Raw genomic sequence first — 60948 nt, forward strand, 5'->3', positions numbered from 1 at the left:
TGAGGCCAAGTTAGCAAAGTCCCTCACAACCGTTTCAAACATTTAACCCAATTGAAGTCAGTTTAAGGGTTTATTGTTTGTTTTTCTCAGAGGAACGATGAATTTAAGTTGATTGTCTGATACAATTGTAAAAAGACAAAAGGTTCATGTTGTGCGTCTCGAGTGCTCTCCAACTCTGGGTCAGATGTGTGTGTAAATCATAGCAGCCTCTTAGGTGTAAAGACTTTGTTGATCAATAGAAACAAGAGGGGGAAATCAACACTGCTTGTTTAAAGGGTGCAACCTGACCAATACCAAGCCCCAGGGCTTCAACAAGGAGCACTTGGTATTCAAACAGAGAGGGAGAGAAATGGATTTATAGCCAAGGGCTTCAGAAATGTGTATCTGGGGGGGGGGGGGGGGGTTGTCCAAGCTTAAGTACGGCCACTGGGGGAATCCCTGTTTAGTGCTATTGTTTAATCTATCAGAAGCTGATTAGAAGCAAGTCAAGTTGATTCACATACACAGAGTGAGTGGAAATGGGATCGGGAAGTTTCAATTTCTGCCACTGGTTCTTACCTTTTTCCCAATGAGCTTCTTCCTCAGGAACTCTCGGGCCTCGAACATGTAGGGGATGTCGTAGAGCGGACGGAAACGCTTGTCTTTGTCCTTGTTCTTCTCCTGAAGAGATATGAAGGCAGACCGGAGGAGAGGGGTCAGAGGGAGGAAGTAGGGAGGGAGAAAACACAAAAAGGAAGAGAAGGACCATTCACATTGCACTTTCAAAGCGGCGTGACATAAACACGGATCACAGACACACACACACACACTTGAAGATGTTCATTTCCTCTTTTCCCTCCACATCAGTCCTGTGACAAGCATGATACGCACTCTGAACTCACTGAAAGATGTGAAAGTCTACATCAGCAGTCGCAAACACCTTCCTCAAACACCAATCCTGACATGCTGCACCCCCCAAATAACAAATCAAAGTACACAGTTACCAAGGACACAGATGCAAACAGTCAAGGCAAATACACTTTGTGTTAAACTGATGTACAAACGGCGAGCTGACACTATGTGCACACACAGATCTATGCCACACGTACACTCACAGCTGCACACAACAACGTCCCTCAATAGGCTCACCCACTCTGACAGGAGCAGGCCACAAATAGATCGCATTTGCATTTTCAAAAGGAGGCTGAGGTTTTGTGTTTTTACCCGCTGTGTGTGGGTGTGTGGGGTATAGAGACACCCCCCCACAGGTGCAGTTTTTGTGGGGGTGGGATGATAAAAAACATAATATGACAAATATGAGGGAAGAAGGCGAGAAAACACCCCCCCCCTATGCCCCGAGAGTAGGGGGCAGTGGGTGGAGCAAAAAAAAGCACATTTGGGGGCAGAAGGTAACCAGCACCGCAGCCAGCAGCCAGCCGGGCGCCGCCAACTCAGCAGCGCCAGCACCCGCCCCGTCCGGGGTAAAAGGGGTAAAAGCGGGCGTGGGATGGGGGGGGGGGGGGGGGAATGCAATTGAAATGAAAGTTCGTGGGTGTCGTGTTCTGGTATCCCCACGCAAGATGGTCGCTGCCATGGATGATAGGGGAAGGGAATGAGAGAGGTTTCTCACGATCTTCAGTTCAGGGAGTTCACCCAGTAACGGCCTTGGCCAAGGCAACTCTCTGGAGCTGAAGCAGATAAGATTGGGATTGTTTGGTCTGCCAGCAGCTACATCCAATTTGCACCTGCTATTCCACCACTTTCCTCCATTTTTCAATCGATCCAATTTCGTCGGCCGCTTTTAGGGGCTTTTAGCAGCTCACACCGTTTCCTTAATTTTCCGATAAACCAGAACCACCAAAAACAACAAACATAATCAATCCTGTAATCATAGTTAGGGTAGATGTCATCCACGCCCACGGACGGAAGCTGAACGGCACATCATCGTGCAACTCGTCAGCTGTCGCGGCGGGGCGGGCAGGGCGGCAGGGCCCGGCTCCAACCCCAAAAACAGAGCGACGGGAGAAGACCACGTCGACCAGTGATCAGATGATCATGATCAGTTTTCATGTCCATGGTTTTTAGAGAGAGATGGCGAATGACAATGGGAACATAAACGACAGGCGCCAACGGAAGGAATAGCGCTATGAATGACAATACCAGTACGCGCGCCACCCCGGCGCCTCCCACACTCGTCTTTGAATGCCATCATTATCCGTCACAGAAGGAACACTCTTCCAAATCTACACGCAGGTTTGGATTAATTCCTCATTTCCTCTTCCCTTATAGTTTTCATTCATTTTGAATGCCTCTCCAGTGGTTGGGAGCCGCCAGGTGTTGCACACAGCTGGGCCGATGGAACACATGGGGAGCGAAGGGTTGCGAGCATGTGTTTGTGTGTTCGAGCATGTGTGCTTCTGCATCCATTAAGGTCTTCCGGAGACTTCTTGGGAGGACCAACTCCACTGGTGAAATGGAAAAAAATCGGCGGCGCGTTTCAGTGACACGACTTCCGACCTGACTGCACAGTATGTATTGTACTGGCCCTGGTAAAAGAGCTCTGGAAACAAGCCAGTTCCTTTTAACCTTGGCAGAACTGTAATAAGTTAATAACCTTTGAGTTTAGTAGCTTTCCATCCTTCTTTTCTTACTCCCTCACTCGCACCCTTCTCCTCCTTCACTCGCGGAGTCAGCAGTACGGCATGGAACCTCAGCGGTGAGTTAATCTCACACATGGCCAGTGGAAATCCCCACGAGCGATCAGCCAAGAGCCGACGTCCTCCATTTTGTGTCAGGCGGGGCTTATTGTCGGGGTCTTTCATCCCTACCGGGTCAGTTGCAGTGGGAAGATGAGGCCCCTGAGGAGCACCGCCAGCCGGGAATCCTGCATTTTGTGCCTGAGCTGCGGACTTAGTCGGCCACTGCTGGGGATGAGGAGAACTTTTACCAAGATGGCATTGCTGGAGGGAAATCCTTCTTTTGGACCATATTTCTGTAATGTCACACATGAAGACAATTCCCAGACACCGAATACTGGCGTTTGCATTCTGCAGGGCCATTACACACAGCCTTTTCACGGGAGGCCATTAGCATTCCAAAAGACACGGGTCAAAACACACGGGTAACTTCAACAAGGAAACGCAAAGAATGAACCCAAGGGGAGCGGGAACAAGGAAAAAATAGTGGAAAATCATTTTCAACTAACAAGCCTTTTCACGGTAGAAATGGAGCCGTGGTACTTAGGGCAACGGGTGTAAATGTCAGCGCGCTATGCCAATTAGACATGAGTGCCGAAGCAGACGAGGAAGAAAAAAGGTACTTCTCTGTCTTTCAGGAGGTCTATGAGGAATAGAGAGAGGCGGAGTCAAAGACCACAAGGTGAAAGAGTCAGAAACAACAAAGTGAGAGGAAGTGTCACAACTTAAAACACAGGCAGCCACAGGAACCAATGAGGACAATTGATTGTGCCCAATATTTCACAAAAGGACCCGGTCCGCTTTGCGCTCAAGCTACAAAAAGGAGTCCACATTGGTTGCAGTTCCATTCAAAATGGCTGTTGAGCATTCCCTGTAATTCAGGCTGTTGAAAATAGATGTGCCCCCAATTACAGGAAGCGTACACAAGGCTGTTCCACTTTGATGAGCAATGTGAAAAACACAGACAAGGCTAATTATTTGACGAAGGAGCCGATGTCAACTTCAGCCTCCAGACCAAGACAAAGTGACATTTGCATCATTAAATTACTCAGACAAGACACACTGTGTGCACCGTCTTCCTTACACTGTTATTACGCAGTTGCAGGAAGGTTACAGAAGAAGAAGAAGAAAAAAACCGAGAGAGTCACCGCTATGTCTCAGCTGTGACCCAGTGACAACAGTTTGCTCTCGCTATCCTCAGGGAGAGTTCTGTTCTATTTGGGGTAAATTCCCTTCGTTCCAAATTACCAGCTAAAGCTCAGGAATCATCTTTGACTCTTGCAGAGGCAGGACGCTCGCTGGACGGTACAGTGTCGCAGGGCTGCAGGGGCCGGGCTGCAAATGTGTGGAAGCTACTGCTGCAAGCTTCTGAAACTTCACGGGTGAAATCATGACTCAGGAGCACGTCAGGCTTTCTGAGTCATGTTGGGGAGGTGGGGGGGGGGTGTACAGTATCGGGTCTTACTTTCTAATTTAACTGATTGAAAACTCATTCAACTGATTGAGAAGAGTGTGTACGTGTGTAAACCACATTTGGAGAGAAATACACTGCTGAGTGCGCATGTCCCAGACAAAGTGGACATTATGTTTTGATTATTTGATTAGGCAGTGCAGCCGGAGCCTTAAACAGTCAACATTTACTACTGTGAGCCTCACAACATTACTCAATTGTGCATGCATACACATTAAGCGGCTGCAGAGGGATGATACGCTGCTACCAGACTGGTGCAGCTAAATTTACTGAGACAGCTGTGACAGGTTGCAGCCCCTGTTCAGATTGTACAGTCATAAATAATGATGTCATACACACACACACACAAAAAAAACCAAAAAAAACAGCGAGCATAATGGGGTGCAATGGGGCAAAATAATATTCACCCAGTAGTGAGGAGGGATACTGGCTACTGATCCACCCACCCCAGCCAACATTCACAAATTAGTCACTAAGTGGGCAAGCCTGCTCCCTCATCATCATCATCATCATCCCGAACTTGAGGTCAAAGCATGCAATGCCAGGCTATGGGCATGCCGAGAACACACACACACACACACACACACATGGCGAGACATGAGATTTGGAGGATGGGGTGAGAAAGGAGACACACACAAAAAGAGTCGGGAGCAGATGAGTCCGTTTGTTTAATTACTGGCTACCACAAAACTGCACCCCTTTAAATGTACAAATCCTGAATGATAATAAACAAATAGTATTAAACTTCAAGAACTATTTTTCCACAGTGACATTTTCATAATAAAAGTGGGTTATGAGGTTCTGAAAAGCCACTGGAAGTCACAAATATTATTTTACTGTATTACGATAGTTGTTATTTTTTTGGTTTGGAATGGTGTCAGTTTTTTTATGCGACAACATTTTGGATGATTTCTTTATTTGTTTTCGAGTGTCATGTATTCCACTACAGTTGATAATTACCTAACAAGCTGTCACAGCATTACAAGTCACACATTTTTTATTTCTTCTTTTATGTCTTCCACAGTTGTTTGACCTTGATGTCTCTACTGCAATTGCAGCTGAGACATATATTGAATGTCACAAAAGTAATAAAAACAGAGAAGACAAAAAAAAAAAAAAAAAACGAACAGCAGCAGCGCGCAAACAATGTGGTGTAACCTGACCTCTCCTGATGCACTTCACTGCATGAAGATGAATTAAATTATCAATACGTATGCCAGAGCGATTTACAGAAATGCCAATAAGAGTACCGTGTTCCGGTATAAAAATAAACCTTATAATGGTAAAGTAAAAATAAGAAGGTGAGGGAAGAAAAGAGAGGGGGGAAACAAGGCAAAGAGAAAGACGAGTGGTTTATGGGAGGCAGACAGAAAAGAGAAAGACGTTTTACGAGACCAAATCATCTACAAAGTCCACACACACACACACACTTATATAAAGGACAGAGGGAGTTGACCTCCCCTCCCTGCCCATGGGTCCATCAGCACTGTCCTTAACCCTACTTAAACCCACATACGACACAGATGCAGACGACAAGAAGAGGCACGCAAACACTCGAGACATCGTCATAGTACACACAAACACGTTGATTGTGAGTGGGAGTGACAGTGAGTCACTGAGTAGCAGAAACATCTCTACAAACTCCTGTTTACGCTGGGCTTGTCCTGCTGCACGGGAAAAAGACAAATAAACCGAGGAAGAGAGCAAAAAAAAATAACAATTTGGGGAGAAGAGGGTGGGAGGAGGAGCGAGAAGAAAAAGCTGACTCCAACTCCTGAGCTCAAAATAACTCACATCTGAAGATGTGCCACAGCAGTAGTAACGCTGGGGAGGAGTGCAGCCAAATGAGAGCGAAAAGGGAGGGCGAGAAAATGAGGAAATTTGAGTCCTATGTTTTGCTGCAGCCAGACGCCATTGGTCGACCAATCTGTCAGTCTGAGCACAATTAGTATCGTCACGAGAGGGGAGGGGGGCGTGAGGGGACTAACAGGAACCAGAGGGGATGGCAGGAGCGGTCACAGTTCATCAGTCCGCTGCGACGTCGCATCTGGCCTCGGTTCCCCTTGAACAGGATATACACACACACACACACACACACGCACACGCACACACACACACGGCCGTGCTTGCAGAATGCACGGGCAGAGTGCACAAATGCATCCAGACAGACAGAAAATCCCCACAGACCTCCAGAGAATGAAACACACAAACACTATCGTCACAATACCACATTTCTGAGTTTGTTTTTCTCTGGAGATGTCCTGGGTTCATAGATACATGGTGCAGCGCAAACAACAGGAGTGGCTGTCATCCATGTTTGTGCACACGCTGACACCAATTTCCAAGATGTTTCCTGACATAGGCTAATGTAGCTGAACCGAGCATGTCACCGTGCGTTTGCATGCGTCGCGTGGAAGCGGCGCCGCAAACTGTGACGACGTCTTTGTGTCGGTCTGCCGCATCGTAAGCGAGACGCAAGCTCACTCGTAACGGAGTCAGCCGGCAGGGCGGGTCGAGCTCCAGGCGGAGAGATACCTGCTGTGACCTCTGAGGTAGGAATGCTGCTCACAATCTGTCGCGAGACTCCGCCGCTGCATGTAGGCGCCGCACATGAGCACCAAGACGATTTTCTTTTTAGCGCATGATGGATAAGAAAGAAATAAAAAGCTACCAGCAGCTGTTAGTCACGGCTGGCAAGTGTTTCTCTTGTACAAATACGTTGGCAGGGAACACCACTTAGGGCCGGGCAGCACTTAGAACACAACATTTTTACAAACAAATACCTCAATGTCGACATTGCAGGTTGAGCATTGGTGACTTAAAGTATTTAAACAATGAGATTCTCTTTAAAAACAGTTAAAGCGACAGTAATGAAAGGAAAATATAACAGGTCCCAAAGTACAACAATGACATTCATTAAAATAATGTCAACTACTATTTCTGCATCTGTAAAGGAGTGTAGAAAGGGCATTAATTAAAATACCCCCGGTCAGCTAAAGTAATAGTTGTTAAATTTCCTAATTTAGTGGTCAGACAAAAGCCCGGCTGGCAAATGAGACTGGACATTACATTCTCAATTCCATGGATGATTAGGACTGTAATGGCTGAGGAACGTCCACTGTAATGGGGCACAGTCCCATTCGGTGTGCCAGTTGTTTTGTTATATTTACTTTGTCACAAAATGCTAGTATTTTAACTGTTATAGTAAGAATGACGGTCAATCAGCCATAACAAGATTATTCAATATTATTTCTGGTTGTCATGCTGTACCAAAGACATACCAAACTAGAACGGGCACTCGGTAGAGCGCATACCTTCGCATATCACAAGATTGGGCATTGGATTATGAACATGTTGGCATTAGTTGTATGCCAATTGGATATAAATTGACTGTGCTATGGTAAAAAGAAGATGTTGACCTTTTCATGACCTTGACCTTGACCTTTGACCCGATCGATCCCAAAATCTAATCAAATGGTCCCCGGATAATAACCAATCATCCCACCAAATTTCATGCGATTCGGTTTAATATTTTTTTACTTATGCGAATAACACGCATACAAATAAATAAATAAATAAATACACGGCGATCAAAACATTACCTTCCGCATTTTCAATGCGAAGGTAACAATGGCCCCCGAAACTGAAGTCTGTGTGCGGTTACAGCCGCGTGATGAACATACTCGGTTGTCTTTATTCCACCTCGGTGTCCAAGGGCACATCGTAGCCTCACTAAATCTCGGCATCGCTGCCATAGCGACAACACTCAAGCTGAGCCAACAGCATTACAGACAGACAGGCAGCTCTTTAGCACACAGACAGAAATAACTAGCGAACAAACAGCAGGAGCACGAACAACCACGAGACAAACTGAATAACGCAGCAACAGTTATTTTGTAAGACTACCCTCCTAAAAAATAAAAGACTGTCCTTCCAGCGGTCACACAAAAATGTCCATTTGAACACAATCTTCCTAATTCAAGATAGTAAAGTGCATAACTGTTACTGGGTTCGTAATTGCGTGTTTTTTGTATCCAAGCTACCATACATACATGACGTCCTACGAGCCAAGTGAGCTGGTGCCCAGAAAGACAGATTTTGATACATTTCCAGGGGTATTTACATGAAAAGTCCCAATAGCAGACACACAGGAGCAATTAAATATGCATGAAGTGCAAGAAACAGCAACACAACAATGTGCCAATATAACACCAATGGAAAACACACAAACATTCACATCTGGGCTCCCTTTGACATACGACAGTGTAATGAAGCACAGAACACAAACTGTTGAAGCATCTGGTGCCGGCAGAGACAGAGCAACACACAGACGGGCACTGAAAGACAGGAAGGAGATGGGGAAAAGAAAGAGGAGCGGGACAAAGAGACGAGCGAACGTTAACCAGGAAAAGAGAGGAGGAAAGGAAGCAGCAGGAGGAGGAAAGTCGACCGGGAGTTGTAATGTGGGAGAAAGAAAGAATACTAGAAGTCCATGTCAGAGAAGAAAAGAGGGGCAGACGTACAAAATGGGGAGAAGTGTTTTTCCCACAAGCATGTTACAACCACAGAGTCCACAGAGTACACACACACACACACACACAGCGGAGGAGAACAGAGGGAGAGATACAGAGAAGTCTCTTAATGATGCAGGGCACTAACGACACCAGGGAAGCGAGGGATACGAGGATGGAGGGAGAGAATAAAACTAGACAACAGTAAAGTGGGAAACCTATAAAATGAAGAAAAGAAAACATGAGCGGAGAGGAGTCAGTAAAACTAAAACAATCAAAACAACAAAAAATCAAGAGCCGTTGCAGAAATTACACCATCCGACTTTTACAAGCGTCCCCTAGACCGAAGCCCGACACCCTGCCGTCTCCTACCTCATAGAACAGGGGGATGAGAGACTCATAAACGGATATCACAGGAAACAGTCAGTGTGTTTACATGATGGTATCATTCGAATCTTGCTTTAGTCGGACTATGCTATCTTTTGGGGGATCTGCTATTATCCCAATATACATGGCAGTGAGTAATTCGAATCATTGGCCGAAAGCATGTCCTATCCGATACGATAGGCGGCGCTGTTTTCATTACAACTCGTGGTGATACAGCCATTTCCGCTTGACCTCTTCACCACTACCAACAACAACCAACAACAACAACATCAACATTTCGAGAAAGAACCATGAACTTTAGTATGTTCAACTCCTTCAATACATTAAGCATAAATTCTGTCTGCTCTTCAGTCCAGAAATGTGTGGTGGCTCTTGTGTTCTCCATAGCGTTGTTTGTTTGTTTTCTGCCGGCCAGGCTCCCGGCAGTGACAACTTATCGTCTCTTTCGACTTCCGGGTCACGACATGGGAGGGAGGGGGGAAGAGGGCGGCGGGATCTCAAGCATGCGCAAAGACGCAAAGTCCAGTTCCTAATCCAATTCACCGTTACATGCCGCGATAGTCGAATTATCAACCGGATTGGATCGAGTTATCCAGGGGTGTTAATCGGATCGTAGTCGGACCGCACATCGTCGAACAAAGGTGTTTACATGAAACGGATAATTCGATTTCAGTCCGACTAAGCCAGTTATTCGAATGCATGGAAACACGGTCACTGTGTTGACTTGAGGAATGGTTGTCCAACAGCCTCAGACGTGTTAAACAAAGAGAAAACGGTCTTTTCGTTGGAATGGCGAAACTCTTTGACAAAAAGGAGGAACACTTCTGTTGTGACACTAAAACTTTTTAATTAACGGGGGCTTGACATTTACTGACATGTTTTTATCCTTATAACATTTTAGAGGACTCAGACATCAAGGGTAATTGCGAAAAATAACTAGACTGGCCCTTTTTCATGAATAAATACATGTTTGGAAGCAATGAAAGTTTTAATTATATACCGGTGAAAGAGGTTTGGGTTCAAACACTAAATGCCTTGATAATCACAGCTGGGAGGATAAACCATACTTTGAGCACAGCAGATTTCTGTGCCTAGGTGTCACTGCATACAAAAACACTGTATTTTAAAGACTGCCTGTGTGGATAAATATCCGTCTCTATAGTTGCGACTAGGTATGTGGGTGTAAGCATGTATCTGCATGTGTTTATGTTTTCAATGTATGTCTTGACGAGATTCTGAGAAAATGGGGGGAGGAGTGTTGAGGAGAGAGGGGAAAGGAAAATAAAAGAAAGGGAGAAAACAAAAATCGATCTGCCGTACTCTCTGCAGTGCTGCAACCACTGGGTGCAAGCGTCTCGCGTGTTTGCATGTGCCCCAACTGCGGGGGCGCCACCAAGTGGTCAAAAGTATTCCCACGATCATTTACAGAGAGAGACTAACGTTGAAGAGAAGTGCAGAGAGATGGTCCGATGTTCAGGAATGTGTGGAAGGGAGACGTCGACAGCTCGTGTTTGACATCAAGTGAAAATAAAGCGACTGTCAAAACATCCGAGGCAGCAGTGACACGACCCGTCGACGGAGAGCTTTTCATTAATTGGCTGACCACGCAAGGCCACAAGCTCTCCGACATGAGATCACATCCAGTCACAAGTAGCCGCTCACGAAAGAGAAGAGCAGTAGAACTGACATTCCCATTTAAATCAGTATTTGCTGTTGATGTCGCAAAGAAAGTACAAACAGACTCAAGACTCTCATGTCGGCTCGACGTAGAAACACACGTAACATGCATCATTCTCTAGTGTGTGTGTGTGTGTGTGTGGTCCTGCCGTGGTTGTCACTTTTACACGGACAATGGCTGCGTCTCAATTCAGCGACCAATTCGGCTCAGTGACTTCCTCCGCTGCCGGCCGAGTGGCGGAGCAACAATATGTTGTCTCAATAAAAACTGACGACGACAGTGAACTTCTTTTCCATGTCTATGGTACACACACACACACACACACACACACACACCAACAGCAGACAGACACAGAAACACAGGTTTAGTTGTACCTCTCCCTCAATTCTCGGGGGGCGAATGCTGGACAGGTGGATGGTCTTGAGTTCTCCAGAGTTGAGCTTCACCATCATGGCATCAGCGTTCATCACCTGCATCACCTAGAGGGCCAGAAGAAGAGAGGAATTGAGTCAAATACATACAGAAAGACAAACATTTCTGGGTGAACAAAGCGCCAAGAGGAAGACAGAGAAATTCAATGAGAAATGTATCTCAGGGTACAAAAATAAAAAAATATGTAAATCCCTCAACGAAATAACTAAAGAAAATCACACCCCTGCAGGATGGAGGAGAGTGTTGCACCAAAAAGACCAGCGTTGCATTTCGGTGAGTGACTGAGCAGATGGACTGAAAGAAAGATGGGAAGTGAAGGAGCAGGTAAAGGATGAATGGAGGGGAAGAGATCTATTAAAAGGCCGAAGGAGAGTGACAGTGCAGATCGTGAACTGTCACGAGTCGAAGTCACCGAGAGCCAGGTAAGAAAGAGTGATCCTTGAGTGACCGAGTAAAGTAAGCGAGCAGGCCGGCGCGGTTTGGAGGACACGGCGAGGACGTATTGCTATCTGGGGGATTGGCACTGGGGGGAGGAGAGGCAAGGAAGGAGGGCGACAGAGTGCAAGAGAAACAGCTTAAAAACACAAACATCCTGTTAAAGATGGACTGCTGGAGCATTACGCAGCCCTCTGCCCAACAAATGGCTGGCAGCACTTTATTATGGAGACCTTTACAAGTGTAGCTAAAGACAGACTAATTTATGTTTGGCATTTAGATGTTTCTCTCTCTACCAAAAGGTAGCAACCTCAAGTTATGGATATGGCTCCGAAGAATATGTGCTGATATTCAAAGCTAGACCTGCAAAATTAAAGTTCACCAGAGTATGGAGAGGAAAATGAAGAAAGAATCCCCGCCGATTATTTGTAACTCAACCCAATCTTCTGTATGCGTGTGCCAGTCTGTGTGTCGCAGACAGATTGGGGTTACAATGTGACAGATGGAGGAGGCATCCACACCCAAGGCCTTTAAGTAGGCCGCTTGCAAGAGACGGAGAAATCAATCGCCCTACACATGTTGCCACCCACACGTGCATTAAATGGCCTCATCATCACTCAAACCGTGGTTCACGTGTAGGCTGTGCTCGCGCTCAGTCCCCAAAGAGGTGAATGCAGGTGAACCGTGTTGTTGTAAGCACAATTTGGACTGTGTGGGTGTTTGTGTGGCGGAACAACAAAATAACCAGAAATACTCTCAAGCTCTTGAGATGAAGTCAAATCTTTTAGAAAGTGTGTACTATACGCACAGGCACGGATCCAGGTGTATTTGGCTGTTTGGGAGATTCATTATTGCATGAAAACAAATCAGACCGCCATTGCATTCGCCACCAGAGAAAATAAATTAGACCAGCCCACGTGCTAAATAGGCTGCCCACAACAGCAGCCAAAATACATCATATACTAATCACGGAGCTGAGTGGGAGCGATACAGAGACATAGGGAGCAGGAGGGAGAGCGACGGAGAGGTGCACCGAGGAAGTGTGAGGGGGGGGAGCATGCATGCTCGCTGCCGACGCACATTCACACTGTAACAAGGTCATTTCGTGGCCTGCCCATGTAAATAAAGTGCAGGAGAGAGACTGTGGCAGGAGAAAATGGCTCAGCATTTACTGGCTAATCATCAGCCGGAGGAGGCGAGACGCGAGAGGCGAAGGAGGACAGATCAACACACCGAGATAGAGGAGCCGAAAGATGGAGCGCGCCAGAGAGACGGAGTGTAATCTCTCAGCAAATATCACAAGAACAGAGGCGCGGGGTGGGGGAGGGTGGGGGGGAGAATATATAGAAAATAGAGCGAAAAGTCTTTGCAAAGTAGCTGCCATGAGGGTCGAGTGAGCAGGCAGAGAAGACAAATAGGCGGGCAGCATGACTCACTGGTCTGATGGGATACACAGAGGTGGGGATCTACTGCCACCTTCTGCCCGTGGCTGGCATGACATCTGCAGTGGCCAAGATCAGTCACGGCAGAAGAGAGGATCTTGGCTACTGTCGGGACGTGTTGGTTGTCAGTCGAATTCATTAAAGTGGTTTTAACCACAGGGGCCAGCGAGGGCTCAGCCGGGACGTCCTCATTACTCGCGTCAGATCATCTCCCTCAAAAGCAACACCTTTGTGCCTTCACTGTTGCTGCCAGTGGAGATGATTTGTCACCCAAATTAACATGGTTTCAAATTAACTCGTGGTGTTGGTGATGCTATTATTATTAACACCTTGAGCCGGCATGCAGCCCCAGGGTGCTGCTGAAAAGAAGGTGGCTGTTGCGTATGTAATACTTTGTTAGGACATTATCCGGGGACAGGTACCAGTAGTCTGAAGAGACTGGGGCTCGACCAATGTACCCTTTCTTCATCATCTTCCCCAAATGTGACGGTTTCATTTCTCAAAGAAGCCGTCTGACCTTGTAACTATTCTGTCCGACTCATCTTAAGTGGGGCATACGGTTAAGCCGAGAGGCTCTCGTGCCATCCATCCGTTTCTCTTTTAACCATCGTTGAAGTGTACTATTCTTTCTTTCCAACTAGAGTCTGTATTTATATTGTATTATATTAGTGTAATAACATTTTCGCCCAAACAAAGCCTCAAAGACGTTTCATTCGATTATTATGTTTAATCCAATTATCTGGCTGAGTAAGTTAGAGTGTATTCTGTTGTTCAAGTGGCAACAGGATCCAATTATCATGGTGTCAGAAAGTCATTTGAGCTTGAAAGGAAATCTGGATTCAGGTTAGGATGACTTGGAAACGTGACTTGTTGTACACTTGCATTCGTACAAGTACACAAATGCATATTATACCGTGTAAAGCATCTGGCGGGGACATATTTTACATCCGTTACACAAAAGGAATATACTGCCAAATACATCATTCAAACATCCAAAATACACAGTGGTTTGTCATTTCACCTACCGTATTCTTATGGACATGGCCCTACTAAACCAACAGTGGCAGTCTTCCTGACAAGCTAGCGGTGAGACGCTCGTAAAGGGGTTCACACCACGTCACCTTTTATCCATCACGTCTCAGGTCGACGGTTACCCAGGGGAGAGGAGGCGAGGGGAAAGAATACGAGGGGAGAGGAAGCCTATTGGGCTATGGCCTACATCTACTTCTCTGGTCCCAGTAGAGGTGGGAGGAGAGAGAGGCGAGACAGTCAAAAAGGAAGATTCGTCAGCAGGATTGACTTGTGGGGATTGGACCTGTTCACCTTCTCCACTCTATCCATCACTCAGATAATAAGAAGTGAAAAGTAGAGTGCATGATGATGGGATTGATGGAGAGATGAGCCCCTGGGAGAGGAGCATTGCAGTATTAGGTGCCGACAAATGTCACAGGGACAAGCATGAGGAGGGGGGGGGGCCTGAGAAACCTTAAACCTTAGCCTGTCCAATATGTACTCATCTTTGAAACTGCTCGAAACTGTTGCAGGGTCAGCAGCACACCGGTCTCCATCTGCCACTTCTAACGAAAGGTTTTTGGAGTCACATGGTCCTACTACAACTTTAAGCCATCTAAGATTATGTACGTGTTAAAATTGTTCTAGATTAATGCCATAAACTCCATAAAGTGATAATCTGGAGACGTCCCTGCTAGTAAAACATATTTGATAGGGTATATTTATATGCGAGTGATGCATGGTGCAGGAATGGCTGACACTTTTTATTCACAAAAACAAATGAGAATGGGGGTGGGAGGGGGAGGGCAGTAAATGACTGTGCAAAGATGCCAGAGAGAAGACGCCGATAGTCCCGGGGATTTTGATGATTCACTTTCACTTCTCATGTCTTTTCATCTTTCTTGCCTTAAGTCTTTCTATAAAGAAATCACACTTTCAATTTCTTCTTCGATCTTGTACAGACCTTTATTTCTTCCTCTTTCAAACACGTGCTGGACCTCCCCCCCAAATACCCCCCTCACTTTGCTTCGCTCGCCCCCCTCCCGCTCACATCCAAATCTTTTATTGAGGGGGTTCAGAAAGATCTGAGAGCAGCTCGCCCCGATAGTATGAATGGTTCATCCTTTCTCTAGCCTCTTCCTTCTGACTCAGGAAAAAATATATACTGTACATTTACACATGGTTTTATGGCTTGTGCAGTTTATCAAATTCATTCTGTAAGCAGATTTCAAAAGCAATATCTTTTATCTAACCCTCAGGCTAGCCATGAATTTCTCAGGGTCTTTAAAGTTCAGGGTCTGGAGGGAGCAAACACATACAAAACCCAAACTTTGGGAGGTATTTAAAAATAATAATAATTTGCATTCCTTGAGAAACATATATCAAATGAAGGGAAGGGTGGGGTGCATGGCATCATCAAAATGCACACAGAGTGGGAGCAGATCTAAAGCTGATGTTTTAGCAGTGTTGCGTTACTACATTAAAGATACAACTTGGACTCTAATTTCAGCTCGCAGGTAAACTGCATTACCAAAAGTATCAAAGAGTCCATCTCACATGATTTTAATTAATGTATGATGAAAACTAGGAGAGAGTGCACTCATGTGTACTTGATAGTAAAAACTCTTCTTTTCTCATGAGGCCAGGCCAATAACCTAAACCAATATCTCTTGTTCTTGGCTTTTAGGGATCATTCGGTGCCTCTGCTCCAGCATACGCCAGCGATTTGGCCCTAATTTGACTGGGGAGTGCTTAAATGTAGCCGTTAAGCATTCCTCCTCGCACCTTAAGTGAAGATTTTTTTTGTTTTTGTTATTTGTATTCAGTGGGGTGGTGCAAATGGGACAATAAGAGGTAGCAGAGGTATATCATTTGTTAGAAGCATCAAAGTGGCTTCTGCTGCAGTGCCGGGAGAAAACTGGAAATGCCGCAGTAGACTTTAAGTGGTGGGAGCAAGGGAACAAGAGGCCTCCTCCTGGCTTTGAAGCCAAGTCCTATTCATGCTGGATAATGTCTGCATGTCATGCTGAAAGTGTTGTACCTGCTGCTTTTTCCCTGTGGTGGACTTGTGAGCACTTTCAATGGAAAAGCAAGATGATCCAAATTGAAAATCGTTATGTTAAGGGCCGAAGAGAACGTGCCAATTAGAGACACGCACCTTCGCCCATGAGACGGATTACAAAAGCCACTTCTGGACCTCACCTTGGCTACAAATTGTCTGTCCTTCAGGTCCAGGTTGGCGGTGGGTGCTACGTAGTCCTTCCAGATGCGAACCTTGCGCTCTTTGGCAGATCTGGCCAAGAAGAAATCATCAGTGTTAGTCTTCACCATCAGCCAGGAACAGAGGATATAAAAGGCTTCATCAAGTGAATAACAATTATCCATTTGGATGGGAAAAGCTACAAACGCTCATTATAGTGGAAAGATTCCAAGATAATAAGTCCATAGCAATTGCTGCGATGGATTGGAGGGAACGAATATCATTGCAGCAGAAATAGAGCGCTTGTTCATCTCAAGTAGCGCTGGAATACATTTGCATAACATTACGTTTCCACAAAAATTGTATTACCTCAAGAATCTGCATGTACATGTATTTTGTCGTTTCATCCAATCAGTGATTTCCACAACTAATTATATCGTCCATTTCCCCTCTTCTCTCTGTCAGCTGAATGTAATAACAATTACTTGAATTGTCAGCCATGCTACATGATGTGTTTATTAGGAACCAACAAGACTATTTAATAAATTCCCTAACTATTCTTGTGAAGCGTTTAGTATCTTCCAGATCCATCTACCTATAAGCCCTATTACACAAAGACAAACACAGAAAATCCCATCCGACAACAGTTTAGCTATCCACGTGTCTCGTAGCTGCGTACCGTTCACCAGCTCGGAGTTTCTCGGCTCCCTGGGTGTAGACAGCCATGGACCAGTCCACACAGCGGGCAAAGCCTTCCTTCAGTAGGAGTTCTGTTATGTTACCGTTCTAAGACAACGAGAAACGGGGACAGTCAAAAGAACACTCAACGATACATTAATGGCACTTCCGCCAGCGGGACACTCCCGTGTCTCACCGGGTGAAGGATGGAGCCCAGTATGATCTGGTTGGGGCAGCTCTCCAGGATGATCTGAACGTCTCTTTGCAGAAGACGGGATTCGGTGAAGAATTTGGCCTCTGCTGCGAATGCCTCTGTTGACTCTGTACCATCCGCTTCTCGCTTGAACGTGGGACACTGGAGAGAAGGAAAAGGCACATCAACGCAATAATAATCAGATCCCAAACAATGGGAAATGTGTTCAGATGGGTCCAATGCGATTTGATCACATCACCAATGTGTGTACTGAAACTCCCAGCAGTCAGCCAGTGCCTCAAGGAGATGCTTTTATTTTCGAGAACACATTCTTTTGATAAAATCTGTTATCTACTTTTAACCGATGTCACCTTGCTGCATATGCTATCTGTGTTGTCCTTTGAGCGTGGCAAAGCACCCGAAAGATAAACACGACGGGAGCAACGAGCAGACAAGCTTTTGAACAACGAGACAAAGAACACCTTGATGTTGGTATAATGTGTCTTCTTGTCTGGTCAATACGCAACTGTGAGGTGCGCGAATGGACAGAGCGGCCAGCTGCTGATCACTCAACAGCCCGACGTGCACGAATACACCTGGACTATATAGGGATGCACCGATCTGATCGGCGCCGATCCATATCGGCCAATATTCCCATTATCGGTTTTGATCGGCGCTCTCAAAACGGCTTATCAAACTTGGCCGATCAGATGACGTAACATCTGCGAGAACTATCAGAGACGTTTCAATCGCCGCGCATCGCAACGGAGACGATGCGCCCGGCGAGGGCCGCAGAGTGAAAGGTCCACCAGGGGATCCTCACCACCGAGCGGCGTCCCCGTCCCCAGAGTTGAATCACTGGGTCGACTCAGCCGACTCTCACATGTCTGCCCCTATAGACTGATGCTCACGGTAAACACATTCGATCAGGAGCGCGCGAGGGTTTTGATAACGATAGCGGAAGGATTTATGTGACAACATCCGGTTTTGCAAAGTTAGCGGAAAGAACCACGTGAAACAACATCCGTTTATCAAAATAAGATGTCGACAAATCATACACGAACATATAAAAGTAAACAATGAACTGATTTTGTATCTTTAGAGATCGTTTCTGAGATTTAGCTTAAATTATGCTAACATTAAAACATTTTTACTGTACCAAGGAAGAGTTTATAAAAATAAGTCAGACTTTTGTATGTTAAAAAAAGTCCTGTATATAGATCTCCCCAAGAGTTCCAGGAAATGAATAATGCAGATGTGTTCCATACATATCTGAAATCCCCTAGAATAGCAATCAAACAATTTTTATGTATCAATTTGGAAATTCTTCAAAGTAAAAGTCCTAAAAGTTTAAAGAAATCTGTAATTTCTTTAATGTTTGAGGTGCTTTATATATGTATTTTCTCATATTCCTAGGCAATAATGCTACACAATAAATAGAATGCTTCAATCAACACCGTGATCGGTATTATCGGATCGGCAGATACTGATTTCAGTGATCGGCACCCAAAAACCTGATCGGTGCATCTCTAATTGTCAATTTATTAGCCTATCTATTTTAGCAAAATGATTTCCTCAAGCATTGCTTCCATAATTTATGGGGGGGAAAAAAAAATACATAGATGTCTGCTAATTACGGTGAAACGGCAATACAGACCGTGCGCGCACAGCGCGCCAAAAAAATTGTTTGGGAGCACCGAAGACCCATTTTGACCCAGGAAAAACCCTGGTAGGTAGTCAACATCAGCTCCACAGTTACATTCCACCACATCTGTAAGGGCAGCAAGGCGGCTACCTTGACTCCAGAAAGCATCACAGTGACCAGGTAGTAGTCGGGGAGCAGCAAGGCACGAACAACACTGCCGTCTCGAACATGCTCGATGATGGCTGGAGGGAGGAAGAAGAGCAGCTTGTTAATCCGTTTGCCACATTCAGGGTCAATAGGAACTAAAAGAAATATTTGCAGTGAATTTTTTTGTCAGAAGCCAAATAAGAACAATCGTTTAAGAAAAAAAAGAAGTTCCTTTCAGCCTTACTTTTATTCATCTATGAAATACTACCAAAAGAAGAGCAACGGCTGAATTTTCGTCTTTATATTTCCTCCTGAAAAAGGGAGGCATCAAGGATAAAACTTAATTTATGATTTCCTGTGAGCTGCCCGGAGGCTAGTCGGGACAGATAAATTAAAAAAACAGGAAGAAAAGAAAAATATTCCTTAATCCTGTGGAGACTGTCAAAAGATGTATTCTCTTTTTCAACAATACCCTACTCATTGAAATCAAAACTATAATACCTGTGATCTGCCAAGAAATAACCACTGGCTTTTACTGAGCAGTGGAATTGAGATGTCTCGCCGAGGGATCGCTCTCTGGTACTAGGGGAGAACGTTGGGGCCTCCTTGTCACGCTTAAAGTGATACTACATCCAAAAGCTTCAAGAAACACTCACTGCTGTCGGTTTAGAGCGGTGGCTGGGGAAAGCGTTGCAGCTTCCCACCTCACAGCATGAGCAGGCTGTGGTCAGCTTGAATGAAAGCGTTAAGTATTTTCAAAACTATTGTCCAAAAATTGCTCATACACTTCCTTAATTTTGCTATTATCTTCAATACTCGATGGGCAGTGGAAAAGTGTTTGTGAGAACATTCTCTGGGTGTTTTTATACTTGTCCCTACTAAAATCCTTTTAAACTGCAAACTCCAGGTGACCACAGCCATTGCTCTCTGGGAAGATCTGGAAGATTTACATATTTCTAGTTGTATTTACAGCCACCTTTCAAGCCTACATGGAGTGAATCTTTGCTCCTGGTAGATAAATGTTTGGAGTATCACTTTAAAAGATTTTACTATGCTAAGTGCAAAGCTTCAATTTATTTGGAAAGCTGTTGAGGCATTACATTGTTTTTCTCCCCTCCAAAATCATATCACTCAACTGTTGCTCCTGACCTCTAAAGTACTTTAATAAATTGGGCAAAAGGCGAGTAGAAGTCCTTTCACACATAAATGGTATTTTAGTGAAGGGTTCACTCGGTCCCTATCCATCTTCTTTCTGTGTGTAACTTGTGTGCCTGTATTAGTGTGTCCGCCAAAGCAGATGAGACAGAAAGTGGTATTCCGTTTTTCAACCACAGCGTCTCGACACACATTTAAAGCGCTTCGGCTGAATGGTTGCTTCCAATTTAAAAACAACTCTGACCGCCTCTCATGAATAGTAAGAACAAGAAATGAGAGCTTTCCCCTGTTCATTCCCCATTCAATTAAAGTGTCGTGAAATGAGCTGAGCCCCTGTTAACGGCAGCCACCTGGAAATGGATTGAGTGGTACATTACACCTCCGGAAGGGTCGGAGATGAGAGGCTGGAGGAATGAGCCGGTGACGGGTGGGAAAGCATGTTCCATTAAATGCCCTGTAGCCAATATTAAGAACTAATTTCTTCAATCAAGCCAACCCCCCAAATGGTTGATTTCTGCCTACAAATGTGGCCATCATGGGGAAAGAGAGGCTTATGCAATATTGTTTGTTTATGTCAAGTGTCTTTGTCTCCTAAGCCAAGCTTTATCTTTGCGAGTGTGGATGTTTGTACGCTGAGCCCATTACCGTTGATAGGTTTCTGATGCAAGGAGTCGATGTAGTTGCGGGGATTCTCTATGGTGTACTTGAGGTCGCGGATGGTGTGTGTACCGCCACCCTCACTCCACATGCCCTTCTTGGAAGCTTTAGACTGGTCCTCCAGGTCACAGAGTCTGGCCTGGTCTGGACTGCACACACAAACACACACACAAAAAGAAAAGTTTAAGACACAATCAAAGGAACTTCTGAGAAACACATCACACTCTGGACAGCTGTTAAAGTGATAAAACAGTATGTTTGTTTTGCAGTTTTTTAACCGAGTAAATCTCCTTTCGAAGAACTTGCACCCCGCCAGTGAGAAAGGCTGAACACCTTAACGTGAACAGTTCAGTTCATCTGACTTTTAAGAGACTGGCACTTCTAATAAACAACCCCAGTGCGTAAAGTAAGAAACCGAGATGAATTCTCCACAGCACTTTTATTAAATTAACGTCAATGAATTAGTTATATCGCATGAAACTGGCACGGCTGATGAAATGTTCTCAGATGGCTTCTTGAAAAAGATGATAGAGAACACACTACACCTCTTGTGATTACAAGAACTACACGGAGAACAACTTGTGAAGGTATGAATGAAAAGGTCTTTGAACCTCTATCACGTTGGATTCATGACAGTTCATGAAGACAGCCACAACTTTTAACTGGAGTCGTTTAATGCAACAGCACATTGGTCGTTAACCCTGACATGTACAAGTTCACATTAAAAGTATAGGACGGCATGTGTACGGGTCTGGTGAGGCACCAGCTTTGTGGAATTAAGTGCTGTATAAAGTGCCGTTCCTGACAAACTGCACTGCTGTTTTAGTGTCAACCAGCTGATGACCAGAAGATAACTGCTTAAAAAAATGTATCAATGCATTTTGTAAAGAGACAATAACAGTGTTTGACGGCTCCTTCAAAAACAACCACGCAGCTGGCTACAAACGCCACAATTAATTCCATGCTGGCTCTACAAATTGTGCAGCCTAATGCTTTTTTAGGGCCATTGTACAACTTTAATTATATTCATTACTTCAAATGGCCAACAGGCTTTTGTTTCGAATCAAAGGCTGCCTGATTGATATGGGAGGAGCAATGGTGACTAGAGCTACAGCGCAGACTGAACTTTTCACATCTTGCTGCCTAAAGACAATGTTTGCGTTGAAGCAACAACACCACACACATAATTCAATGACATTATTTTTATTTTGTATAGCCCAAAATCATAAATGTGCCTCAGTGGGCTTTACAATCTGTAGAGCACACATGCAGCCTGTTCTCTAGCTGTGTGTTAAGTCCCCCTTTCGCCTCTACACTGATTAAGCCATCGACTTCAAATGTAATCAAAACGTTTTTTTGCTTTCTGAACAACAATAGTGAAACTTTCTTTGAGAAGTCCGTTGTGTTTAAGCTACTTAGAATTTAAGCAACTAAACAGAAACAGAGAGCAAAAACAGAAAAACAACAACACTGAAATCAAGGAAAGCAGACATTGTTAAGCCGTAGAAATGAATGGAAAGCAAAAAACAAGAAGAGATTGGTTACGATATTGAAATAACTTCATGTGTGGAGGAAGATGATTGTGGACTTATCCACATCTCCAAATAGACCGATTTATTTTAAGTCAGCAACTCCTTCCATCCAACACATTGCTTGAAATCAAAACGTATATTGATGGATAAAAAAGTGCAATACTGAGCTACACTACTGGAGGAACTACAGCCAGGAATGAGAAAAAAAATGTCAATTCCCTTATATTTGAAGACACTGTAGGCTATATCTTTCATCGCCATGGTTGCCTTGTGCAACCAAAAACACTGTAGATAGAAATTGTTGACCTTTCACAAGCGGTTGTACAGCTCCCTGTTGTCTTACAGCTTGGAGAGGGTGTGGGATGTCTCGTTCCCTTGTGTACTTGACTGGAGGAGGTTCCAGTCCTCATGAGCAGCGAGGCCAAAATGAGCGCAGCTCATTCCCCTCAGACGTTTATACTCGACAACAAGCACTCCTATTGGGGCTCCAGTGAAAAAGGAGCAATGGAGGATTATAAAACAAAGTTGATCTCCATGTTTATGTGGCGGCCTTCTGCACTGTTGGTTGGGCGTTATATAAATCAATCAGTGTAAGTGTATTGCCAAGGATTCTGAACAATTGTCCGGCTATAGCCACCTCAGTGAATGGATCAAGCATTTTTAAAGTTGCCAAGGATATTTTAACAGTAATAAAGGCAACCATTATAGGACAGCTATGTACTTAAAAAGGTCAGAGATATAACTTTGGAGGGCAAAAAGCCCCTGAGTGTAAGTAATAAATAAAAAGGAAACCATGTTTAAATGTATAGAAACTTGATTGAGTACAAAGAAAGTTCTGCTGGAGAAATCTAATGTGGTTCTTCTTAACATCCACAATCCAAAAAGATAATCAACAGCTCAACAACCTTGTTGACGGCTCTGTGACGACCTGGAGGACAACCACAAGTTCTATCGAGTTTCACTAAACCAAAGCCTTTCTGGGACGACGTAACTGCGTTTCCATTTAATTTGTTACAAATTAATTAAGTACCACTGTGTGTGTGTGTGTGTGTGTGTGTGCGTGTGCCTGTGTGCCTGTGTGTGCCACTGAGCGCTAACGCCCGCCCGTAAATCTGAAGGGCTGACTGTTTTCCGATGCCAAAGTCAGCTTCTGAACACGTTTATCTGTAGTGTCCGTCATCGTTATCATCGCCCCCATAATTATGATCTCATCCGACCCCGTGTGATCAACGTAGCCAGTCACAGCGGGTAATGATATTGGAGGCTTGCGCACTGAGGGGAACAACTAAGGCCTTAAGTCCTCACTGAGGAATGGGCCTCCCCTTTAGCCAAATGCACTCTTGCTCTCTTGCACTTAAAGCATCATATACATTAGCGCTTGTTCTGGGCCATTGCACAGAATGCTTTAAATGGGTCATTAGTGGCGGAATATTCACATCATCTCTGTTCATGGTGGAAGATACAAGTGTAGCAGCACGAGTCAAATTGCTTGTAATGTGTGTAATGTGCAAATACTGCCACTGGGAGGGATACACAGTACTTTGTATTATAGTGCTGGGTGTGCAAGTTCATCTCGGGGATTACCGTGTACGGGCAATGTGGCAGAAAAGCGTTTCAGAGGGACGTCCCTGTAGCAGCAGGGCAATACTGCCACCATCTGGGAGGCCATGGCTCCATCTCAATTCTCTGCAGTGTACTAGTTGGGGACTTGTGTATAACTCCCCACAGATTTACCAGTGTTGTTTTGCTAAACGAAGTCCTCATGTGCCAAACATAATTACTTATTGTTCTGCGTACTAAAACCAGCTTTGAGGTCATTACAGTTTGAGGGAAATGTATGGTCTCAGTCTGATGGTATCCTATAGCTCAGCCGCCAGGCCAACATGATCAGCAAATATTATAATAATATAAGACATGCCGCAGAACCCAAAAAGCAATAATTAGATAACCCCCAAAAAAACTATGAGATATGGTTAAAAGATCACAATAAACTGAATCTTTGAGTCATCTTACCAAACAGCAGGGGGACAGACAGAATGCAAACATAAAAACTTGTTTTGGTACAAGTACCCGTTTCAAAACAGTATTCAGCACTTGGACTAACAAATGTACCATTCGGCCCCATATACACCATTCATGTTATCAAATAAAAACCAACAAACAAACAAATAGGTAGCTACAGGTGGAAATCTTACTTGTTCCCCCTGATTCCTTCTCTGCGGACTGTGGCCAGGCCCTCATTCACCAAAGAGTCAGCAATATTCTCGCCTGTAGTGTCTAAAATGAGAGGACATCGCTTAGTGTGTTTTAGGACCGGTATGAACAAAATTACACAGCATTTAGTTCAGGTCGGGAATTTTGTCAGGACAAGAGGAAATCATGAGAGTTGACATTTAGGATAAGACGGACATTATTTATACAAATTCACTATTTACAGGTATCGTACATGCAGCTGATAAGCCAGCAGCAGGTACAACTTCCTTTAAAAACACTCTGCATGACTGTACCACCATCAAACTATTTGAAAATCAGGGTATTTAACAAATAACTTGTTTTAGACAAAATATATGAACATGTCAATAGCTAAATGTTATACGCGAATGTTAATCAGCAGAAGTCCACTCACCTCGCCCCAGGTAGACTATGCCGTACTCCCTGCCCAAAGCGGTCTTGATTTCCACAGTGAAGCACACTTCTTTGCCGATTAGCTTCTTCCGCAGGTACTCTCTGGCTTGAAAGGCCCACGGCTGCAATACAGACAGGAATAATGATTTACTCTAGTTCCGGCCGATCAAACCAAAAGTGTATTACCAACTGCTAAACAAAGTGTATTTTCAGTGATGAACCAGTCAAGACTTAATGCTGCAGTGTCATTATCCTTCATTTTAAATAAAATGGGTATTGTACTATTTTTTGGGTTACAGTAAGTATATGTCTTCCTACGGTGAAAGACAAAAAAAGCCTTTTTGTCATATAGTGAGTGCTGGCTTTGCCAAACACACAGATACATATAAACAAACAAACACAATGGAATACAGCTGCTCACCTCATCAGGGGTGTCCTTGGTGTCGGGCTGGCCCTGGGCGGCTCGACGGGCCATGGCTCCTGCTCGGATATTACTGAGATTGATCTGACGCTCCGGGGGTGGGCCACCTCGAGGCTGGCCCCGAACAATGATGGCGCAGCCTGACAAGACCTGGAGAGACAACAATAAAGACTGTGAACTGGAAAAGAACAAACCAACACAAAAGATATATATATAAATTCGTCAAATACAGATACCATCTTAAAACTTTCTTCTTGGTTCTCAAACTACATTCATCACAACTAAAGACGGCAATTCACAAATACCAGACCACAACACGTGTGTGAAAACAGGAAATTAGTGCTAACTTTTTAATTTCTATTTCCTCTTAGAAAATACATAAACTGTATCACTTGTATTTGAATTGCAGCAAGTGTGCACCTAATAAGCCCTATGGGAGGGACATGAAGGATTCATTTGAAAACAGTGCAACATAAACAATAGATAGACAAATAAAGAAACCATCAATTATGTGAATTAGATCCGGGTTCAAGTGTTAAGTATCTTGAAAATCATAGTAGCTTTAAATTTGTAAACTCTTAGAAAAAACATCTTAGAGGAGCCTGAATGTCCCGCTGGACGTTGCCGTGGAGACACATGGTCATTCAAATGCAAGGTGAGATCACGGCATCTGATAACGTAGCTAAATACCCACAACAACAAAAAAAGATAGCCCACTCTTGGGTTTGACAACCATGGCATTTACTCAAATCTGAGCAAACACCTTTTATCTGCAGACTCTCCAGTGTGTCTGTGGGGAGGATCACTGGTGGCTGTTGATCTAAGATGTAGGTTAGATAAAGTCTTTCATCAAACCACCACCATTCCCCACTATATATATATCTCACTCCCGCCAAGTAATAGGCCAGCAGAAGAGTTGTAATTGTTATACACTGACTAGCATGGGGGGGGGGGGGGATGAAAAACCTCTGACCCCCACACTTCTTCTGTTTACAAAAAGGACAAGTTCCACTTGGAAAGCACTACAAAGCTATGCTCAAGTCCTTGATCAACTTTCTCAAGGCACAGTGTTGACTGCATTAGATAAGGGTCATTAATGTAGGTCATAAAATAATCCTGAACTATGCAGAATAAAGCAAAAACAGACCTGGCAAAAGTAAAAAGTTCATTTTAAATTAATTTCTAACTATATAAATCCAACCACTCAGACTCTGGTACACCAACACATGGTTCCTTTGGTAATAAGCCACATGAGTGTAACCGACTCACACTCGTCCTCCTCGTGGGAGTGTTTACCCGTTCACAGTAGTTGCCACAGTGATAAATAATCAGCCCTTCTTCCAAAGTCTGGAGACCAGTGTAATAATAAACGTGCTCGCTGTGATAAAGCAGCATGCGTGACATGCAACTTCTACGACCAATACCAACATCTAAATCGACAGACTGGAGCAAAGAGATAAAGTTATGCTTCATGGTGGCTGACAGAAGGCTGTGGGTCTACTTGCACCGACCTTAGGCAAAACCCCAAAAAACTAAAAGGCATTCATTTACAAAATATGTTAACCTTGAAGATAAAGTTATCTTGTTGTTTGAATATAGTGCCTAGCCCAAAACAACAACGTTGAAGTAACACCGGCCGAATAGAGATCGTACACAACCGAGATGAATGGGAGATTACAGGAGGCAAGAAAGTTGTAGCTACGTGTCAGTTCCCAGTGTTTGTTTTTTTAAACCAGCACACCGGGGGGAAACTGCTCCGTCTGTGGCTCGCAACACAGCAACCAGCGTGTGAAACAAAGGTCCGAACATTATTAACTTGTCATTACGTAAATCACTGAAAGGTGACTAAATATAAAGTATTTTATAAGGACAATAACTAAACGATATATTTTTTTAAGCAGAGTTTTTGGGGGGGGCTGACAACGCTCCTCTGCTAGCTCAGTACTAATTTACAAATGGCCGATAAGATGAATTAATTCAACAGCGGCGAAGACTGACGGACTTTGTTCATAAAGCCACACTGTGCTGGACAGTAAAGCCTCAAAGCTAACGGGTAGCCAGCCAATAGCTGGGAAACTGAACATATGTTAACGTCACATTTAAGTTTCTGAACAACAGATTTTCAGCCAGCTTGGGTACTAGTTGCGTTAAATGAGACTTCAATCCACTTTTGACAGCGTTATGCGTGTCGATAAACTTAAACAAGCCCCACTGCCAAGTAGTTCAACGTAACTGTGGCTAACTAGCTATATAGCAAACATGCGCTAACGTCAATTGGCTTCAGTTTATTAGCAAGCTAGCAAAACCAGCTAACGTTAGCAGCTAGGCGAGCCGGGCGCTCGTGACAGCTGATGGTGACGCGTTGACAACGCTGGTATTTCACAGACAGTTGCATTTATGGCGGAACATAAGTTAAATGTAAGTTGTAGGACAACGGGCTGTAAGCGAAACGTTCGCCTTTATGAGCCCCTCGGCTAACCTCACGAGCTCACGTAGACTCATATGACCACCAGTCTTACCATCTTCACAATTCCTCTTTGCAGAGACGCAGCCGGAGAAGGCGCTGCCTGAGCGGGTGCCGAAACAGATGACATGTCCACCGGTTTAGATATATAACGCCGTTAAGGGGGTGACCAGGTTGGGGAGCCGGGACTCTGAAGTGAGTGACTCTTCTACTGAAAGCCAAGAGAAAAAAGGCTGAACAACGATCACACTTTACACCGGAAACACACTTTGCCATGCATACACACACGTCAAAATATTTCCGGGTCTGGGGAGCAGAATGAATGGGAGCGAATGGAGGCACAAGTCGACCGCACAGGCCGGCTGAACAAAAGTCTTCCGGGGCAAGAGGTTCGACACGTCAGCATAGCGTTAACCCGTTTGGTGCTGCCTTCGCGGTGTGTCGGAAATTGTAGTGTTCACGATCGGAACAACAACATGACAAACGAAGTAAAGTTAGTGCTACAGCCTAAATATTATAGCCCTAAACAGTCATTATAGTTTTGAGAGTACAGCAGATAACAATAAGTGTGTACTATGCATGACATTTTATTGTTTTGTATATATTCAAACTAGATATGGCACTGACTAATTTCCCCTCTTTGTTAATTGTTTTTGGTTTAGTTGATTTTTATTTTCTTATAAATAGATTCACCCCCAAACTCCTGCATGGTCCGTGGCTTGTCTTCTCTTCATTCTGGCCCCACCCGCTTTGTTCCACAAGATTTAAAAACTGAAATGGCATAAACCCCAAAATGTATTAATATAATAGTGTGTGATTCTTCTTCATGTCATTTCTAACTAAATGTAACAGGATGTCACACACATAAACACCAAAAAACACTAAACACACACACATAAACTGATATGCATGAGGTATACAGGCCAAATATAATGTTACATATATTTAAATCAAATTAACATTGTGAACCCTTCTCCCATCACACATTTGGACTTTCACAGCAGGAAAAGCACAGGTACAATTTATAACGATAACAGTCGTGTGCATGGCTCTGATGTTGTTCATGTGCTGTCATTATTCTGGTTTACATGGGACACATAGAATGGAGCCATTGTTTACAATGATGTCAATTTAAACTATAGCTTAATATGAAACCAGAATACATATGATTATGGCAAATAATAAGTAACAGAGAGTGTCAGCATCAATATTGTGGTGGTTTCATCATCCTGGGGAAATCTTGCAATATAATAATATGTGTGTATATATATATATATATATATATATGTCTCTTTTGTATTGTTTTGTTTTGCTGAGGCTCAGTTATACGTGGCAACTCCTATTTGATTATGAATAACTGAGAGTGGGAAGTAGAGCAAAGTACTCATGGGACCTATTCTAAATATTTACAGGCTAAATACCTTGAGATGCTTTTATCATGTTTTTAATGCTCTGACATCAATTCCCAAAAGGAGTAACTTGTGAGAACTGTGTGTGACAGAGAGAAACAGGCACACCAAATGCTTCTTAGTAGATTTCAACAATCTTGAGGTCCAACATATCTCCCATCGGTGTTTAGATGTGTTCAGAATTGTAAAGTGTGAAGGCCACATATGCTTCACCTCAAGTTTCATATCCTCTATATTTATTTTTGTAATAAAGTACATATCTAGCCCCCTTACTTCCCCACCCCATTATCTCTCCCCATGCATACTGCAAATTATATAGTGATTTATATGTACATTTACAATGTGTTGTAAACAGTGTATAAATGTGGCAAAATGGCCTTATGAGTAGCATCATGTCAACCCTGGCAGAGTTGACTTGAAGTTGTAAGGTGGACATTTTGTTATAACATTTGTGGTTATGCGTCTGGATGTTTAGTCCAGTCAGTCAGTAACATTAACTTGTAAACAATTAAACATTTTCCACAATATTGTGATATTTTCATTACCTGTATTTACCATATTATTAATCTATAGCCAGAACAAATTATGTTGTATTTCTATACATGTAAAACACTAGTTATTTAAATTTGTGTTATAGCTGTATACTTACTAATTTCAGAAGCTGGCTTTGTGGGGAAAAAAGAAAAAAAGGTGATTCACATGAAAAGTGATTAAAAATGAAGAATGGAACAACACAATTGTTTCACTTTGTATGATTTAAAACATATCCTCATTGGAAGTGAATGGGCATGTGGTTATAATTACTACAAGATAAATGTATAAGTTGATATAATAATAATGCAAAATCAACACGAACATTACATCAAAATGCACAACACATCAATGAACATCATAATGTAAGCCCCATAACTTTCGGTACATGGGATTCAAATGGCCGTTCAGATAAATATGTATATTTGCAACTAAAGTGTGTGTGTGTGTGTGTGCGTGCGTGTGTGCGTGTGTGTGTGGGGGGGGGGGGGGGGGAGGGGGCTGTGTGTGTTGTTTTCCAATGGCATGTTTTTCAAAAAACGGTTAAAGAGGAAACTGTTGCAGCGTATAGAGAAGTTTATTCAAATATCATACGGATTGTGTAAGGTGTAAAACAAATCTATATTTACCAACATCTCGGAAAACATGCATATCGCTGTCTATTTGGCATTTAATTTAGTCTTTAGTTTGTTATCATATTTCTGCGTAACCGAGTGAACGACAAATACAACGTTGAAAGAAATTACTCTAATTGTCAGTAAAAAACAAGAAAAGACAAAAGAAGATCTTATAGGCTACTGTGTGGATCAGAATCAAGAGCGATGATCTCCGCCGTGTCCGTACTATTTCACCAGTTATAGTTAGGCCTATGATGAATTACAAGATGCTAACACTGTTACAATAAAAGCTTAAAATAAATGATTGTTCAAGACGACGGTGGAAGATTTGGTAATGTGGAATATATAAAGCATCATTGTGAACACAGGTTGCATACAATGTAACTAACACGTAATGTATCCCATTTTTAGCTTTTAAATATTTGTAAATTAAACAAGTTGAACTTTTCTACTAAAAACCTTATGGTCACATCATTCTGATTATTTAGAAAAAAAGCATTACGCACTCAGTTATTTTTTGATCGCATATTTAGATAGACGATTTTTGTGTTGAATCCTATTGCTGAAAAACGGCACGTTTGGCCACGCGGACATGAAACTGGAGGTGGGGCTAAATTATTAATAATGAAGGAATAAAACACGCGTCTGCGTTCATAGGATGAAACATAACATTCACCAAAGTAAAAATATGAAAAAACTGGACACTACATATATGTCATAACCGGGTGAAGACAACTGCTAGACAAGCGAACAGGGAGACAGCACCGTTGTGCACACGGCACCTTAGTGCGCTTTGGAGAGGCTCTGGTAACCTTTTTACGCGGACGAATAAACCACATTTATTAACGCTTCAGGGCAATGCAAAGCACCAATTTAGATATTTTATGCACCAGACAATCATCTGGGATGTGTTGGTAAATTGTATACTTACTTTGTGGCATGATTCAGACACGTAACATCCCGTTCCTTCCTTTGGCGAGCCCAGATTAGAATTTACGCACCGCGATTATGTGGCACTGTTTTAACAACACAACATAAGTACTTTAATCAACCTCGTTTGGCACACACTGTAGGTGCAATAAAGTACTATCAATCAATGACCACATCAACTCCCCAGTAATAAATCAAATGGCTTGCCTTATTTGTCCTTTGTCTCGGTTGGCAAGGAGATGATGGTGTCCAAAAAAAAGGGCTGTCCTCTATCTAACCTGGCTGATTGTGCTGAGTATGATTGTCCTCTAACTCATGGTTAATGTATAATTTGGGCCATATGGCATTTTAAAATCTGAGCCTTTATTTCGGTGGCACTTCGATCCGTGTGGACCCAACTAATGATATTCAATTAGTCATTAAACAGGCCAAAAGACGAGCCTTGTGTGGGTTTTTACATAGGCTAATATTTGCTCGTCAAATATTTCCCTTTGAAACGTTTACAACGCATTTTTATCTGCTGGCTGCCCAAGGAACATCTGTGAGGGTTATTTTAGCCTCCCTCTTCTGGATAAACGAGGTCCCCCAATTGGCCCTTTCCTTGCGCCCATATGAGTATATTTGTTTACGTTTTTAAAGAAAATGTAATAAAGAGAGAGTGGGTGATGGATTTATGATTTATCAAAAGCACTTTGCCATATGGTAGTCGTCATTGGGGCAGATTTCCAAATGTTTGTTTTATGAAAAAAGACCAGAGATCTTTTTTTAATTTAGGCCACTTAACCTGCGGGAAAGGATGCTCATGTCACATGACTGGGATGGGAAACAGGTCAGTGTTGATCATTAAGCTTCTTCGAAAGATGGAATTTGTGCATTAATTTGTGCAGGACGACACAGCCCGAAGCAGAAGCTTTAAAGACTAAATTGTGTTGCAGTGAATACATAATTGTTTGATCGAGACTGCAGATACTGCGCAGAAGAAAAGCAGCCACAACTCCCTCGAATACGCTCTTGCCACGTTGACTTCAAAGTGAACATACATAGACATTTTTTTTATTTTTTAAACCCCACAAAACACGAGGATCCAAAAGTGGCAATATTTGTTCATTGCATCAAAGAATTAAAGCCAATAAATAAACTCTTTTCAAACTGCATTGTTATGGTAGAACATAATTTAAATAATATGGTACCAAAACAAAACATTTGGGTTCATATATTATTTGACTAAGTGTATCCAACACAGCTAGTTTTTTATTTACCTCTGTTACTAAATAATTGATGGGCATCATCCTATAAGGAGAGTGTATAACTGTGAGCATAATCTCGAGCTTTTGTGAAAATACAAGTGGAATAAAAAACAGAATGTTGTTATCATACTTAAAAACCTATACCTAAAGCCCATTGTAACTCCATAATGCCCACTTTCAGGCAATATTGACATTTCAGGTAACCGGCTCCACGTCATGTTCAGGTCAGCAGGCCTATAAATGTCTGCTGAAGAGCGTCATGCCCTCATTGTCATTCAGCAGAGAGACGAGGAGTTACCTGGAATATTTTATGTGTGGTGTTTTTATTTCTGGGAACATTACGCATTCAGTTATTTTTCTGACCAGTTTCATCATTCAGGCCGGGAGCACGCGGAGATGATCGGAACACACGAGCTGCCACATGAAGGTTCATTTTTACAATTTTAATATGTTCTAAAAATAATAGGCTTGAATTATATTCTAAGACATCTAAACACCTGTTAAGAATTTGTGCAACTATAGTAAATGTGATTTCAGAGAGCTATTCTTTTTTCAATAAACAATTTTAACCACGTGCATGCTATATTCTGAAGGCAGAGTTAAACAAGTACAGGCTGTGTTACACTAAGGTGGAGGAAGTGTCAACCAGCTCGGAGGGATGTTTCTCAACGGCAGACCTCTCCCAGAATCCAAGAGGAGGAAGATTATTGAACTGGCCACGGAGGGAGTCCGGCCGAACCAGATCTCCAGGATACTTCGAGTACGCACAACCACAACGTTGCACACATTCCCACATTTAGTGGATCAGATCTTGTCGGGGAAATCAAGTTGTTGAAAGCGTCCTGTTGCGTTAATAGTGCACGCACAGGCCAGGGGCATAAACATACATCAATTATATATATTTATTTATTTATATGTTCAGAATGGAAGAACGTTGAGCCCTTTGCGTATTCCAGGTGTCCAGCGGGTGCGTCAGTAAGATTCTGAGTCGCTACCGCCGCACTGGACTCCTGCAGCCCAAAACCATTGGAGGCAGCCGGCCTCGGCTTCTCACCTCCGGCGTCATCTCCACAATCATCCAGTGCAAAAGAGAAGATCCAACCATTTTCGCTTGGGAGATTCGAAAACGGCTCGCAGCGGCACGGATATTCAACTCCTCCAAGGTCCCCAGCGTGAGTAAACTTGACGTTCACGTTTGTTTTCACGAATAAATGATCCACCACATGACATCGTGCCTCTTTGTACACTGTGTTCTGCAAGGTGTCGTCCATAAATCGGATTCTCAGAAAGCTTCACTTGGACCACGGGCCGATGTGCATGGAGATCAAGGCGCACAGCAGGACTAAGCAGGGTAAGTCACCTGAAAGTGGACCAAATATAAATAGTGATATTAATAATCATATGAGCATCAAAGTCCCTTGTATTCAAGGGTAAAATGCATTTTTTTTCCTAAAAAAAAAGAACCCAATCTGATTGAAATTTCTATTAATTTGAAAAAATTAATCTTCCCAAAAATGCTGTTCATCAACATGTGGGTGACTTATAGCATCATTGCATCCATGATTTCTATATGTTTGTATCCTGCAGATTTAGATGCTCTGATCCAAGAAGAGGTGAAAGGGGGAAAGATGTCTGAGATGGTATGCAGTGATGACCGGCAGCTTAAAGGCGTCCAGCACCGAAACCGCACCACCTTCACCCAGGAGCAGAGCTCAGCCCTCGAGCAAGGTGACTTCACATCTGTCAAAGGTCCTCGCACGTCTCAAGCAACGTCCCACTCGGAAGCTCAGTTACAAACATGTGTCTGTCTCCTGGATCAGAGTTCTCCCACAGCCACTATGCAGATTTGTACACCAGAGAAAAATTGGCAGCCGAGATCAAACTTCCTGAGGACACCATCAAGGTAGAGTCGTCGTATTGAAGCATCGTTGTGTCGATACGGAATCAACAATCTCTTATGTTCGGGTCTCTCATCAGGTCTGGTTTTCAAACAGACGGGCTAAATTGAGGAGGGAAGCCAAACACAGGAGTGGCTCTCAGAGTAAGTGTGTGTGTGTTTGTGTGTGCTTTTTCTGAACTCTTTGAAGTTTGGGAACATAATCGGCATCTTTTATTCCTTCAATGTGTCCTACAGGTATGAGCACTTCTGCAAATGTGTCATCCATCTCAGTCCAATCCTCGTTCCTCCATCAGCCTCATGACGTGATGTTCCAGACCGTAACAGACAAGACTCCACTTGATCACCACAGAGATAGATTCCCTTTCCCTTTGCTTCACCATCACACAGACACAAGGACATCCCTCCCTGAGACAATAAGAACGGGGTGCCCAGTGACTCAGTGCTGGGACCAACAGGGCCTTTCTTTTAGGTGGGGCCCGCTTCAAACCGACGAGAGGTTTGTATTCGGGCCGCAGCCCTGGGATGTGAATCCTCATCGCTACCTGGACTGAATGTGTGGCCAATTTGATGACATTTAACAGCACCTCTGTACAATTTGAGTGCAGTTCAATTTCAGGACTGGAGGGAGACACTCTCGCCAGTAGGGGGCGACAGAGGACTGGAGTTAGAAGCTTGGCCCTCATACTCTTTTTTTAATCTTTTTTTTTTCAAATGCACTGCAGATTCACTCATTGCCTTTACTTCAATGAATAAAAAATATTACATAATAGTCAATATATTAAGTGTTATATTAAATTATTCTAAATTCATTGGTTACGTCCAGACAATCTGGATGTCTCGTTTTGTCTTCTAAAAAGACAAAGTTAAGAGGCAGAATAAAGCTGGATAGAAAAGAGGGTTATGCCTCTTTTAGAAGTGATGATTGAATTTATTTATGTGAGTTTCCAGAAAATAAGGAAGGCTATAATAAGGAGTGATTAAGACAATGAACACAGGTTCTGCTTAAAATGGTCAATGTATTGCTAATTTGTTGCTGTAATAGAGTATATACAAATATAATTTAGATTAGGATATTTGAGCATAACTTTAACCCTACAGCATTGCGACATACATCATAACTCCATGGATCATTTAAGGTTAGCACGGGATTATGTGGATGTTATTGTTTTTTAGATAGTCTTGGACTGTTTTGGTCCAGGAGGAGGTAGAGGCTCTCATCCAAGGTTTCCTTCCAGGGAAGGCCAGCGGGAAAATCTATAAAAGTAAAGCTTCAAAAAGTCTAAACATGACCTGATATCTGCTCTGCTCGGTATCGGCTTTTACGACTGCAACAGGGCAGAGGCATTGAGTTCCTTTATATCCCTTTACTGCAGCAAAGAGACGGTAAGACTCTGAGTTCTTCTGCAATTGGTCACCCGGGGAAAGGTTGAGATCAGAAGGCAAAGTGCTTGGTCAGCAGCACGGTGGGGGGTCCACTGTACTGACCTGTTCAGTGTGCGTTGGTATTGTGATTTACCCTGCAAATGTTAATCATCCACAAATAGATTGAAATAGTTCATTTATTGAAATAAGAACACATTTTTCTATTTCAAACCCTCTTACGCTGAGGCCAGTTGTTAGTGTTGCTGATGGTGGTCACGGGGCTCGCCAACAGCTTTCAGGTATACTTGTACTTCTTGTATTTCTACTCCACAACCGTACAGAGGCAAATATAGCATTTTAAATTTGTTTTCCTTCACTATTACTTTATGGGACAGCAAAAGTTAAAATAGTTGCTTTAAATTGAAAATATGTAGAATTTCATATACAAAAAAATCATGCGTTCGGTTTATATTAAATATCTTGTGACCCCTGCGAACCACTGGCCTCAACTAAAAAAGTAACGCGTATCGACCAGCTCCAACATTGGATCACTGCTAAAGCAATAACTCATATTCCCAAAATGAGGCACATTTTAACTGCAGAGGAGCACTTTTACTTTTAATACTTTAGTGCAATTGCTTTTGATAGTTCTGTTTTTTAGTTTCTTTAATTTACGTCATTCATCAGAGTTTCTGTTGGAGTTTAAACCTCAATATAATATCTTGACACAAAAAATAATCTTACATTTGGAGCATTAACTATATCTAATCTCACATTGAGCAACTCAAAATTTCCGAGCGGCTGAAAAGCTTATCCCAAAGTTCATTTGTATCTCGCTGAAGTAGGGGGTGTCCACATGCGTAATCTAAATGTTCCTTCAGACGTGTAGTCGTTTATCTCTTTCGATGGCTGTATTGATGAGCCGTGCTGCTTTAAGCCACTTTAGAATATTTATCATGCGCTACAATTTGCTGCTCTGAGCAATGGAGAGAGTAAACTGCCAAAACAGTAAATGTGTGCCTCTGACATATTCCTCTAAACATATTACAAGTGGGAGGAAGCCGAGAAAGAGGCAGGGAGGAGAAAAGGAAAGGGCACAGAATGAATCGAAATGTAATGTCGAGTTGTTTATTAATTCAAATAGTAATAATACAAATGCTAGAAAATTCAGAAAAGGTTCATAGATATAAAACAACTCACTAACACAAAATAGCAGCTGTTATATATAAAGTTTACAGTATACAAATATATAAACATAATGATCATGAAGTAAAAATACTTAAGTATATCATTTACAAAAATTACAAAGTGTAATTTACAGAATGCACTGGGCTATTTACATTAAAAAGGTAAATTAAATAACAGTTACAACCACTGACAATCAAGATACAATATAATTAAGATCCGCCACATTGACCAAGAATATATATATATTTGGTTTCACTTCTCTTAGTCTGTTGCCTTTAATGAAACAGTCTTCGTTTACATTGGTGCATGATAGGCTTTACCTTTGGTTTCATCATGTGCAAGAGGATTAAGGCCAGAGTTATCATTTAATTGGATACAGTTATGGTCTATGAAACCAACCGACAGCAAAGGACGCAAAGCAAAGACTGATGGGAAAGCGCCTGCTATTATTATTTGTTCCTTTATTGCTATGAAACGTTTTCCATGTGATATACAGAACAGTCATCTTAGAGCTGACACGAGTATACATTGTTGTTTTGGTAGGAGCCACACAAACATGAGTAAAGTACACAGCTTTTAATACTAAATGAGTCAGAAATGGAGATTGACGGAAAGATTTAAAAGAAAATCACATTATTTTTTAGTCTCACTCACTAAATATCACACATGTGGTCATGTATTCCTCTACTATCACCTGTGTTGATTCACTTAATCGGCTTTAATTTGACGATGCTAGTTGTAAGAAGCGCCTCTTTGCGTTTTTTGTTTTATTTCGTTAATAAAACTTGCATTTCAATTCATTTTTTACATCTAATGCCAATATTTGCCGGTATTTATTTGTGCTTTTAACATCAAAGTACAACATTATTAGATAATCATTGCACATTTTCCCATAATGTTTTGTGTTTGTGGGCAGAACAGTACACATTTAGCCAACAAGCACTAATGAATTTAATGGTTAATCAAAGCATGTAATGTCATGTGTGTGTGGCTGTTACTCGTGAGTCAACCATGCACCCCAGTAAGTTTGGGGGTCATAATTACTCTCAGAACAAAGCAACTAAAATCTCAATATCACAGCAACATCTGGATTCCTTTTAAAAGATGACTTCTGCTTTAAAAAAATATATAAATATCCCTAAATACTACTTACAACCTACCAGTCTCTTTAAATATCAAACATAAATCAAAAAGGCAAGAAGAAGCCAATCTGACATTACTCAGTGAACCAAATATATTCCAGATCTATAAGACCTATAATATCTTACAGCACAGCAGAAACAATAAATCTGCGGCTATGCACAACAACAAAAGAAAAGTATAAAATATCCTACTGACCACACACAGCCCTCCAGGGGCCAAAGTTCCCTCCAAACTGGAGACCAAATGGCCTTGTTATAGTTGGCACGGCTCTTTGCTCTCTCGTGTAACAAATATTAGCATAAGATTTTGGAGCAGTTTGCTCAGTCCTTCATAGACCCTCTCACAGGGAATCTAACAGGGGTGGGGGGGGGGGTAAGGTAGTCCAGTTACAGCTCACAATTAGTTCACCCTAACCCGAGGCTGCTGCAGGACACTTTTCAAGCAGCAAGAGTGTTTTTCCCCCCGAAGCCAAACTTTGCTGGACTTCTTTGGGACTTTTAACTCATGCTTAAATCTTTCTCCCTTTTTTGGTACTACCGTAGTTCTTTGTCGGATCATTTCCGAAACCGGGTAATATTTGTAAAGTATGCTAAAAATGTATATGACCAGATTAGTATATTTTTTGACATTAAAGACGACAACAGTTACCCACCAACCATTTGTGTTGGAGGTAATTAAGATAATGGTTTGCAGTACAACACATATTTAAAAAAAGGTCCCAGTCACAGGAGGGTTCCACCAGTCTTCTGTCCATATTCAAGTATATTCCAGGCAGATAAGATTAAGTCACGCGTGTCATTCTCATTGTCTTAGTTTGGGTCGCTTCAGAAAATCTGATAATGTTAAAGTACAATTAGTATGTTGTTCATGTGCTCGAAGGCTTCGGTCGTACAAATGATTTTAATACTAACAACCTGGATGTCTTGGAAGTGGAAGAACGGATGAGATTCCATTTCCTTTATCCGGACATCTAATCTGTCATCTCCGTATAATGACAAATACAGCCATTAAATCCCAAAATGACATCTTTCCACAAGGTGTTTTTCCGAATTTCTCCCCCGTGGTCAGTGCTGGAGACGTCTAGGAATTTCTTGGCCCAAAGCCGTCTCTCCTCTCACAGGCCGCGATAAAGCCGCGCATGTTTCACACCCGCCATCAGTTCCTCTCCAAACTGGGGTAAAGCTTGAACACTTTGTATATCCACTCAGAGTAGAAGGCCACGTTAACGAAAAGCGCCGGTTGTGACGAGGCGCATTTTGTCCTTTGGATGCTCACGCCGACGATGACCTTGCGCTCGTGTTCCTGGCACACCAACGGGCCGCCGTTGTCTTTCTGCGAGAAACAGGACGAGACGACACTTCAGAGAGACAGCACGTATATGTTCAATTCAGTTATGAAGGAAAATGTCTAAAATGCCAATACAAAAGGCTCAAAAGTCGTTTAACCCTCGTTGATTTCTGATTTTTTAAGATATTCTTCGTGTTCTTACATCACACACGCCTTCTCCTCTCTTGCCGCCGGCACATATTCGGCTTTCCCCGGTGTCCCCTTTGATTTGAGAGCACATGTCATTGTAGACCATGGGCATGGTTAAAGCGTTCAGTGCCTCATCGTATCCTGAGTCTGAACAGAGACAGATATGAATGTGTATTAGTCAAACGTTACTGGTAAAAATGCAAAGTGGCATGGCATATGGGAGAAAGAAGGCCGTACTTTTGGTTTCCCCCCATCCGTACATGGTGCAGTTGGTGCCCTCGGTGATGTGGCACTCTTTTACTGGAAGATGAATTGTGGAGGCACCTTCAGACACAGGGGCGGGACTAGAACAGACAGCTATTGTCATTAATCAAGGTCAAAATAAAACATAACACATGCACACAAAATACGAGGCACGTCAGGAAAATAAGATATGTTAATTAGTGAAATGTCCACTAGTTGTGCTCAAACAGGAAGAGGAATTGAGTTGACTTACTCATCTAGTTTCAGCATCACCAGGTTGGATCCTTCTGGGCCACAGATCAGGCGAGAGATGCGTAGTCTCGGGTGGTTTGAGGATTCATTGAGGTGGTGCAGACCAACCTGCACACTGTAATCCTTGAGATCTGGAACACTGATGACCGCAAGGACCAGGATGTAAGTTGCAAAGCTACGGCATCGTTACTTGAGAGTTAAAACTTTAAGCTGTAAGCCTGCATTACAAACTGGATGTATGAGGTTTGACTGAAGTGGGCCTTTTGGAGGCAAGTGTAACCTAATGAAATATGTTGCATTCTGGGAAAAGTAGGCTTTAGTGTTATTAGAGATTGACACATAGTTGAGACTAAAAGTTAAGAGGTTTAGGCCTTTGCTGCTTAGATTTCTTTAGTACCCTACGAGTACCTTATGCCTCTTATGTGAGCCTTGCTTTGACATACAGGGGTCTCATTATTTACCAAAAAAGGCAGAGTTAACAGGCTATCATTTTGCTTTCTTTTCATAAAAAACTAACAGAATGTACGTTAGCCTTTATTAGATATTATATTAGAGTCACTGTAATAAGTAGGCTACAATTTTCAGAACAATATGAATGTTCAGGCTCCCTCATGTGGCTTAAACATGTACTGCAGATGTAAATGTAAAAATAAAGACACATTTATTCCGCGACCCTAATAAAACCCCCTGCGACCCCGCCCAGACTTCGGGAATGACTGCTTGACAGAATTGAACTTTAAAAGTAACATGTTACTTCAATTGCTCAACAACATGACTGACATAAGCAAAGCTCCAAAGCGGACCACCTTGGTGGATACCATATGTTATATTCATAGAACTTTACATAGAGATAGGGACATTTTCTTTAAAGCCACTTCAGATGTGGAGATACTAAATGTATTTCACTGGCTCTGACAAGGACAACTGCAGAAGTAAAAAAAAAGAGCTACAGTTGAAACCAGGCCTTTCATGGAGCAACTGTAATCCTGCATCTGCACTTTTAACAATATTAACAAGAGGGTAGCAGGAACAGACGACTTAGTAAATGGAAGAGGTAAACGAGAGACAGATTTGGTTACGGTTTGCAAGACACAGATGAAGAGGCGGAGTCTTACCAGGAGGTGAAGCACTGTTGGTCTGTCAAAATCCAATCCTCTCTGATCAATGAGCCCCCGCACAAATGAACCTTCCTAAGAAAATTGAAGAAGAATATGTTACATTACATTGATAAATGGATTCTGCATTTAGTTAAAAACACAGATGTACAATGACTTACTCTCTTTGGATGCTGACAACCCAGCTGCCATCTGTACCTCGCACTTGGTGTCCTCCAACAATTCTGGTGTTTATGTGCACAAAGCACGATATCTTGGGTCCACTTAAAGCTAGAAGAGAAGACATGTTTTATGCTGCATGTTGGATGGATGCATCAGGTACATTTAAATGCAAAAATTATTATTAAAGCTTCAAAAGGAAACCATGAAATCCGATTTGTTGAGTCACATGACACAAGGATTTGATATACAGAGTAAAAAGGAAAAGGAATGAGATTTGAGATAAGAGGAAGAGGAAGAGGACTTGACTGGTAAAAGCCTGATAAGCCAAAGTGATACTCACTGTTCGGTTGAGGAGCCACTGTTGCCGATTCACCTGATAGAAGTAAAGAAAAGCACAAAAGTAAGGAGGGCCCCCACAGCAGCAGGACATTATTTAGACCACTGACCATACACAAGCAGCATGAAACCTGGTTGAAAAATACACCCTTCTTTACTTTATAAAGACTTATCTCTGAATCATTGTTGGAGGCTATAACGGTCAGCAACCGCGGCAAATAAATTTGCTCGAGACCTTTAAAAACTTCATGGAAGATATGTTTTACATTATGGAAATGATTCTGCAGCCATTTGAGAGAGGCTCTTCAGTGGGGCCATATTGAAACCAGCTGAGGAAAATGTTGTGTCGGGCCTCTTGAGCGTGTGTTTTCTCCAATAAAAGGATGGTTGCAGAGGCCTGCATTTGTTTGATGTTTGTGCATCGTGTATTCACTGCCAATTGCTGAAAACCACGACAAACGGATTGTGTAAACCGCAGGACAAGCTGAAAAACACTGTCCTCTTCAACAATATTAAATGCCATTTAACACTTTTTCTGAAATGCAGTCTCAAAGACTCATGAGAAACTTTTTCTTATTTTTGGACATTTTAGGAACGAGATGCTTTAGCCTCTACAACGTTCTACCATAGTATGTTCAGAGTCTGCTGCTTCCCCTTTTGTTCATGAGCTTCATGGCATGTTGCAAACAAGCTAACTTCAGAGTATGCACAGAACAACACGCAGAACACGTGGTAGCCGTCATGTGCATACAGTAGATATTTAAAAGTAGTCCTATATCCCGAGCAAAGTGATGAAATGCTTTCAAATGAATGGACATGGCCAATTGTAGAAATGTGCAAATTCACAGTAGCCTACTTCCATGTTATCATTAACGGCCGTTTCACTTTGAAATGAAGCTTATAGCTCTGAATTCAGCTGTGCTTCTGATCTTTTTCTGAATGACCTTGAAGGAACAGTTCAGCATTTTATGCGGAGAGTTTGATGAGAAGTCGGATGCCACTCTCGTGTCTGGAGGATGAATATGAAGCTACAGCCGGTAGTCAGTTAGCTTAGCATAAAGACTGGAAACTGCTTGCCTGGCTCTTTTAAAATGTAACAAAATCCACCTCCAATCAACTCAAAAGCTCACTGTTATCTCTTGTTTTTTTGATCCGCCCAAAAATTAAGTGTAAAAGCGCTAAATTGTAGTTTCACCGGTGTTTCGCATCCTTGCGCTAAGCTACGCTAATCGGCTGCTGGCACATATTTACCACACATACATGAGAATATTTTAGATTTTCTTATTCAACTCTTGGGAAGAAAGTGACAAATATTCAACTCTATGAAGAATCCGATATAACACAGATGTTTCTACTGTTACAGAGACAGATGTTAGAAGCTAGCAGGTTAATTACGTCACTCACAGTGCTTCAGCTTGCAGTAGTCCCAAGCCAAACGGTTATTTGGATTGGCGTAACACCAGGGGCCATGTTTGTCCCGGTCCGGGTTCCGGCAGTAGTTCTTCTCCAGCCCTACATGGGACTCTGTAGAGTGAGAATCCCCTCTGTAAAACAAACAAATACAGATTTTCATATTCCCTTTGTTATTTCGCACAGTGCGTCAGAACTAACACTTGGCCTCATGAAGATTCATACACACTCTTAAAACATTTGAGCAAATGCATGTATGGAGGGGCACGCACACACACACACACACACACCCACCCACACACATACACACACACAGACCTACACACCCCACACGCGCACACCATCTTTCACATACAGTACATACACACTATAAGTAACCATGTTATGCCTGGAAAGTTTGACTCTGGCTTTCATATAGTGCAATGAATCCTCAGCATTTTGCTGCACAGAGCCCGTAGAAGGAAACGCAGAGTTTTGTGAAGGGTACACATGGGAGTATGAAAGTATGCACTCTAAGCATTCGGCAGGACTCAGACCAGCAGGGGCCACATCCTCTACGGAACGATTCGGTTGTGCTCCCGATTTGTAGGAATTCACATTTAATTGCGAGTCTTTTTGCAATGTTCCACTTGGCTCTGAGAGAATTAAGTGTTATCTTCTCAGGTATCCAAAATATCACTGAAAAGTAATTACTCTGCAAGAATTTGGACACACGCACACAACAATAATACTAAGCGATGGGCGACAATTTGTCAGGAGGTGAAGATAATTCCACTTCCCAGGAGAATGTTAAACAAGCTGTGGCTCTCAGCAGTTTTTCCTGGGATGACCCTTAACCTTGAGCAGGGTAGACTCGCTGGCTGCAGTCAATGTGAGGGAGCTGATTGGCTTTGATCTACTTTCCTCAGAAAGCACTTCCTGGGGTCAGGGGTCGGCTCTGGAACATGTCCATCTGTCTGTGCCATTTTGGCTTTTAAAATTCCTGTAAATTAAGTAATTCTAACAGCCTGACTTAAGCATGAAGCAACAACACTGGAGTGGGCAACCTTTCCGTCAGGATGGGTCACTTGGAGAGCACCCCAGGGTTTCCTTTCGTCAGTTAGATGAATAATAATTGGTCCTAGTGTTGACCTCTGAGGAACCACTGATTTCCTCTTGCTGTTTGTTTTCACTGCTTAGCTTCATTCATATGAGAGGGATTTTCGTCATCAACAAAAAACTCATCAGGAGCTGCAAAGAATGCCAATCTCTCTATGAAACATCTCCAGTGTTTCCCACGACAGCCCAAAACAACACATTTACTGAGCAGAATAAACCACTTTGATACCTGTTTATGTGATGTGACCAGTCTGCGCAGGGAATACCGGATCGAGTTATGGATGAAGTGCCCCGATATGTCTCTCCGTTGTCTTCATAACACTCTGAGGAAGAAACAGATATTATTATTTCAGTCCATCTTGTTAAATATTCCCAGGAGAGCATTGAATTACTCAGCCCAGTAGTTTCTCAAACACTTAAATGTAATCAGTGAGGGAGCAATACCCAAAGAACTACATACATGATTTTGGGTGGTGGCTTCTCATGGATGCAAACATAACAGATATTGTACTTCTTTTAGATTAATTTAATGTAAATATTTAAACCTCCATATGTCTGTCCTATAGCAGAATTTCAGGGGCGTTAGTAACAAAAAGTGGACATTTCTCTGTAAATGTGAAGCTGAGAATAAGGGGAAATGATAGAGGGCACTATAGCCAAAGTTGGGCTCCTCCCCCCCCCCCCCCCTCCAGTCCTATAGGAGCAAGAAAGTGTCTCTGTAACTCCACTTTGCAAAAAATGATATGCCTTTCGAGGTATTCATTGTTTGACATGTCAATTGTATTATAACAAAATTGAAATATTGATATATTAGATTATTAGACAATATAATTGCTATTCTTTTGAAATATAGAAAAAACACTGCTAGTCTTTTATGAATAATTTGACATTTTGGAAAAAAAGAGAGAATTGGATTTTCAAAAATCATTCCCACTCACATAAATAAATGTTGCTCAAGCCACTAGTTAGCTTAGCTTAGCATACCGACTGGGAACAGGGGGTAACAGTTAGCCTAGTTCTGCCTAAAGGTAACACAATGTGCCAAACAAGCACCTGTAAAGCTCATTATTTAACACATTTACATTGTTATATTTACTGCTCACTGAGACAAAGTTACAGCCCACAATACTTTTGTTTGTACTTTTCAAGAAATAACACCTTCATTAGTAAGCTGGAGGTACTAATAGGCTGATTTGTTTACCTCTGGAGACAAGCTGTTTCCCCCTCCTTAAAGCCTTTGTGCAAGGCAGAGCTAACTAGCTGCAGGTTCTAGCCAGATATTTACCATGACAGTTATATACACCTGTCTAACCCTTTGGACAACAATGAAAACAATATATTTCCCCATATGTTGAACTGTTCCAATTGACATTGTACAGTCATTTACCTATTTTGCGTGTGGCCTCAGCATCACACCTGGGGATGTGGGTGCAGTTGGCTATCCTTTGATTAGGGTCCGAAGTGAAACACCATGGGTGATCTGCACCATCAGGGTTACGGCAGTAGTTCTCGCTGAGGTCTCTATAACACATACACAAACAAAAATTACATCATGGCGCTCATGTATTTTTGACAGCAAAGATATCATGTTATGTGTCATGCTCATCGCATTCCATTTTTTGGCATTTCAACAGTCAAATGTACAACATGAACAAATCATATTCTTGACACAGCAGAGATAATTGAATGCCAGCTGCCAGGGGCCGTGAGCCAGACGTTACTTACTTGCATTTGAAGTTCTGAGGAAGAAAAGAGTGGTTATGGGGCGACTGGGAGTCCCATTGCTGACACGTCACACCCTCTGGAGTGACATTCATTATGCCTCGGTAATCTTTCCCCTTTCCCTGGACACAGGATGTTGTTACATTGACATCTGTGTCCTCACTTGAGTCCAAATCTAGAGCAAGGAAAGAAAAAGACATCGAAATTGTAATTGTGAGTGTTGCCCTGAGAAAGATTTTTTAGGAGGGAGGGAAGGAGGGAGATATTAATCCCGAGAAGAATGTGTAATGTTTAAGCTCGAGAAAGATGATCAAAAACAGTAGCGACCCGCCTTGCCTCAACTCCGATAGGAAACTTTACGTGTATTCATAACACCGGTACATCACATTCTCGCACGGAGGGACATTCACAATAATATGCGGTTATTTAACACACAATGTCACAGGTTGGGTGGATCCTTATGATATTAAGGAATAAATCTTCACCTAAACATTAAATAAAGTCATTAAGTTCTGTTCATGTTTATTGCAGCCTGACCAAAGATATCACAACCAAGCCAGTCGGGCTGGGGCATCTTTATCCACCGGAAAACTATTCCAAACATCTTCAGATGGAATTCTGCTCTTCAGCGGTGCAGGGATAGCTGTGCATGGGGAGCGACTTCTCCCCTCAGGATTTCTGTCTCTGTTTCTTTAGCCTTTGACAAATGAGATGGGAGCAACGGAGGAGGAAAGGGAATGTTTTGAGGCAGAAACGAGAAGGCGGATGGAAACGAGTGATTCTTTGGCTTGATGTAAGGCATGCCAGTGTCTGTGAGCACTGCGTTGAACAGGTCAGTGGTTTTTATCTTTCTAAGGGCAGGCATTGAGGGATGCGCACATCTGGACAAATGCAGATCCCCCGCCCTCGCTGTAAATCACAACGTGTCCTGAAAGGTACATGCGTGTAAGTGTCTGACAGAGACAAAGAGAGATGCTCTGTGTGTTTGTGGATGTGGGGATATTTCATTGTGCTTTCAAAGAAAATTATTCCTCATAAATTCTCCAATAGTATCGCCTCTTTTTGGCGTCCATTCTTTATGTTTTGCCTCCGTCTTCTGTATGACAGATGAAGGCTAAAGTTATCTAGACTACAAACTCTGTCAAGCTCTGCCAAATGTGATATGCCTCAAGTGAGGTTGTACTGTTAATCCCCTCAACATATTTGTCCAAATGTTTTCTATACACAGTACCATATAAAAAAAACTGCAATTAGTGATTATTTTAAACAATGATTATTCTGGAGATTTTTTTTTTACGATTAACCAGTTATTTGTTTTTTCTTAAACATTGTGATGTTTCCATTGCTTTTTAGTTGATAATGACATAAAACAGAGATTTGGAGACAGACAAAGACAGTTTCTCTCAATAAATTACTTCAGGTAGTGTGCAGTCGAACACGTCAACCCTCCCCATACATTTTCAGTTGGATTGAGATCTGGCCTTAATATGTGATTCACACCATTTTAAAAGTGTACTAATCAAACCATTACTCCAGTGATTGCTTGTGTCTGCTATCACAGCATCTGCATTGTTCCTCCACTTCCCTCTGCGTACCACTAAAACAACTATTAGGTCTTTGAAGCCACACACCACATGAAACAAAAGCCTTATGAAGCTCCGGGACTCTTTCTTACTCCTTTCACCGCAACCGCCTGTATGTAGCAACCCCCCACCCCCCCCCCTGGCGTCCTGGAACCACCAGCTGGCAGTACCGAATCAGAGTCTGCTTGTCCATAAACCAATCAAGACATCCTCATGCCGCAACTTGTAGACATTGAGAATAAATAGCAAACTACTAGAATAACTCACAGTTGTACGCCTCCAACAAGTCATGTTGCAGTCCACATCCGTGTCTGGCCGACAGCGGATGAAGAAGAGGTCACAGCGACCTTTGAGCTTTGGGTGACCAACCAATTGGAATCAGTTCATCTATCAGTCGAGTTGGGTGTTTTTTGCAAAATTGGAAGAAATTAGCTCAGGGTGTTTCTGAGATATCACAACCACGAGCATGGGACAAATGAGGTCCCAGTGATCTCGACCTTTGACCACCATATACTACTCAGTTCAGTTCATCCTTGAGTGCAAGTGGACATTTGTGCACAATTCATTGAGATACTTCGTTCACGGGAAAGGGACCGGCGTGAGGTCACAGTGACCCTTGACCACCAAAACCTAATCCAGGTGGACGTTTGTGCCAAATTAAAAAAACTCCCTGCCTCCGAACCTCTGGCCACGGCTGTCACTGGGGCATACAAATCAGTAAAACAATCATTTGGTTTAAAGTGAATCTGTTGAAGACCCAACCCCAAGGCTAGAGGTCTGTCGACTACATAGGCACTTACCACACACAGTGATGTTGCAATACTCCCACAGAGTGTTTGGGTCCAACGTAAAGCACCAGGGACGAAAACGATTATCTGGGTTGCGACAGTAGTTGTCTCTTAAATCTCTGTGCCGATACCTGAGAGAGGACAAAGAGAGGAAAGAAAGAAGTTGATGAGAGCGAAGAAAGTCATAACAACGGGTTAGGTCTACCACTGAGTATTAGCATCAGTTATTTAAGCGTCTGTCATCGGTGTGTGCTGCATTGGAAAGGTCTGTGTGTGATTATCAGCTTTGCAGCTTACTTTTTGGGCTGGAAGTGGTGTTTGTTCGGCTTCCTTGAGTCCCACCTCTGGCACTCCTTGCCGCTCTCTGTATGGTCAAGTTTGCCCCGGTATTCTTCCCCATTACAGGTCATACAGACATCTGTCAAAAAAGAAAACGTCCGTCATCAAGACTTCTGTCCTCTGGTAATCGGTGCAAACAAAACGTACGACTTCCGAGGAAATAAAGTGATGTTGTTTGTCTTACCCTCGGAACACCACGGGATGCCACACTCCTCGGCCCGTACGTTGGGGTCTGTGGTGTAGCACCACGGACCACCGGGATCGTTGTTGGGATTCCGACAGAAGTTCTCCCTCAGGTCTTGCGTTGGGTACCGATCGGGAGAAAACCTACCGGGGAGTAGACAGACGTTAATAAAAGTGTTAACTGATACTGTAAGCTGTGTAAATACATGTTAGGGAGTACTAGAACACTTGGCTGCTCCAGTGGTGTATACAGTACCATACCTGCCTGTTGAGAGCCCTCAGTAACAAACCAAATAAAAAAAAGGCATTTACATGAAAATATAAGGTTCATTCTGAGAAATGCCAGTGCCTACAGAGTTGCCAGGTTACATTTCAAATCCTTAAATAACCAGTCAACTAAAGCCCATGCAAGGCATGTCATCAATATCTCTTCAGGTTTGCACCTTTTGCATGATCGCCTTACCGACTCCTACTACATCCCGGCTCCCTCATGTGTGAAGCAGCCAGACTCCGTCACAGCACGGTAACCTCCAACAGCACATAACACTGCTACGAACCACTTGGAGCAGACCGAGCAGGTCTTTTGCTGGCATCCTTTGAACACATTTAAACCTAATCCCTCTCTGTCATCTGGAGCCTCACGTCAGTGAGAACAAGCGACTGTAAGAACAAGAAGCTGGCCAGTCCAAACATATGGGATGTAACAATGAGGAGCGGCATGGGACCCCCAGACTATATGAACAGTGTGTGAAATTCGTCATCTGTCAGGGCAGGATGATGAACAGCTGGCATGTCAGCACCCCCTGATCCATGCCGACCGCATTCCCCCTCCCACCAAGAGAGACGGAGTGGGAAGACAGGAGCAAATGTTGTGGTCGCAGGAAAAGGGTGAGAAGAAACAAGTGCTCACAAAGAAAAAGAAAGTGAGCATGATAGAGTAAGCAAAAATGCGAGAGCTCGGGGGTTAATCGATGATGTAAAAAGAAACATGTGCAGGTAGAGAAATAAAGAATTAAAAAAAGACCAGTCCACCCTCCCTCCAGCAGCTTGTCTGAATACACTACCCCAGACAATGACTCTTTTCTTGGGGGAGTCTGCTCCGATCTCCCCTCCGAGCCCTGGGGCTTACGCAAGGCTGCTCTACTAATGTACAACATCATTCAACCCATAACTACAAGAAAATTCAGGCATGTAAAAGAAAAGGGAGAAACAAGAGGAAGTTCCTGAGCTTCAGATGATGGTCTTAACTAAATAAAAATCTGACAGGGTTAAGTCTATCAGCGGCATTTAATTTACGCTTGGAACTACAACAAAACACGTGTTCCCCTGTGTTGCAGCAGGCTGCCAAGAGCTAGACCTCACATCTGTTGTGTGTAATGCACAAGCACAATACACTGCTATCAAAATAACGTATTCTTAATTTATAAATGGGATTACAAGGACCTTCACTTTATATAAAGAAGAAGGAGAAAAAAAATAAAAGAGGTTTGCATCTGGTGAGAGTGCGTTAAGGCCACTGCATGGGAGCAAGTTATCCATAATGATGTTGCACTAACAGATGTTAGCCAGTTATTCATCTCCTTGCCAAAGACTTTTCCCGCCGGAGCTCAGACACACATGCTTTGCTCTCAGAGGCCGGCGAAACTTGGCTAGATTTTGAATATCGCGAAAAAGATGAAATCTACAACTGAAGGAACTGCTACAATGTCTAATGCACCTGGAACAAAAGAATGCATGCTTCAACGCCACAGCAACAAAGGGTTTAGAGATTAGAGCAAGTGAGCATGTCGAGACACCAAGAATTGATTTTAGGAGCAGGCTACGACAGCAGACATTTGAAAATAATAAAAATTTGGGAATTTGGGAAGAATGCGCTATAACAAGTTCACGCTTCGTGTTCGATGAGAAGATCAGGAGCACTGTTTATAGATCATTCTCTGTTAAATATGAAGGTACAGCCATGAGGGACTGGAAATTTTGCAGACATCTTTTTACTCATTTCCAAACTTCTCAACTGTCCTTTGGTGGGAGCGTCATATTCACTGTACGCTGCAGACTCGAGAGTGGCATCATGTCTTCTCGTCTAACTCTCTGCAAGAAGCGGTGTGTTTCTATGGCTGAGAAAAATAAAATAAAGTCCCGATGGGAATTCATAAACGATCGCAATGTTATCTATTGTTATTAATATATATATACACTACCGTTCAAAAGTTTGGGGTCATCCAGACAATTTCGTGTCTTCCATGAAAACTCACTTTTATTTATCAAATGAATTGAAAATTTGAATCGAAAATATAGTCAAGACATTGACAAGGTTAGAAATAATGATTCATATTTGAAGTATTAATTTTGTTCTTCAAACTTCAAGCTCAAAGGAAGGCCAGTTGTATAGCTTATATCACCAGCATAACTGTTTTCAACTGTGCTAACATAATTGCACAAGGGTTTTCTAATCAGATATTAGTCTTCTAAGGCAATTAGCAAACACAATGTACCATTAGAACACTGGAGTGATCGTTGATGGAAATGGGCCTCTATACACCTCTGGAGATATTTCATTAGAAACCAGACGTTTCCACCTAGAATAGTCATTTACCACATTAACAATGTATAGAGTGTATTTTTGATTAATGTTATCTTTATTGAAAAAACAGTGCTTTTCTTTGAAAAATAAAGACATTTCTAAGTGACCACAAACTTTTGAACGGTAGTGTATATATATATATATATATATCATATCATCATAATATGAACAGCAATGTTCCAATCCATAACTCTCTCCATGCACGGCTGTCCACAAGTACACACTTTTAGTTCAGTGCCTTGGTTCGAACAACTAAATATAGCCAGCAGGTGGAAGTCCCATTCCTGGAAGGGAACCTCCTGAGAAATCACCCCCAGCCCTCTGCGACTGGTCAAGCATGAAAATAATAGTTAACTGAGGCTCAAATGGTGCGTGGTTCATTATGGTGGTAATTCTCAAACAGCGGGACAGTCCCGTGTTAGAAAACCCACAGTGGCACTAAATCTCCCCTAAGTAAAGCTCCCTCTGACCCTTGGAAAGTTAGAAGTTGCTGACAAGCCTGCGCGATGTTACATTCGCCATCTGGGACGAGGACTGGAACCGCGTGTCAAATAAACAATGACAAAGGATTCCTAATGTGAAGAGCTGCTTCTGAGGAGGGCATACAGGTTTATCACTGTGTATAATTATGGGGATCACTGAACTTGTATTTCTTTCAGTGCGTCAGTGGCTTTGTGAGCTCAGCTGGACAACAGACAAAAACATGACTTCAGTCTATAAATTTCTGCCCTGTCTTTTTCATTCTCCCTCCTTTGTGTCTAATTTTTGTTAAATTTTTTTTTTTTTACAAACTCTTATTGCGCCGTGTGTCAAACCCCCTCCGGCCGCAGTTAAAATATCTCGCAAATAATGAGCTGCACTAACGAGACGCTGGCACCGAAACCATCGTCAAGACCTCACAGATCTGGCTTGAAAACATCTTCGCGACACACCTGATGGCCTGCAGTAGATTGGGAAAAATAAACCAGCCTGGATGGAGAGGACATCTCCCCATGTGTTAAAAGAAATCAGACTTATTTACTGGCTAAACGTTCACCCGTCTCCGAGCCCCCACCTTCCCTTAACCCCACCCTCCCACCACCCCCTCCCGGAGGTGCAAAGGGATGATCCGAGCGTCCATAAATCAGCTGCCGAGGCCTGTTCAATATCAGACACAGAGAAATAGAATGGAGCATCCGCGAAGGTTGCGGAAGCCTCAAGATGAGAGAAGCAGACTTTTAAGGCTGCTGGTTCAAATCTACACCGTCCACTCCTTGTCATCGAGCAAGGCACCGCATCCTCAAAGGTAACCTCTGGCGAACGGCCCCGAGTCACAACAAAAAACTCTTTCTTTTCTTGGTTCAAAAGGAGAGGACTCACGTGTGTTCATTGATGTTATTATCTGACCAAGCTTGGCAAGTGATGTTTGACTTCGTCCAAGACCTCCTCCCTCTGTAGTTGTCCTTGGTGCCGATGATACACTCCCTGATATAATCTAAGGAGAAGCAAAGACATAGAAAAAAGCGTTTGAAAACATCCATTGGTGCTTTCACGTCCACGAGTTGTCTCCGTGTGCTCTCTGTGTTCCCGTTTATTCGCCGCGCAGTCAATTAAAAGTTGATTTGCGTCCCCTGCCTCGACCACCTGGAATATATTTTCCCATGTATGGTAATTAGACTTTTTTATTTTTTTATTTTTACAGCGAGCGTTTTAGTATGCCCCAGCTCGTGTGTTATTCCCAAAACAGACAACTCCCTGAAGTTCATTAAATGTCACGGGGGGGGGGGGGGGGGGGGAGTTTCCTGTAAATTGTTGCAGTAAATTCTAAAGTGCTAGATTCAACAGCCTGCACCGGAGAAAGCCGGTGCGCACCAACTGTAAACACAATGAATTTTTTTGTTTACACTTCGGTCTGCTACATGTTTATGTGCAAGACTCCCCACTGGCGTGACTAAACAGCAGGGTGGGGGTGAGGGGGAGGTTGGTGGCTTTTATTGTGTCAACAAGGAAAAACCAAAGCGCATAAAACACAGGGGGGGGGGGGGGGACGACGACGACAACCTGCAATTATCAACAAGCAATCTGCAAATCTATCTGCACCTGAATGTTCTCATGAGAGAGAGAGAGAAAAACACCAGAGGGCTATTCGCTCCAGCTATTCGCTCCAGCTCCAAATGCGGCGGCGTGTACCTTTCTTTTCAAACAGAGTGAAGTTGACGTCGGCCTGCTTCTGCACACCGGGGCTGAAGCGGTCGAAGGGGAGCAAGTGGCATTTCCTGTTGTGCCGCTGAAAGTTGAAAGCCCTGTCGCGAACAACACGGGAAGCGGTGGTTGAGATGAGCAAACGATAAACGGGGGGGGGGGAAAGGAAATACTGTGTCAACACAGGAGGAGAGGAGGAATTATGAGGGGGGGGGGGGGGAGGACACAGAAGAGCAATTTACCTGCAGTTGAAGTTTTTCTTGACCTTCTTGCACTTGCGGGCGCAGTGTTCCTGGGATCGGCTGTTTCGGACCAAAGGGGGCCGAGCACAGTCCGTGCAAACCAGCGTGTGACTTTCACTCTTTTCATACTTCTGTAACGACTGATGAGTCCTGCAGAATCCTGCCGAGAACACAAGGACACAACATGTTAAATATGTGCTTTCCGTACAGTCATTAGACCGGCTGATGCGAGGTTGGAAGGAGACGCTATAACGCCAGGTCCTATCTCATATGGGTGTTATTAACTCGGGAAAGGGGATTGGCTAGAACAATTTCATTTGGGGGTGACACATTTTTTATTCATGTGCTTTATGGTCAGCGAAGGGATTTAATCTGTTCGATTACTAAAGTTGTCAAGTGGACGTTCACAAGTCAGTGCGATGGCTTCTGCCCCGTCTCCAGCGTTTCAGCCCGTCTACACTCAAAAAAACGATTCAAGCCCTTCTTAGAGGTGATACATTTAAATATTGTTTGATACATTTAAATAAATCAATTACAACACGAATATATTTATTTTGAATGGGTGTAACACAAAATGTATGAATACTTTCATTTATTAGATTTATTTAGGTTACACTCACAAAAACGATTCAAGCCCTTCTTCGAGGTGACACATTTAAATATTGTTTGATACATTTAAATAAATCAATTACAAAAATAGATATTTATATTTAATGGGTGGAACACAAAATGTATGAATTCTTTCATTTATTAGATTTATTTAGGTTAGATGGTGTGCATATCAACTCAAAATGAATGTGTTTCATTGAGGACTACCCTTTGCGCATGCGCCAGCTGAAAATCAGTTGTTTACAAGGTGAAGACACTGTCAGGGCTGTACGGTGGTGTAGTGGCTAGCACCGTCGCCTCAAAGCCAAAGGTCTGTGGGTTCAATTCCCAGTCGGGAGTTTGCATATTTTCTTCGTTAGTTAGTTTATATTTTGAGTTGGACAAACACAAATTAATTTAATTTAATGAATATCGTTATTTTATTTTAGATGTATTTGATACAAATGAGTTGGACTAACTAAATAACATTGTATTGCACTGATGTGCTAAATTTGAGTTGGAGTTGCATATAATTATTGGATGGAAAACCTGCCAACAATTTAATTGAGTTCATCCAATGAGTCATTTCTTTTAGTGTACGTGCTGCTACAGGGACCGAAACGAGGTCAGCTAAATGACATTGTTGAGAGGGTAATTCAACCGTTGTTTCATTATAATACATTTCTTCCGCTTAATATTTGACTTAACAGGCGTGTCGTATAAAGGTAAAGATAAAGTACGCCTTTGTCCATATGAATATTATATATCAATATTTGATATTTGATATGAGATATGAGTTAAATATTCCTCCCGGGCACGAAGGAGTTGCGTGTTTGATCAGTGGCATCGTAAAAACGTATTGATCATCAAAGGATGTTTAGTATGTTATATATTTCCTTATTGATCGGCCCGGGGCTGCTGAAATACTTACCTGGCAGTTGGCTCCTTAACTTCCCTAATTTACGGTATGCATCTACATTGTCAGCTTTCAAGTAAAAGACAAAAGAAGAAAACCATGTTTTTTGTGTGTGTGTGTGTGTGTGTGTGTGTCTCCTGCTTATTGACAAAGCATCAAACATTACTCAAACACTAGGAAGACGTGGCCACACATTCCACTGCTGTCAAAGCGCTGGGGTGGAAAACAAGAACTATTTCCTTTAATTTTGAACAACCCGAGGGAGGAACACCGGTTCCAGAGTGTCAGGGTGGACGGACTGGAGCAAAGATGACACTAGTTCACCGTCACATATTTAATAACTGGGTGGCCAGGAGTCGGTGCAGGCATCCTTTAACGACAGTTTGCTCTCAGCCCAATATGCTCGTTATGAGCATCACCTTCCATATCATACTGAAACTTCACCGTACAACTCCTGAACCCCTGGGACTTGAGAAAAGCTTTACTTTACATATAGTGCTTCGCTGTGTTGGTCGAACCGAGGTAGCCGACTCGTTTATGTGTCAAGGAAATTAGGAAAGAAGTGCGTCCGGGATCGAAAGTCAGCTTAAAGTGCTCCCAAACACTTCTACTTCCAACTGGGACAGCTGCCTGAGAAATGCAGGATGAACCGTGACGACGGCCGAGAGAGCAGAACGACGTCCATCCAACACGTTCTGTGTCTCGGGCGAAGATGTAATGCTCATGAGAGCATATCTTATATTCAACTGCTTTCAGAAACAGTTGTTTTGCTACAGTTTCACATTATTGTGAGGGTCTGGGTGTTGATGCAATATCGATATTGTCATACGTGAAACAAAATATCGTCTTTGATTTTGATACTTTAAAACCATAATGTGGCATTAAAGGCTGCTTTACAGTCAAGTATGTCGTGTAGATAATTTGCAAAAGCACCAATGGTGCAATATGGATATGGAGGTATCGGGGCATAAATCACGTGATATTTGATATTTGTTTTTAGTAGGTGGATATTACATTACATTACATGTCATTTAGCAGACGCTTTTATCCAAAGCGACTTTCAATAAGTGCATTCAACCTAGAGTACAAACTAAGACCAACAAGAATACAGGAAGTAACATTTCCTCAACATAGTCGAACTACAAAAGTACCATAAGTAAGTGCTATTTAAGTGCCACTCAAGTGAAAATCTGTGTTTTAATCCAGATATAGTCGGAAAAGGTGTGTTTTCAGTCTCAGGCGGAAGATGTAGAGACTTTCTGCTGTCCTGATGTCAATGGGGAGCTCATTCCACCACTGAGGAGCCAGGACAGCAAACAGTCTGGATATCCGTAATTTCAACAGTAACTTGCATGCATGACTCCCTAAGAGCCATTAAAGTCTCATCAGAACTCCTGCTGTTTAACTCCATGTGCAATTATTCATTCATTGTAATTTTGAGTAGTATACGGGTGACGTTTTATTTTGGGGACCAAAAGAAGATGCAAAATCCCTTTTCGCTCTGAGGTCACGCATCATTTCTGTAAACTTATGATGTATTATGTCCACGTTTGGTCTCAGGTTTTGGCCTCCATCACATACTAGAATAATTAGTGGAGAATTGGAAAACTGCCAGTTAGAAAAGGGACACATGATACATTATTTGTCATTTTTTTGTTTATAGACATTTCTTAGGACATCAAACGAGAATTATATCATTGCAAAGACATAGCATAATATATATATATATATATTAGGGCGATACAAATCGTACACTTCTACATATAGGAAAAAAATGAAGAGCCCGTCCTTCAGGAGGATGGAGCTCTACTGTAAATGATGTTCCTCCAGGCCACGGACGCATTATGTGCTTAGTTACAATTGTTCACCGTTTTTAATTTGGGGCAAGTGCAATATAAATCACAGAGGAAATCTCATGCTACCGAGTTACAGCTACACGCTCTTGTGCCAAGATCCGTCACGAGGCGCTGTGTGTGTATTTAGGATATTGTAAACTGTGTAGCGTTTAGAGGCTCCTCGTGGCTGAAAATGTTTTTTGGGGAGGACTTGTTATTAATGTTTGGGCTCCACTGGACCACATCTGGCACTCATCATAGTGTTGTTACAGCCCTGATGTCTGGCCAGGCTGCTCAATTAGATTTCACTTAGTGTCTTCCTCTGCTCGCAGTCGGACTCCTGCTATCTCCAAATCCCAAACATTTGCCGAAGTTGTAGATTATGACCAAACGTGCTCAATGGGCGAGTGTGAGAGAGGTGAGATTTAATGAGAAGAGGCAGCCGCAGTTTATAGGGACGAGTTGGAGTGTCTAGTTTAGCTTAGAAAATGTAGATAGGTGAGGTGAACGACCGACACTCTGACCTCTCTCAGAAACCTCCACTTATGTGCCCTTGAGCAAAGAAAGAGGTGTCAGCTGGAGAAGCATTTTAGTCAAGCGTTCCCATCGGAAAGAGACGGCAAAGAATCAACTACTAATAATCACAAGATGTGTACATGTCAAGGCAGTGTTGAGGAAAAACTCTATTACACGAGCAACAGGAAAGTAGCAGGTTAAAGGTGTGCCTCTGTCTGGGAATTAAGCAGACATTACATCTGCTGCAGAATGCACAAAATGTGGCTCAGCAGCCAGATGTTAACCCCCCCACCCCCTTACGCACACCCAAGCACACACACACACACACACACACACCTTTTATATCTCTCTACAGGGACAAACGCACGAATACCACAGTCCATGCGCATTTTACTTTCCCCAAACTGCACAGAGATCATAGGTCAGGGTCGGCGGCACCTCTGGCAACTATGGGTTCAGTGCTTAACTTAGTGCCATGTCAACGGGGCGGATGTAAACCGGCACCAGGCTCAGTAACCGCCATATCCTCCGCGCTTCACAAGAGGAAGGAGTGGCACTTTTGAGATGCGTTTCATGCGTGCGCTCCGGGCTGTGCAGCGACATAACACGAAGACATGCACACGGGCGCTGGAGAGTCTGTGACTGAAACAGGCAGAGCCGGCATTACAAGTTCAGACCCCCATGCATAATCAATTGGTATCCATGGATTTCTAGAAAGGAAATCCAAGAGGAGCAGTTTGATAAAGTGCCAACAAATTTAAATTGAAGTTTTTTTCTCTCAGTTTCTTCCTGGGATCTTTCTCCAGAGCTCAGTAAATGACAAGTGAATCAAAGGTGTCAAATCAACAGCAAGCCGGGGCTTGTGATCAACTTCAGGCAATGTCACTCAACTTCAGTATCTGTAATACAAATTTACACGATGCCGACAAAACAATATGCACATTTTAAAAAGACAAGTGCTGTCTGGCAACAATCGAATTTGTTTTGCAAGATGAGATATGACAGCCTCAATCTAGTTTGCCCACTTTTCTAACCGTTTTCTTTTTACACACACATATATACACAGACACACACACACACACACACATATATATAACACATATATAATTTAAATATGAATACATATCTATATATATATATTGCCATTGTCTTATATGCGTTTCTCACTTTGATGCACACAGTGCAGAAAATAGGGATAAATGTCAATCTCCCAAATAATAGGAGCTAAGAGAGGAGCAGTGCATTAAACTGCTAGATTATTTAATTCAATGTTTTTCAGTTGATGCACGTTGAGACATGCACTCCCTCTCATCTTCAGTAATAGCCTGAAGGAGTTTTACTACAACGCTGAGTAAATTAAGCCACAATTATGTCTAATCCCAAGACAGGGCTTGAAGTCCCCCAACTTCATTATATATAATTAAAACATGTATGAGTCCGTGAGAACAATATGCGATCAAATAAACAAACCATGCTAATACAAATCAAATTTATTTTGAAATATGAGAAATGGCAGCCAAATTCGTGTTTCGCCCACTTTTTCAAAACTTCTTTCTGTTTTCTATAATCTATTCTTGGCTTCTCACTTTGATGCACAGAGTGCCAAAACATATAAGGAATCAAATTATATTTTGATATGAGATGAATATTAACCACAGCAGACATGCCCATGCACACGTCCCACACCCCAGAGGCACAGCCCCTCATGTCTTACCTGTGTTTAATACTGTGACCACAACACAAACCACAGCTTGGTAAATCCACACGTTTGTCCTCATGGTGAGGAACTTGGAAGCAGGTTAGAATCCGGATGAGTTCAGCGACAGTGCCTGAATAAAGTCCAGAGAGGCTGATGAGCAGCACGAGACTTATTGCCCTCCTCGCGCGGATGCCACTCTCCCAACCAACCACACGTCCTCGGTTCAACCCCCTTTTACTGGAGTTTGTGCTCCTCTATCAGCGTCTCTCCTCACCACAAGTGTCAAGTCCTGTGGAATAAATGGTACAACTTCCGGTTGTTATTTTCAAAGTAAAATCGGATGTGACTCATAAACCAAAGGATCTGGATGTCAACGTTTTGTTGCTATTTTATATGAATCCATATATTGTCAACAAACCCCCCTTCCCCCTTCCCAAAACGAAACAGACCATTTATTGATCCTACCAATACATATTGTCTGTGCAGCCCAAGATAGCCTATAGTTGATATACTTTTATCCCATACATCAAACTTAGTAGTTCCTAAGTGACTTTTCCAAAAGTAAATCTATTGTTGGACCATTTGCATATATAATAAGAAGGGCAAATTGAGAGATAATCTATATAAAATAAAAACACAAATGTGTTTAACTTAAAATTCTACCAATTCTAAAAAAACATGTTTAGCATATTTCTAAAAGCATGCCAGATTAAGCAAGATTTCATTAATCAAACAAGTCAGCCAGGATAAATCAACAGTGATATAATAGTGTTCTGGTTGTTCTGTCCCCCCCCCCCCCCACCCCCCGAATTTGTGCAGCTTTAAAATTATTTCAATTAATTGAGTGATTTGCTTTTATTTTGAAAGTAATATTTCTCATGTTCAAGCCATACTGTATTTTGTCTCAGTAGGCTGAACTTTAATGTTGTGTATCATAAATATGTCAGGCATTTCAACATCACCATGGTGTATTGACATGCTCACGTGGTAGCGCTCTCTAGGAAGACATACACAATTATGTTTCTGCATAGCAATTAATGGCTTATAAAAAGTAATAAGAAAACATTAGAGGTTGACAGGTTTTAGATACTCTCTCTGGCTGGTGCTTATCCCCTTGAGTTTTCTTTTTAGCTTTTAATCCATCAGATAGATCACTCTGATGCACTACCTGGTGAACATTTACCATGAAATACTTACCTTCTGGTGTTGGCTCATTTACAATTAAGAGAACAACCTTTGACCTCTTCGATGAAGTTAATGACCTAACATTTAAAACGGCAAGTTTGATTGCTTCTTAGAAAACCTTTACTTATGATTCTCAATGTATACCTAGACTAAAACGTGTTTGCCAACGTTATACAAACCGGGTGATCCGGTAGCTCACTTAGTGGAGCGTACAGTTCAGTCCCTGCCGCAATGGCCAGAGGGCACATTGCTGCATCCTCATCTCCTGCAAGTGTCCCACTCTGTATCGAACCAAAGCAAAAACTAAGTAAGGAAGGCATTGCTATGCCACATCATGAGACAGCATCGCAGGTTCAATGCCAAACAATGGCCACGGTACTGTGTTCTCTATTAAGATAGAGGTGCCAAG

At 42.6% G+C, this 60948-nt stretch overlaps 3 protein-coding genes across 3 annotated transcripts in view; 1 reads left to right on the plus strand and 2 right to left on the minus strand.

Annotated features, from left to right (window-relative positions):
- Positions 1-28104, minus strand: part of snd1 (staphylococcal nuclease and tudor domain containing 1) — a 172088-nt gene extending 143984 nt beyond the window's left edge. The window contains exons 1-11 of the mRNA XM_056424296.1: positions 27815-28104; positions 25296-25445; positions 24876-24996; positions 24445-24526; positions 20706-20866; positions 18909-19000; positions 17117-17275; positions 16922-17028; positions 16245-16335; positions 11097-11201; positions 559-660 (exon numbers count right to left, since the gene is read on the minus strand). Of these exons, the coding sequence (XP_056280271.1) occupies positions 559-660; positions 11097-11201; positions 16245-16335; positions 16922-17028; positions 17117-17275; positions 18909-19000; positions 20706-20866; positions 24445-24526; positions 24876-24996; positions 25296-25445; positions 27815-27889 (1245 nt within the window). The 5' untranslated portion in view covers positions 27890-28104. The remainder of the gene's footprint in view (positions 1-558; positions 661-11096; positions 11202-16244; positions 16336-16921; positions 17029-17116; positions 17276-18908; positions 19001-20705; positions 20867-24444; positions 24527-24875; positions 24997-25295; positions 25446-27814) is intronic.
- A 4768-nt stretch (positions 28105-32872) lies between these two features.
- On the plus strand, positions 32873-34944 carry pax4 (paired box 4). Its single transcript, XM_056425397.1, is given in 7 exon segments — positions 32873-32920; positions 33123-33253; positions 33450-33665; positions 33754-33844; positions 34081-34221; positions 34314-34396; positions 34471-34944. Coding segments are annotated over 7 exon segments (1167 nt in total). The 5' UTR covers positions 32873-32889.
- Positions 34945-37387: 2443 nt separating this feature from the next.
- hgfa (hepatocyte growth factor a) lies at positions 37388-59452 on the minus strand. The gene is made up of 18 exons (XM_056425032.1): positions 59370-59452; positions 53801-53960; positions 53547-53659; positions 52737-52851; positions 48795-48937; positions 48569-48689; positions 48284-48402; positions 45904-46075; positions 45566-45699; positions 44408-44501; positions 43075-43214; positions 41675-41707; positions 41334-41442; positions 41173-41247; positions 40059-40196; positions 39800-39906; positions 39576-39709; positions 37388-39418 (listed from the first exon to the last, which is right to left on the minus strand). The coding sequence occupies exons 1-18, from the start codon at positions 59431-59433 to the stop codon at positions 39242-39244; spliced, it is 2148 nt and encodes a 715-aa protein (XP_056281007.1). The 5' UTR covers positions 59434-59452; the 3' UTR covers positions 37388-39241.
- Positions 59453-60948: the final 1496 nt, after the last annotated feature.

The sequence above is a fragment of the Pseudoliparis swirei genome, chromosome 10 (genome assembly GCF_029220125.1).
Source record: "Pseudoliparis swirei isolate HS2019 ecotype Mariana Trench chromosome 10, NWPU_hadal_v1, whole genome shotgun sequence".
Classification (NCBI taxonomy): Eukaryota; Metazoa; Chordata; class Actinopteri; order Perciformes; family Liparidae; genus Pseudoliparis; species Pseudoliparis swirei.

Bases quoted from the DNA above. Each gene is read 5' to 3' on its own strand.
- hgfa (XM_056425032.1), bottom strand. From the start codon at position 59,433: ATGAGGACAAACGTGTGGATTTACCAAGCTGTGGTTTGTGTTGTGGTC. The intron at 52,852-53,546 runs GTACACGCCGCC...GCTTCTCCTTAG, and splicing joins CACTCTGTTTGAAAAGAAAG to ATTATATCAGGGAGTGTATC. The intron at 48,690-48,794 runs GTAAGACAAACA...CTTTTTTGACAG, and splicing joins CATCCCGTGGTGTTCCGAGG to ATGTCTGTATGACCTGTAAT.